General features: G+C 41.5%; 1 protein-coding gene across 1 annotated transcript; it reads left to right on the plus strand.

Moving 5' to 3' along the window:
* The first annotated feature begins 19981 nt into the window (after nt 1–19981).
* LOC119480968 lies at nt 19982–33889 on the plus strand. The gene is made up of 4 exons (XM_037757626.1): nt 19982–19997; nt 27628–27974; nt 29982–30114; nt 30317–33889. The coding sequence occupies exons 1-4, from the start codon at nt 19982–19984 to the stop codon at nt 30556–30558; spliced, it is 738 nt and encodes a 245-aa protein (XP_037613554.1). The 3' UTR covers nt 30559–33889.
* Nucleotides 33890–72089: the final 38200 nt, after the last annotated feature.

The raw sequence follows: 72089 nt of genomic DNA on the forward strand, positions 1-72089 counted from the left end.
CAGCCAGTTTAACTAGAAGAAATTCCCCAGACTATAACATATGACACACACACACACACACACACACACACACACACACACACACTATCCTTTTCCAACAAATTGAATAAAACTTAAATCATCATTGATTGTTTTATTTTTTCTCCAACTTTTTAAATGGTTTACAAGTTTACAATTTTGAGATTTAGTCTGGCAGAGAGGAATGCCATCGCCATCACTGCTGTTGGACAATGTTTGAAACACAAACATAAAAAACAACATTATGCTATAGGAAGAAGGAAGGCTATTCTTGCCATGAAAGTACTTTCAATACTTTGTTGCATATATAAATGTATAGATAAATACTGGGTTTATGATGTAACGCCAAGGAAACACATCTATGTTCAGCTTGTTTTCTGAAGTGTTACCAGCTCAAGGGAAGGACATAGTGTCTGAAATATCAGATAATGAAGGAGGTCACGGCATTCTGCTGTCACACAGAGGCAACAGACTTAATCCTCAATAATCGGTTCGTGCTGAAATGTGTCCAATGTAACACAAAACATCATCATCAGTGAGGTAGCTCACACAGCTGGGAGCCGACAGTAAACCTGAGCTCACTAGCAGTAGTGCTGGCTCAGCTACCCCCGTCGGTTACACAACAGGAAGGCGTATAAATACCGTGACATGTGTCATGAATACGCATTTTAGCAGTTTCACGTGTCATTTGTATGTCACACAAATGTCTGCAGCTAGGTTCAGGCAAAGAACCATTTAGTTCGGGTAAGGGAAAACGTCATGGTTGGGCTTGAAATAAGTAAGTAACCTAAGTAAAATATGTACGGAAACAACTACAAAAAACATGTCACAAAACATCGGTCTCAAACACGGGTCTCCTGGTTAAAAGTCCAGTGTTTGTTTTCCCCACCCGCCAACCTTTAGTGGTTTTCTCGCTTTTTATACTACGTCACTTCCCGTATTATTTATATGTGGATGTGTTTACATTGCAGACAGTACAGGATACGTGGCGTAGAAATGACACGCGGAAATCAAGAAAGGCGCACTTATTGCACGCTAAACGCTTCGTGCATTATCGTGGCATTTCTACACCTTTTTCATGTGGACTGGCTGGCTAACATGACCCTCGCCTTGCAGTTTGTAGTCTGACAGCCAGGACACACCAGGAACGTCAGCAGCACGTGGCGGCTGCATTACATGTTGTTTTTTATTTCAGTGTCTGTGTTAAAAGGTTATTGCAGCCACACTGCCCGTGTGAGACGCATGGTCTCTTCGAGACAATAGAAGTCTCGCCTATTTTTGACGCGTGCCGCGCGCGTCGCACAGTGAAAGTGATCTATTGACTGTATATTAACATCATATCAGCTACATTACTACAGTTTCAATGTCTAGACATCTGTAGAATATGTAACGGACAGTGAAGGTGATCTATAGACTGTATATTAACATCATACCCGCTACATTACTATAGTTCCAATGTCTATCTGTAGAATATGTTACGGAGATGATAAAAAAGTAAAGACTTATTTTTAAATCAACACTTCCTGCTTTCATTTCAAAATAAAAGCCCTCAAGCGTTTTTTCTGTAGACAGAACTCCTTCATTTGTTAATACAAGGCTTTTATTCTAAAATATGTGCCGGACAGTGTTCTAGAACATGCAGTAATTTGGAGAGCTCCATGAATGAATATAGTACGGAGTTTTAATTGTGGATTATAACTATTATTTACAAATTACCACACGTTTCTTTACCTTTTCGGTCTAAAATAAATATAAATGATATTTATAATGATATGAAATGGCCATTAGAAGGAAAACTCTATGTAGAAAGAAAGAGCTGACAGCAGCAGCAGCAGCTGAAATGCAGCCGGTGCGAACGCCCAACACGTGAATCACACAACCATCACGCCATGTAGCCGCCACGCGCTCCTGACGTTCCTGGTGTGTCCGAGGCTTGACAGATTTTGGTCAACTTCCTTTATTGGACATCTCAACCAGGTAGTTCTCAGAAAGTACAAGAATCATAAACAACAGACAACATTACCAAAACCTGATTAGCAGGGCTGTATTTGTCAAGACAAATTTATTTCTACAGCACATAGATATTAAAATTACATATATTAAAACAACATGAGCTGACCAAAGTGCTTTACAGACAGGCAGAATAAAAACAGGTCAACAGAGCAGACATCAAAATCACACACATCCACAGACAGAGACCAAGATAAAATCCATGAGTAAAAGACTGTTATGAGCATTATAAAAGGCCAATTAGTAATTACAATTTAAGTACATTCAAAAGCCAAAGAGAAGAGGTGGGTCTTGAGCTGTGCTCTGAAAGACTCTTTAGAGGGAGCAGATCTGATGTGGAGAGGCAGTTGGTTCCACAGACTGAGGCTCGCAACTGAGAAGGCGCGGTCACCCCTGAGCTTCCACTGAGCTCGAGGGACGACCAGAAGTGACTGGTTGGAAGACCTGAGTGACCTAGGTGGGGTATAGGGAGTTAAAAGGACAGATAGGTAGGAGGGAGTCGATCCATGAAGTGCTTTATAGACAAATAGTGAAGTCCTAAAATGAACTCTAAACGTGACAGGGAGCCAGTGGAGGGAAGCGAGTAAGGGGGAAATATGCTCAGCGAAGATACTGGTATCATATGAAACTATAAAACCTGATGAATCCATCGCTACCAACCATGTCATACTAGCTTGTCATGAAGGAGGTTAAATAACGCACCAAACTTGCTCTAAATTTTGGTGAGGAAAAACCGTCATGTCCATTTTCAAAGGGGTCCCTTTAACTCTGACCTCCAGATATGTGAATGTAAATGGGTTCTAGGGTACCCACGAGTCTCCCCTTTACAGACATGCCCACTTTATGATAATCACATGCAGTTTGGGAGCAAGTCATAGTCAAGTCAGCACACTGACACACTGACAGCTGTTGTTGCCTGTTGGGCTGCAGTTTGCCATGTTATGATGGGAGCATATTGTTTTATGCTAAATGCAGTACCTGTGAGGGTTTCTGGATCAATATCTGTCATTGTTTTGTGTTGGTAATTGATTTACAATAATAAATATATACATACATTTGCATAAAGCAACATATTTGCCCACTCCCATGTTGATAAGAGGATTAAATACTAATCTCTCTTTAAGGTACATTTTAAACAGATAAATATGTGATTATTTTGTGATTAATCACAATTAACTATGGACAATCACGCATTTAATTGCGATTAAATATTTGAATCAATTGACAGCCCTATTTGTTTTTCTAAAAATGACTATTATTTTGAAATTACTATTATTAAGAAATGATCAATATCGGTATTGTATCAGTATTGTTAAAATTATAACACAAAATGTGGGTATTGTATGGAATTAGTAAAGTTTGGATCTACTGTTTGGATCTTTTTATCTCTCTCATCCACACATAGAAGCGTCCGGTGCAGCTGCAGAGCTCTGTGAATGAAATGCCACACTTTGTGCCTGAACTGAAAAGTAAATTCCGGCAGTACAGTACCTCGCCTAGTAACTGCACCTGCCATGTTTGTTTTTCGTTGATAATGCCACATTTCAACCTACTCGCCTGCTTTGCATAGAGCGCAGGAGAAATGAGATGGGAGCACAATACAGAGGAGAAATGCCAGGTGTAAATGCAAAGGCCGTGATCAGACTGTTCATTAAACGTAGTGTACGATCCCGAGCTACGCTATCGAGTTCTACTGTCATATCGTCTTAATGAGTGGCTGACGCTATCAGCCTTCACAGAGCCATATTGGCTTAACCCTCGTAGTCACAATGATTGATCCCTTTGTTTTTCAGCCCTAATTAAACATTTCAAGCCACCGGCTCCCTACTGTTGTTGTTCAATGCAACTTTCTCTAAATTCAGAAGTGACCAAGAAATCTTTATTATTTGCACCAGAGACTTGAGCCTTAACAAGACTAGAGGGGGATGAGGGACGTTTAATCACGCACTCTGTTTATACCCCCTCTCCCTCCTAGCCGGGAGCTTCTTCTCCTCTCCCTCCTTGCCAGGAGCCTTTTCCTCCTCTCCCTCCTAGCCGGGAGCTTCTCCTCCTCTCCCTCCTTGCCAGGAGCCTTTTCCTCCTCTCCCTCGTAGCCGGGAGCTTCTACCCCCTCTCCCTCCTAACCGGGAGCTTCTCCTCCTCTCCCTCCTAGCTGGGAGCCTTCTCCTCCTCTCCCTCCTTGCCGGGAGCTTCTACCCCCTCTCCCTCCTTGCCGGGAGCTTCTCCTCCTCTCCCTCGTAGCCGGGAGCTTCTCCTCCTCTCCCTCCTTGCCGGGAGCTTCTCCTCCTCTCCCTCCTAGCTGGGAGCCTTCTACCTCCTCTTCCTCCTAGCCGGGAGCTTCTCCTCCTCTCCCTCCTTGCCAGGAGCTTCTCCTCCTCTCCCTCCTAGCCAAGAGCCTTTTCCTCCTCTCCCTCCTAGCCGGGAGATTCTCCTCCTCATACAGAATTATTATGATTAAATTATAACCTTCCTTATAACTTTCAGGGTGTGTTGTTTTGAAATGTTTGAAGAGGTTACTCGTGTTGCTGTGTGTGCACTTTATTGTCACTAATAGTGTGTCCTGTATTTTTATCTACAGGTGCTACGTTTCCTTTCTGCCGTTCTCTCACATGTTTGATGTGGAAGTGGGCGACTGAGCGCCGCTGTGTGCCAGGTTCTGATGTTCAGCTAAATATGTCGGGGCTGTTTTGCCACAAATATTATAAAAAATAGTGAAAATGTTTGGAAGTTTGTATTTAAATAATTTTATTATCAATATTTTTTTAAATAATTCTTTTTTTTTAATACCAAATGAGGAGCTTGTGAGTATCCGAGTATCAGTCCTGAAGTATCGATCCATCCTTCCCTCAGACAACGTGCAGCAAAGGTCCCAAACTGAACTGGAACCCAGGACGTTACAGCTCATGGCCTGAACCCTTACAGTAGGTCAGTGGTTCCCAACCTGGGGTCCGGGCCCCACTTAGGGGGGAGCGCCAAAGATCACAGGGGGGCACCAGCATTTGTCTGCTCTGAGCTTGTCAAAATCAGATTTGTACATGTGTAACTGAAATCATAACTACACACTTACTGGATATTTCATACAAAAGGCTTTATATAAAACTGTTCAAAAAGACCAGCAGGTAGTAGTAGTAGTAGTAAACCTGGTATTTCTGCACAGTTATAGATAAAGATCAGACTACATTAATACTATTATACTATTTGTAGAACTAGATTCCCGTGGCGGCTGCGTAGGATTGTTTCCGACTTGTATGATCCAAACATTTCCACACTCCATGAAAAAGTAGATATTTGTAATCCTTTCCAAAATCCACAACATGTGTTTTATTTCACTAAATATTCTGCTTCAATATTTGTTGGCGTTTAGCCTTAAAAAAACAACATTTTCACTGCGCTCAAAAATGTATTTGCCGAACACAAAGGGATGCTGTATTAACCTGTATTAACAGGGCAGTCTAGCAGCAATCTAATGGCACCATGCATTACATTTATTTAACCTCATTTATGTCATTAATGAAAGTTGGTTTAATAAAAAAAAGACTAACTCATTTAAAACACTGAATCACATTACTCAAATTGAGGTTTTTGGTTGTAATTTTTGGAGCGTTTCAGTTTTTTCTTCAAGTAAAATAGGTCAGGAACTACTGCAGTAGGTAACCAGGCTGTGTCCACCAGAAACCGCTGTCTTTACCTGCTGTGTCAGTTTGTCTCTGATACATGAAATCCACTCCTGAGTGTGTATAAATGTAGGCATTTGAGAGTTGACATGACATTACTATTTAAGGACACATTTCATTTGCTAGTGATTTTGTCTTTACATGTATAGCAACACTAGTTTTTCTTCTTTGTTCATGTCACCTCTCCTCCACAGTTCTTGAAGCAGGAGAAGATCTGCTCCAGATTAACTTCTGAAAATACATTTTCAGGAAATACAGATCCATTAGAGAAGACAGTCTGCTGTGTGTGTAGTCACCAAAACAAATGCCACAAAGCGGTGACGCACACTACCTGCAGCACATTGGTGACTCAGGGGTCCTCTCACTTCTCTCACACTTCAGAGTTTTAGTGCTAAAACACTTTGTGTGAATTACTCTCCCTGAAGTTAGGAGCTTATTTTGAGGAGTTTCTCCTGACTCGGCCAGCTCGGAGCTACTGAGGATGTTTTGTGAATACACCTTCAGGTCTGACAATGACCAAACAACCACCGCTGGAGAACGATCTCCAGTCGGCTAAAGGTCAACTTTTTAATGAATGACAAGAGTTTTGTGTCTAATATAGATGATATGCAGGCAACTGTATAGGTCAGGTCACTGTCCAGTTATTTTGGGGGCATTTTTGTCTTTAACCCTCTGAGACCCACAACAGACCCGACTTAGAACATGATGATAGAAGTATATGATGGTCATCCCCATGCTCTATTATGTCTCATAAGTTCTTGCAGCAATTTTTGGGTTGAAACCATTTGTTACACAGATTTGGTGCTAAATTTAACCATTTTTTTTTACCATTGGAGAATTGATAAAAATGATCAATAATCCCTCCAAAATACCACATTAAGACACAAAGACCTTGGGGAACACCATAGAAAAAGCCATGCTGTGATTTGGGATAAAACACTTTTGACATTTGGAGATTTCTGCATTTTTCAGCGATTGGATGGTGAGCATTTGTGTTGAGTAAACTGCTCAGAAAGCCCCTTATTTTCAATCTAGCCAGGAAAGCCATCCATCCCCTGAACGCTCTAGGTAACTAGTTTGATCCATCCATCCTCTGAATGCTCTAGGTCTCTAGTTTGTGGCTGTAAAGTTTCATGAGGCTGGGATTATCCTAGAGGTCACCACAGGTCATTTTATACAATCATGTCAATGAAATGTCTTCTATGGGGACAAACATCAATACACTTGAATACAGTTGGGCTCATTGGATCCACAAGAGTCTCAGCTTTACAGTGAGACCCAGTTTATGTAATTCGAAGACTGTTTAGGGACCCCATATGCAGAAATATTCAAACACATAATTTTAGAATAGGTAAAAATACTGCATGCATAGAACTGCATTGTTTTTCTCTCAGACTGCATGTGATTATCATAAAGTGGGCATGTCTGTAAAGGGGAGACTCGTGGGTACCCGTAGAACCCATTTACATTCACTGATCTGGAGGTCAGAGGTCAAGGGACCCCTTTGAAAATGGACATGCCAGTTTTCCTCACCAAAATTTAGCCCAACTTTGGAGCGTTATTTAACCTCCTTCCTGACAAGCTAGCTAACAGCACCTTCACTTGAGCTCTAACTGAAGCTGCTACAGCCTCTGAAAGACAGTAAAGTTGGGTCTCAGAGGGTCAAGAGCTCACAGTGTAGACAAACAGGAAACATAGGGAGAGAGAGAAGAGGCTCGATCATGGATGTATTAAGAGAACTGGATCCAGTGTTGGAGGCGGGCCCCGGTCATTCCTATGAGAGTTGCTCAGTGGTGCATGAATTTAAATGACTCGACTTCCGCCTGGAAAAGTACCTAGATCTTGGCGGAGTAGCGTCCGCTCGGTCACATGACTCGGTCACGGGCTCCCAACGTCACGCCGTCGTCCTGGCCTGCACTCCAGCCTCGGTCTGGGTCTCACTCACATGAATGGAGGAAGGGAAATAACTCTGGATTCAGCTCTTAGTGCGTTTTACAACTTTAAAAACCTAATGATTTAAATAAGGACTATTAGAGTGTTCGTACTGGGGAGTTGAATCACCTAAAAAAAAAATGATCCTCTGAGTTACAGACGTCTCTTTCCCAATGTAAGTGTATGGGAAAAAGTATTTTTGGGCCCAATGCATCACGTGACTGACACGGAAGTTGCAGTACCGCCGTTTAGTCACTATGAAAGTCAGGATCGACGACCGGCGCTCTTCCTGGGGACTTGGGCTCGACATGGCCGGGTTTGACCCGTTGATGCCCCATTTACATAGTATGCGCCTCAACCACTAGGCCACTAAGGTACTTTTAGATCTGCTCTGTACATTCAGGTAGTAGCCTGGAGTACATGTCGGGGTGAGACGGAGCTCCAACCAGAACTCTTTGACCGGAAGAACCTGAGCCGACCCGTCTCCATTTGAAACAAATGCTTTTACAGAGTCTGGGTGCCACGAGACAGAGACAGCAGCGTCACTCGGATGAATAACAACATACCCCCCCCCACAACCCGGAGGATTTCAGAGGCTGAGTCCCTGTTTTGTTACATCCCCCCCAACCCATATCAAGGACCTGTCAAAAAATTAGTTCCACCTCGATTCACTCCCCCTCCTCCTCTTCCTCCCACCACCCTACCCCGAGCCTGCCTCCTAGCCCTGCTCCGTGCGATAGCCGATCGCTCATGGATAAACACTGCTAATATGTGCCAGTAAGTAATGAGGGGCAGATCGAGCTCCGCCACACCACCGAGAAGTAGCAGAGAGAGAGAGAGAGAGGAGGTGATAGAGAAATAAGAAGCAGAGTAGAGGGAGTTGTGGGGGGGGGGGGTGACAAGAACCTTGACAGTTAATTATCTGGAGAATATGGCAATCAGAGCAGCAATGAGTGTTTCTCAGCGTCTCTCTGTTATTTGGTCCTTGGGGACGTGTCGTCGAATTCATTCGACAGACAATCTGCTGAAGGCTGAAGGCCTCTCAGCTCCTCTCTGCTCAGCTGTGTCCATTGCCAAACCATTCTACTTTCTCTGATTATTCACCTTGACGGGGAAATTTCTCTCCTGTTGCCTGGAGTCACGCTTTCACACAAATAGCTCGAGGTTTGTTACCACCATCTGTACACACATTAGGCTTACATCAGTGTGTACATTGGATCCATATAAAAATCCCCCATAAAAAAAAAAATATATATTATCTGACCATGCAGATAACTCTGAGATTTCTGCCCCCCCCCCCCCCCCCCCAATGCAATGTCAACAGGATTTTGTTGATAGTGCTCATAGTGTTGCAAACTTACGTTTAACAATGTGATCTCATCCCTACTCGTCATATTTTTCTGCTTGGGCAGAAGAAGCCTTTCGTGTAGTATATGTTGATGTTGTCAGTTAACGGAGGCAGTTAAGGTAACAGAACTCCAAACAGCAATGATGACAAAGATGAACTGACAAAGGACAGAGGAACTGGGCTGGTGTATGTAGTGAATGACTGATTGGGAAGTAAGAACAGGTGAGCAGGAGATCCGGTGAGTGCAGGGCCAACGAGGGACAGGTGAAACTAATCGGGGCAGGGCAGATATCCAAAACGGGCGGGAAAACACAGGCTGTATTCCAAACCACCTACTACAGACTACTGAGGAACGCAGTATACAGTATAATTTGTGTTTACTTTATAAGATACTGCAGGTTCAGCTCCACTAGCCCTTCTGTCGCACGGCAGAAGTATTGGTTTTATTTTCTTATATTTATATTTGTTTTGTTTTATGATGAATGATTTTATATTAGTGTTGTTTATTCTGCATGGTTTTAGGTTTGAGTTTTTATGTTTTTTCTTCTTCTTGACACTCGTTTAATGAAGCCAATCACCTTCACCTGTGGAGCGCCCCACCGGTTGGTTGACAGACAGACAGTAAACCAATGAGACAGGAGAGCTGGGGGTCAGGTGACCGATGAGCAGCCAAAGGAGGGACCACTCGCTGCTGGCCTGGAAAAAGAAAAGGACGAGCAAGCAGCGAGGTTTGCCAGAAGTCGAGTAGTCGGGAAAGCCGAGAGAAGCCGGGAGCAGCCGTGAGAAGCCGTGACCAGCGAGGAGAAGTCGAGAAGCCGGGAAAGCCGAGAGAAGCCGTGAGTAGCCGTGAGCAGCCGTCAACAGCGAGGAGCAGTTGAGAAGAGTAGCGGAAAGCAGTACAGCGGACGAGCCGGCCAGAGAAACGGAGAAACGGCAACACGTGCCTCAAGCTCCAGCTCTTCAACAGGGACTGTGAGCAGGCCGAGAACTGGATGGCAGCTCGCGAAGCCTTACTTGCTAACGACAATAAGAGTGACTCCCTGGACAGTGTGGAAGCCCTCATTAAGAAACATGAAACACAGGGGAGAAGCCGTGAGAGGACAAGGCACGGAGCAGACACAAGCAGACACCAGTGAAGTGTGGGACGCCAGCATCAGAGGTCAGAGTGTTACAACGTGACGGTACAGCCGCGGCAGAGTGAGGAGCTCTGCCTCGCCGCGTGAGTACCCGATGGTTTTAGTAACACTCTAGCACGGGAAAAAGAAGAGTTGAAAGTAGCACTGTTGTGAACCCCACTGTCTTTGTGTCTTGTTAGGTATCCGGACAAAGAGTGGAGAGCGGCTCGGTGACGGACACGGTCCACCGACAGAAAAAGACGGCCTGCATTGGACTTCTTTTTAAACCCCGTGTTTTTAGCGTAGACCCTTGGCCCTGGGTATTTTAGCTGAACTCTTTTATTGACTTGTAGACAGGTGCAGCAGATTTTAGTGGAGTCATTTTTAAAGGACTGTTTAAAGGACTGTTTTAAAGACTGATTTAGCAACAAAAAATAACTTGTTTTGCACCTGAAAAAGTTTGTTTCTCCTCCTTGGTTTTAACACAGTGCTCACCACTTGATTTTAAAGGACCTTTACACAATTTTCTAATAATCCCTCATCTCATTTTTAACCCACCTACATTACACTTACACAATTTATTATCTAAATACAGAGGACTGATCTCCCTCCAGATATTAGAGGAATGTTAAAAAGGGTCATGTTGTCTCAGCAGGAATCTCTCTGAACCATCAGAGGAGGCTATTTCCCTCTCCTCTTCCCTCTCCACTCTGCTGCTCTGTAGCCGGTTTGTGAGCGTCACTGGCCATCTCTCCAGTGAGCTACGGCGGCGGTCGATTGTGGAGCTTTTCAACTCCAAAAAGGCAGATGAACTCAGGTTCCTGTTAATTTATAATGGGCATCTGTGTTGTGATATTTAAACAAACTATCCGTCAACAAGGAAATAAAAGCCTCTCGTCTACAGACCGGTGTCTAGAGAGCTCTAGCAGCTCATAGCGGTCTCTGAGCGTGACTACCCGGCTGGCGAGGTAGCAACCCCGGCAGGCGCTAGCTAGCTGTCACACCAGTTTGTGGAGCTTCTAAACTCCAAAAACGTTGGAGAAAATGTTCAATTCACCCTCTAATATCGTAAAACTGTCAACATTCAAAATCTACACAGTTGATTTCTCACCTGAAAAATTCTCAGAAGTGAATTTAGTGATCCAATATCCAACGCTTTGCATTGTGGGATACAGTGGGCGAGGTAGACTGGTCGATTGCACACTGGAGATTTTTTCAGAATCAAAAACGTTTCTATCGAATGGCGTTCAGGAGAGCGGAGCATGTAGAGTACAGTGGGATTAACAGTGTACTCCACAGTTGTACAAATCTTATTCATGTAGTAGTGCTTTGCTTTGTTTTAACAGCGTTGGATCTTTATAACACCTCCCTCACGCCCTGCTTGTATTTAGATTAGGGGATGTCACTAGAACCAATACTTCGGTACCAAGTCGAAGCCAAAATTCTTAAAAAGTGAGGGTACTCTTTTCTATTGGTATGGACTACTAGATTTCTGGTACCGCGACATCCCTAATTTAGATACACCCTGGTTTTCTTAGCTATTACTATTTGACTGTGAAGACAATCTGATTTCCTCACATGGATCGTCGACGTATCTTTCATCTCGCTGTACCCTGTGAAAGTCCTGCATAACGTTACATAAGTCACATAGTGAAGGCAGGCTGGATTGATAATTAGGCCGCTCTGATTCAGTGTAAAAAGTGCCTGCTGCTTGCTGCAGGCCTGGCTGCCTCTCTCAAGGATCGCCCCCGGTCACAGCCCTTCATTCGCTTTTTGGTTTACAGCCATTGCAGACACACACGCGCGCACACACACACACACAAGTACACACACACATCTCTACAAATGACTGACCCTGACCCACCAAACAGTCCCAGAGCTGAGGTCGTCTGAGAGAGAAGAGACGTGCCCAGGCAGGCAGGACCTACGGTAGCTCGTAGAGGTCAATCTTCCTCGTCAATATATGGACAGTTTGGACACAAATAAGCATAGAACAATTCCCGGCTGTCCACCCACTCTGTGAAGCTCATCTACCTTCAGGCCGTAAATACCAACGGCCGCGCCATAACTCTCTTCTGGCTGCATCGGGGGGTGAGAGGGTGGAGGGGGTGGAGGGGGTGGAGGGGGGGGGGTTTGTGTGCACTTCTGGAAAAGTGATAGAAAACAAGTTTCTTCTCCCTTTTTCTCCTTCTTTTTTTTCAATTGACGTTATGTTTGTTTGTGTGTGTGTGTACATGTCCAGCATATGTCAGCGATACATGATGTAATAACATGAGTGATGAAACATTGTTCTACTGATACTTGCCGGTTTAGAAGGCATCCATCGTAGTTTTGCTCTACCTTTAGTGCTCCTTATTGCAAAACTTTTGCTAATATTTCGAATTTCAAGAACTTCTAGTAAAAAAAGAAATCAAACATATCCACTTGTGAAATCCGGCAGGTGTGAGTTTGAATTTGCAAACACAAATTAGAAGACTTCAGGCCTGGTCACACTCAATCAGTTCTCACTCCCAGCTCATCAAATATCGACGCTTGGTCAGTGCCCCTTGGTGTGTCTGATACCGACGCACAGAGGCACCCTTTAACATCCGTATGAGACTTTCAACTAACTCCAACGTGAACCCATCTGCGTCATTAATAGACGCTCAGAGCAAACTGACGTAGTATAATGAGCGAGAAACTCAACGTAGGGAGGAGGTCGGGGTGAATGGTTGGGTTGGTTTGTTTGGTTGTTGGTTGGTTTGTTGGTTTGTTTGTTTGTTTGTTGGTTTGTTTATTGGTTTGTCCGTTTGGAGGATTACTCCAAAAGTCTGCGATGGATTTGAATGAAATGTTTTGGAGGGGTGAGGTGTGGCACAATGAACAATACATTTAGATTTTGGTGGTGATCCGGTTCATGATCCTGCTTCGGGAATTTTTTCGCTCAGCCTGTGCATTAACACCACAGGCTTTAGGACATGCGCAGTGTAACTGATGAATCGTCCATGACACCTCACCCTGCAGAGAGAGGGACAGAGAGAGAGCGGGGGATGGTAAGAGACCTGTAGATTCTGCGTTTTTTCACATTAAACTCGGTAAAATTACAGGTGAGTTGGACTGAAGCACACTTGGTGATTGTTGGAAAGAGTAACGACGACGGTTTAGGTACGTTTTATTTTGTTTCTGTCCAGTTTGATTGATGTGTTTTACGATAGTCAGCTACGTACAGCTGATCTCAACATAAACAAAAACATACGTTGATGATGGCGCAAGCTGAACGGAGAGGGGGGGCAATTGTACTCGGGCAGTTCAAAATATGTCAAAGTTGACTTTTGGTTACTTAACTTACGTAGCCTATGTATTTCAAAATACTGTAAGTCAACGTTGACTTTTGGTTATGTAACTTAACTTACGCTAGGAAAAGCCTGCAGAATTTAAAATAAGTCAATGTTGATTTTTGGTTATGCAATGTAACATACGGAGCCTATGTACGTAGTTTATAATAAATCAACATTGACTTTTGGTTACACAAGGGACAAGGCCACCGGTCTCCTTGGTGAAAGTCTTGTGTTTGACTCATCCATCCACCTACCCCGACCTCCTACCTACGCAGACTTTGGTTCAAACATATTTGCGTGTTTTTTGTGGGACGCTGACATGAACATGCTATCACGGTTATCAGTGGGTCATGTTTAGCTTCACTTGTACAGCATCATCACGGTGACAGGTGTGGTCACCAGCAGCACTGCTCCGTGAACAAGTGATGGAGTTGATGAAGTGCTCCTGGTCAGGGTAAGACAGGATTAGATGAAACTTTAATGATAGGGAAGTTTGGATGTTGTAACACAATAATAACGTGTCCGTCTTATGAGCTCATAAAGCAGAGGAAATGTCCTTTATTGTCAGTTTACAGTGGTTTTCCTACCACAGGATTGAAAAGCCTGTTTCTCTTTCCAAATCACTGGCATAAAGAAGAAACCAATTTCCATATAACTGATCTCTCTGTGAAGCAGACAAACAGATTGAGGAAGAAACTAACTTTTTGTTGTTGTTTTGCTCTGTTAGAATAATGCTCTTTCTCATCCTCAGTCTTTTATTTCTTTCCTGGTAGCTCCTCTTCTTACATTGTAAAGCTGTATTCATGATAAATAGGTAAATGGTGGGGAAACAATACTGCAGCATTCAGCTTGTATATCCTACTGGACTCTGTTCCCTTCAGCTTTGAGCTGATAAACACACCAAGAAAATAATGTTTGGCCCAGCTTCCAGGTGGTAAATATTACTTGTTGTCCACAAGTAGCACAACCCAAATTACAGTTATATACTATATATAAAATAACAGTTATATACTACTAAATTGCATTACTTTGTTAACATAATATAGAAATGTTATTTAAAACATGCTCAACACATTTCATGATTTAGTTAAAGGTCCCATATCATGCTCATTGTCAGGTTCATACTTGTATTTTGTGTTTCTACTAGAACATGTTAACATGCTGTAATGTTAAAAAAAAACTTTATTTTCCTCATACTGTCTGCCTGAATATGCCTGTATTCACCCTCTGTCTGAAACGCTCCGTTTTAGCTCAACGGAATTGCAACGAACTTACGTTGCTAAGCAACAGTTTTTGGTCCATGTTTACTTCCTGTCAGCTGATGTCATTAACATCCACTGCAACCGGAAATAAACTGGGACACATTAAGAATGTTTACGTTTAAAACCGTATAATGATCTAAATATTGTATATTTGTGACATCACAAATGGACAGAAATCCTGATGGCTTGTTTCAAACGCACAATTTCTGAATACGGGCTGTGCATATTTCTCCGTATATTGAACGTTTCAATACTTTCACAGTATTTATATGGCAATTAAACCTGCTTTATACTATAACAGGCATGACAATCTCGCTTTTTACAATATGGAACCTTTAAGCACCATCCACCATAAAGATAGATCTACTTATGATTGATTAAAAAGCAATTTCATTCTGATAAAGCAAGCTATGACACCCGCTTCACCGCTAATCCATCTAATATACACTTCAATACATTTATGAGAGTTCCATTGTTAAAAGATTGAATATTTTGAATTGTTTTATAGCAAGAAATGCCAGATTTATAGATTTGGATCTCAGGAAAACCCCAGTGTTGTCATTTGAAGTGCCACAGAAGCCCCTCTGCCTCCACCCTGCAGCAGCTCTGTCCCTCCTGTTCCCCGACTGGCCTCTCAGGCTCCGCACATGATTACCTCCTCCTTCATCCCGCTGACCTTTTGAACCACAAGTAGCATCAGAAGCCCAGGTGGAGGTTCTCGTTATGCAAAGCTCTGCGAATCAAGGCCAGAGGTCACCAATCGACAACCCACGGCGGAGCAGCTCTGCCTCGACTTGGAGGCTGCTGCTTGTTAGCGTAACATCCGAGCTCCTTAGTATTACAGGATGGACCGCTGTTACTCATTAACGGGACGTCTGCAGAGGCTCCAGTGTAGCACAGATGCTGAATTACAGACAGGCTAATGCAAACGCTATCTGTCTATCTATCTATATATACTGTATTTATATATATGTATACTGTGGTGTATATAAACATAGATTATTTTAACCATAAAACAATCAAGAGATACTGTTTTATTGAATCTATTTGATTTGTGTACATAGACACAAATTTCCCTTTTTTTTCGTGACACTCAACACGACTTTCAACAACGTATTTTTTTTCTACGAATGTTCCAGAAACACGTGACACACGTATCAAGTTCCGCTCCAGTCTTTTCACAATAAAACCACTTAGTTAGGTTTAGGAAAAGATAGACTTGGTTAGGATTAGGCAAATCATCTGTGGCTGCCACTGGACAGAGACTACTCTGAGAACTTTACATTTTGCAAATATAATTAAATATGGCGACACCTGTTAATATATTATTAATGACAAGGTTGTGGCAAAAATGGCCAATTCTTCACTTCCTATCCCCCTACTTCTGGGTCGAGATGTTCTCTAATTCAAGTCAAGTTCCGCTCGAGTCTTCTCACAATAACACCACTTAGTTAGGTTTAGGAAAATATAGACTTGGTTAGGCTTGGGCAACAAAACTACTTAGTTAGCTGTAGGAAAAAGTGAGTTTGAGTTTAAATAACACCGGAAGTGGCGAAACTTAAGTACGGAAGTTAAGGGACAAACAATCAACTCTGACTTGTGGTTTCACGCGGAAAATGAACAGCGGTCTCCTGGGTGAAAGTCTGGTGTTTTTTGACCCACCCATTCATCCTGACTTCCTCCCTACGAGCCGTTCGCTGCACAGGAGACACAGCTGACACGTGTTGCTGCTCTAACCTGTTAACATGGACGCCAAAATAAATAACAGGTTCTACAGCCGCCAGGCGCTGCTCCGGCGGGCGGTGTGGACACGCTGTGACAAAGCAGCGATATGTGACGAGTTGGGATGATAACGCGTTGGTGTGTGTGTGTGTGTATGCACTGCATGTTTAATATCACATAAATATCTACCATAGTACAAAATGTTTTGCAGGACATTAAAGGACTCATTCTGGTCCCACAGCAAGATGTGTGTTTGTGTGTGGACTACAGATAATACAGGTTTATATTTAGTTATTATTTGTATTGATTTATTCTAGCTAGTTTCACTGTAAAGACGTGTCAAGCTTTATTTGTTGATTAGGTGTGTCCACTGTTCTGGTTTACAGTAGGACGTGAATAAGTGTGTAAAGATGAATGCTGTTGATGACTGTACCCAGCTGACTCAAAGTTTGGATCCCAGCCTGTCTGAGCTTTTAAAGTGGTCACCAACAGTTCCACCATCACAAGCTCATTAGAATAGTTTCCATGCAATTACCCCCTGCTGCCCACACATGGAAGTGTTACCATTTAAAATGATAGTTAGATTTGTTTCACATGAGGAGGAGGTGGTAGTGATATCAGTGCAGTAATTTTATTTTCAGCTGGATGTTCTTTGTTCAGTCCCCAGTCAGCCGATGAATGGTCAGAGCTAAATTAGCCCAAATTCTGATGTTGGAACCACCAGGACAACAACAGTCCTGTCAAGGCAGATGGAGCCTCTCCCAGTACACAACGGGGGGTTAAAGGAACCAGCGGCAGAATTTATTGCACGGTCCATCACTGTTGCACACTGTGACACTCCTAACTCTTGTTAAGGACGTATAGTATCTCATTTTGATATCCAAATTCTCCATCTTGGGTTCCTTTGTATTGTTGTTGCATCCATGTTGTACTAGTGGAGTTATGTGTATTTCTCCTTTTCAAATTATTATTGGGGCGCCGTGGTAACCTACATGATGGAGCGGGAGCCCCATGTACCAAGGCTGGGTCCTTACCGCAGCTGCTCGGGATTCAAAATCTGACCTGTGGCCCTTTGCTGCATGTCATCCCCTCTCCCTCTCTCTCTCTCTCTCTCTCTCCCCTTTCACAACTATCACTGTCCCTATCATTAAAGGCATAAAAGCCCAAAAAAATCATCTTTAAAAAAATCTTATATCTGTTATATCTTACTAACATAGTGTGTCGGGTTTCACCAACAAGTTCTCATCCCAACTCGTCACATAACGACGCTTTGTCAGACCCTTTGCCGTCACTATTTGGTCGCAGTAAACACGTACTTAACATTTAGAATTAAACAAAAACACTTGCAACATGGTGGGGCTCAAAATTACTACGTTTTTAAAGCGAAAATGAGACTGAATGGGCCATAGGGAACGTCAGCAACACGTGACGGCGGCCTCACTGAACTGCTGCTGCTGTCAGCCATTTCTTTCCACATAGAGTTTGCCTTTAATATTGACAATTTCATCTTATTATCAATTATATATTTATATTTATTTTAGACGGAAAAAGGTTAAGAAACGTGAGGTAATTTGTAAATAATAGTAATAATCTACAATTAAAACCACTTCATTCATTCATGGAGCTCTGCAAGTCACTGCATGTTCTACAACACTGTCATGTAAATATTTCAGAATAAAAGCCTTGTGTTAACAAATTAAGGAATTCTGTCCACAGAAAAAAGCCCCGCTTGATGGCTTTTATTTTTAAATGAAAGCAGGAAGTGATGATTTAAAAATAAATCTTTACTTTTTTTCATGTCCATGACATATTCTACAGATACAGACATTGAAACTGTAGTAATGTTGCTGACATGATGTCAATATACTGTCAAAAGGTCACTTTCACTGTCTGTGACATATTGTACAGATATATAGACATCGAAACGGGTCTCCTGGATGAAAGCCCTGTGTTCGCTCTCTCTTTATACTACATCACCACACTCCCGGAGCAACAGTTTACTGTTACCGCGGATGGGTTTAATTTGTAGTTAACAGAAAGCCCGGTGTGTTTCATAGAGGCGCTAAAGGGTGCCTTGTGCGTTGGTATCACACGCCGACGGACAAAGCGTCGGTAATTTACGCCTTGGGAATGAAAACGGGCTTTTTTGTTAAATAAACAAAGTTTTTTCAGTTCACACACAATGGTGCTGAATGCTGAACTATAGTGTCACGGTTTTTCAGGGATAACAGGCTTGGACCCAAACGCAGGTAAGGATGACGAGGCAGCAGACAGAGTTTAATGATTTAATAAAAAAGCCAATCCACAAAATAAAGCCACAAGGAATAAACTAGAAGTTCTCAACATGTGGAGAAAAACTTCTCACAAGGCACAAATCCGGAGAAACACTATTCACAAGGAGCGACGACAAACTGACACAGAGACAGACTAAATACACTGGGGAGGTGAGGCTATCTAGGTGCAGGTGAAACCAATTGGGACAGGGTAGACAATCACAAACTGGGAAAATACAAAGGCAGGAAGTAGTACTAGACATGACACACGGGGAGTATATCAAACTATGTCAGGACACACTAAACAAATGAAACAAGGAATAGAACAGAAAACTCCAAAAACCTAGAAACCAAAATTCTCTAGACAAAATCAGAGTGAAAAGTTAAAAAGATAAATACAAGATAATCTAAAGTCTTGACAGAAAGTCCAAGGACCGAGGAATGAGTCCCAAAACCCACAAATGAGTTTTAGCACTTCCGATTCCATCGTCTGGAAGTCAATGGGTTTCTAGTTAGATGCCTGAAGTAAGGTCTGTGGTTAACACAAGCTGAAGAAATGTTATCGTTTTGTTCTATGACATAAAATACGTCAGTAAATACCCCACTCATGAATTTTGAAGCCTTTATGTTTCTTAAAAAGGCGGTTACCAACAAGTGGCTAAATGAGACTATACTAGAGACTAAATACTAACCATCATCACGCTGACTCGTCCTCCTTTACAGCCTCGTTCTGTATACTCGCTCTCGTGACCGTTGTGTAGTTTGTTTATAGCCTAAACAAATTGAATTCATGCTTCAAAAATCATGTGGAGATTATCTTGCTGAACAAAACGTGTAAGTATCATAAATGTGTGTTTGCCACAGAGCTGATTTTCTACAATAATCCCAAACCTAATAGAACAATCCCATTGGCTTTTAGTGGAGGGAACCAGGGCGATGCTAACTTCCTGGTGGACCTACAAAAATTCGTCATCCCTGCAGCACTCTATGAATAATAAATATTAAAAAGTACAGAAATTAATACAAAAAATGAAATATAATCAATATATACTGTAGATATAAATGAAAGGCAGAACTTTAATTAGACAGTGATATAGGTGCAACATTTCTCAGAGAACACATTACATTAGATTTCATTTATAACTGGCTGTTAAAAATTCCTCAAAATTAGTTTTGATCTTCTTTTCTTCTATTGAAAAATAAGAAATTAATTATAGAGTTATCATTTGTCAGTATATCATTATCCCAGATAATACCAACCCCCTGTAGAATCAGTCTGAACTGCTCCTGTGGAAACAAGGCTGAGCAACATGACGGACTCCCTATGTAGATATGAACTCATTCTAAGGTGCTTAAATATCAGTCCATTTGCACAAATGGCATATAAATGCCACGATAATGCACAAGGTGTTTAGCGTGCAATAAGTACGCCTTCCTTGATATCCGCGTGTCATTTGTACGCCATGTATCCTGTACTGACTGCAATGTAAACGCCTCTGTGTATAAATGCTACGATCAGAGGTAGTGAAGTAGTATAAAAAGCAAGAAAGACCACCTATGGAGGGCGGGTGAGGAGGTCGATGGGTCCAACAAACACCACACTTCTAACCAGGAGACCCGCGGTCGAGACCGTTGTTGACGTTTGTCACATGACATTGTCACGTGGTTTTTATTGACGTGTTTTCCATTATTATGCTACGTTGTTTACGTACGTGTTTTACCTAGTTTACGTACTTATTGTAAAGCCCAACCGTGACCTTTTATTGTCTAAACCTTACTAAAAATGCTAAAATGCGTACTCATGACACGTGGAATGTCCCTGTAATGCCGTAGTATACGGCGTCCCGTGAGACAGGGTTGTTAAAAATACTGTGCAAATTTTTAAGGAATTAAAAGCAACTACAAACCGTTCACACTATCGCAATGTGCCGAACTGGGAGAGACCTGATACAGATGGATGAATCACATCTGGGGCGTTAGAGGTAGCCAGAAGTACAGTCGCTCTGCAACAGGACAGACAAGTTGTTAAAGATTCTTTTTATGTTACGCCCCTGAAAATGGGGAGAAATAATCACGAGAGTGATGGTGGCGTTTCCTCAGCGAGAACTTTAATCTAATCAAGAGCTTTTACAAAAATACAACAATTTACAAAATACAACAACAGGAAATGCATCTCTTTAGAGAGTAGTAGAAAGTCCATACCATTGTTCAGTTCCACAGTATTTACCTGAGGCGTAGTTCTGATCTTCTCTAATATTACTGTTACCACTAAATAGCTTAAGGCAATAAACTGTCAGACAAATCACTAAAGTGCATGAAACATTATTATATCGACAACAGTGCCAAACATACAACATGTGGACATGGGAATTCACCAACCGGCGGCGGCACTCGGCACGTCCATGGTTGGTTTATGTTCCAAGCAGGTACCTCGCTCACACACACATTTTACTACACTCGGCAAAACCGAACTTTAATTTACTCAAAATGTCCCACAAAGCCTCTGGAAGACTCCTGACACGTTAACGGATTATTACAACCATGTAAACTTTGTTTCACACCGACAACACACCTGAAAACGGAGAGAAATAATCACGAGAGTGACGGTGACGTTTCCTCAGAGAGAACTTTACTCTGATGAGGAAAATACCCCGACTTCCCCTGGTATAATAATCCATCTCAGGACCCTAGATTAAGACCATCTAGGAGATCACAGATCACCACTTTTACATCTTACATTAAACAATAAAGAATAAATTAAACAATGTAATAGAACGTTTTAACCATTTTTAAACAACATATGACAGGTTTGAACTATTTGACCCACTTTTAATGGTTTTAGATAATCCTTGTATGTATGATGTAATGTATGATGGATGATCATTTTAACCTCATTACAGATTTTAACATCATTACTTAGCCTACTATGAATTTACTATGCTTTTACATTAAGAGTAATACACTTATAGCCTTTTTTTTTACATTTGCACTTACATTTACCTATAACTGATAATCCATCCATGGCTATTTTGGGTACAACCATTAGATCTTAAAAACACTGAATATCCTTGTTATAGTTTTTATTTCAGTTCTTTACACTTAAAGAACACTTGACTTGCACATAGACATTATTATTTTATTGTGATCATTGGTGCTTTATATAAACTGGAAAAACAAAGTCCGGAAACTTGTGTTTGGTGGATTATTTCTCTGTTGTTCCAATGCTAATTGTCATTGTATTTTACATCGTTGGAAAGCCTGTTTATTTAACTTCACAATGATGTCCCACTTGTAAGGATCATGCATTTGTGGGATGAGCAGCGCAGCTGATTATGTGGGTAGTGCCCAAGAAACATTTGCCAAAATGCTCCGTCAATGGTAAACAGTGTATTCTCCTGTTGGTGTTGACTCTTGTTTTAGGTTGTTTGGTGGATTGGATGATTGAACTCTCTATCAGTAACAAGGAACAAACGAGACATATTGGCAATTTTACACTTTATTCATTGAATACACCATCAGGAGCCTCAGTAGAGGTGGAAGATCCATACGCAGCCACAACAGCCTGGCACCTCCTCCTCATGCTGGTCACCAACCTGGTCACACGTTGCTGTGGGATGGCGTTTCATTCCTCAAACAGGATTGGTTGCAGGTCAGCCAGCGTGGTTGTGTTGGTCACTCTAACACTTAGAGCACGCCCAAGCTGATCCCACATGTTGAATTGGGTTGAGGTGTGGACTCTTGGCAGGCCGTTTCATTCTCTCTACTCCCACATTGTGGAGGTAGTCTGTGATAACCCTGGCTCTGTGTGGGTGAGCGTTGTCATCTTGGAGGATGAAGTTAGGTCCCAGATTGTGGAGATATGGGATCGCCAGTGGCTGCAGAATCTCATCCCGATATCTCACTGCATTGAGATGGCCTTCAATGATGACAAGCCTTGTTTTGCCAGTGAGGGAGATGCCGACCACCAAAAGCTGTTACTCGATCGGTGCAACAATCAGCATAGCGTTCTCCATACTTTGACCCTGCCATCCAACTTTGGCAGACAGAACCTGGTCTCATCACTGAACATGACATTCCCACACATGTTCAGGTTCCATTGTCTGTGTTGTTGACACCAGCGCATGACGGTGAAGGGCAGTCATTGCAGGCTTCCTGGTAGCCTTATGAGAATACACTTTTACCATTGGCGGAGCATTTTGGCAAATTTTTCTTGGGCGCTACCCACATAATCAGCTGTGCTGCTCATCCCACAAATGCATAATCCTTACAAGTTGGACATCATTGTGAAGGTAAATAAACAGGCTTTCCAACGATGTAAAATACAATGACCATTAGCATTGTAACAACAGAAATAATCCATCAAACACAAGTTTCCGAACTTTGTTTTTCCAGTATATATGTAAGGGGTTTATTTCACAACAATGACCCGCTAGCTGTACATTATCTCGCTTATTACACGACTACCTACTTAAAGGTCCCATATTGTGCTCATTTTCAGGTTCATACTTGTATTTTGTGTTTCTACTAGAACATGTTTACATGCTGTAATGTTAAAAAAAAACCTCTATTTTCCTCATACTGTCTTCCTGAACATACCTGTGTTTACCCTCTTTCTGAAAGGCTCTGTTTTAATGCATTTCAACGGAATTGCGTTGCTAAGCAACAGTTTGGGTCCATGTTTACTTCCTGTCAGCTGATGTCATTCACATACACTGCAATAGGAAATAAACTGGGACCCATTTAGAATGTTTACATTTAAAACTGTGAAATTGTCTAAATATTGTATATTTGTGACATCACAAATGGACAGAAATCCTAACAGCTTGTTTCAAAAGCACAATTTCTGAATACTGGCTGTGTGTATTTCTCTCTATATTGAGCGTTTTGATACTTTCACAGTATTTATTTGGCACTTGAACCTGCTTTATAATATAAAAGACACGAAAATTTCACTTTTTACAATATAGGACCTTTAAGAAACCAATCATTTTAAACAAAAACGGTCCTCCAGAGTCCGACATCAGAGCTGTGCCCATAGCAACGGTCTGTTATGAAGAAATAACAGACCGTAGAACGTCATGATTGTCTAATCAGAATCGAGTATTCAACAATGCAATAAATGTATTATATACACACCTATTTCTTTCACTTATGTACATAACAGTCCTGTCTATTCTTCACCTTTATTTGACCATGCTGTACTGTCCTTGTCCCCAGCTTGTTCTTATCTGTGTAAGTACATTTAAAGAGATGCTGAAAAGCCGGAGTCAAATTCCTCGTATGTATGTACTCGGCGAATAAATGTGATTGTGATTTCCTGTTAATACATAGAGGAGACGTGTGTCTCTGGGAGTCACTCTCAGCGGCACAGTCTTGGTTTGTTGAACACGGCAGGAAACGTAGATTTCAACCTTCCCTCCATCCTGCCATTGTAAACTGCCTCATGGGATTAATTGGCTGCTAATAGTTTATGGATTTTTCTTTTCTCCCGTTCCCGTCTCTCTCCCTCTCTCTCTCTCTGTAACGGTGTAACAACCGTACATGTTGCTGTGCAGATATTTGGCCTTGTGGCGCTTCAAAACTCAATTCACTGCCTTTTGTGAGGCTGGCTGCTTTGAAAAGACCCGAGACCTTCCTGGTGAAGAAAAGCTGCCCACGGCCTCATCACACCCCACTGACTGACTGTCTACCTCTCTCTCTCTCTCTCTCTCTCTCTCTCTCTCTCTCTCTATCTATCAATGCAATTGGATTCTCACTCCAATGGGGATGTGTGTGTGTTTGTGTGTGTCGTATGAATATTTGAAAGCACAATACTTATATTTACTTTTTGCCAGTGTGCTGTGTATTTTTAACGCCGACCAGTTTACTCCCCTGAAGAAACAAGGATGCAGCTGATGAAAGTCTCCTTTTAGACACATTTGTTTAACAGCTCTATACATTTTTTTTTTTTTTTTTTTTAATTTCTATTGATTTTAATGTCATATTTTGTATATTTTAAATGCAGAAACCTTTCAGGAAAAAAATAATCAATGAATTATTTCGTGCAGGAAGGAACCTCGATTGTTTTGGAGATGGTGGATGACATGACTGGCTGTTATCTAACAAATATTTTGTATATAATATTATATTATAATATAATATATATATGTATATATAATATTTATATAATATAATATAAGTATTTTATATAATATAAAATAATTTTATATAATATAATATGTATAATATTTATATAATATAATATAAATATTTTATATAATACAAAAAATATGATATGTTGCTCATTTGTATTACACTTTAATTTAAATAAAAATAAAAACAAGAAAAGAAAATATTATAATATTTAAAAAAATAAAATCCATATAATAGTGTTGCTGTGCAGTCACTGCACACTGACTGATGTTTAGTTAAACATAGAGCCTTTGTCTCCCCTCCACCTCCATCTTTTTGCTGTTTTACCTCTGAAAGCACCTGCTGTGGCTGAACAATGAGCCGACGGGTAGCAGCTGACAATGCAGCCGGCAGCCACTAGGGGACACTCCGCCGCCACGAAACAGAGCCGGTCCCAAGACTCGCCTCCTTTTGTCTGCTATACATTAAGGAGCCATCTCCATCCAAGATAAAAAAAAAAACTGTATGATTATTTTACCCCCCTAGTCGCCCTCAAAGACGGGAATCCTTGAGAGATTTTAATTTCCCTTGACTCTGGAGATCCACGCGTGTCTAAGGCACTGGCACAAATGTAAATGTAATTGCTCTGTTGCTCCATTGAAATGAAGACGCTGCTGAAATGAAGCGTTTGTGTGGCTTGGTTTTTTTCTTGTCCGCGCGTGGTTGACTTTTCTCAAATATGAAAAGGAAAATATAGATTTCCTTTTGTATATTCTTTACAAATAGAATCCTTATCACACACAAACTGTCCGCATCGATTGCTAATTTTTCAATTGTCACCGAGAGAGACGTCCTGCGTTGCAGCGTGGCTGTTTAGGCCTTTTCCTAATGTAAAGAGAAGAAACATGAAAGCTTGTTTGATGTTTGTGTGCATTTCATATCGCTCCCTGCTTTGTAAAAGAATGGAACACTATCACTGATCTCTCTCTGTGTGTGTGTATGTGTGTGTGTGTGTGTGTGTGTGTGTGTGTGTGTGAGCGCTCTGGACACCTACAGGGAATCTTATACTATCTGACCATTATCTGCGGTTAAAAACAGGCTCTCTCATTCTTTCTGCTCAAATGATTTTAAGCCTTACTAATTGAAAATGTCAGCTTGAAAAGTCAAGGCCTGTTGCGGCGAGTTAAGAGACCAGTTGGCATTAAGAAGACCTTAAATCAGCCCCGAGGAAATTGGTTTCATTTTTCTTCTTGCTTTCATTCTTCAGTTTCCCCTCGTCCTCCTCTTCCTCCTCCTCCTCCTCCTCCTCCTCCTCTCTCTCTCTCTCCCTCCCTATCTTTTTTTTTTTTTTGCATTTTTTTGTTTCAGGATAATTCTGCGTCCTCCTCCCTCTGAGGCTCAGACCGGTATATTGGCTCGGCCTGCTGATTCTTAAAAACTGTGGTGTGGTCCAGTCGTTGTGTCGTCTGCCGGTGATCGGGAGGATTCTCACTGCTTTTATTTTCATATTATCGATTGTCTGCAGTGACATGTTTAATCCTGAGCAGCTACTGGCTCTTGGTTGGTGGTTTTAGTGTCTTATGAACAAGGTTTCAGACTCACAATAAAATGGGAAATTTGGGGGGATTCAGGGGGATAAAAAAAACGTTTTTTGTCTCCGTGTGATGATCTAAATCACATTTATCTTGCCCTTCCTTTTTTTGAATTTTGAGAAAGAAAAGTGCATTGAATTGAAAATGTAGTCCCACCAGTCACCCATAACACCGTATTCTATTTCAACAAAGAAGAAAAAGAATGAAATGTTGTCACACTTGACCCCCCCTTCACACACACACACACACACACACACACACACACAGAGCGAGTGAGTGCTGATCACAGTGGATGATGATGCAGGGTGTGTGTGGTGTGTCAACGCATATGATTTCCAGTTTCTCTCTCCTCATTGTGTGTTTTCATCAGTCCCCAGGGGCAACTCATTTTCCTCTCTTCCTACTCCTCCTAATCTTCCCTTCATCATCATCATCATCATCATCATCATCAACATCCCTCGCTTTATTTCTGATTTTTCCCCCAGAAAGCCTGTTGTAGTGGGTGCTGGTGCTGGTGGAGGTGTTGGCCGAGGGCCGCGGAGCGCACAGCGCATCAATTAATGCACCATTACTAGGTGCCAGGGTGCGTGTGTGTGTGTGTGCGTGTGTGTGTGCATGCATGTGTGTGTTTGTGTGTGTGTGTGTGAAGCTCAAATCTAATTATTCTCTGGCTCTGAGTCCGTCAGACTGCTGGTGGCTGAAGGTTTTCATTGCTGCAATACCTTTTTCTCTCTTTCTTTACATCTATTTCTCTCTCTGTTTCTTTACATCTCCCTCTCTCTCTTTATTTCCTCCTGTCTGTTCTCTCTCTCTCTCTCTCTCTCTCCCCTGCATCCTGCCTCACCCCACCTTTCTCTCTCCATCTTTCTCCTCCTCCTTCTTCGTCCATCCTCCTGCCCCCCCTCTCCGTCCATCTCTACCTCCGTATCCCTCTCTCTCCTCTATCACTCTCTCACACATGCCACATCACACCACACTCTCTCTCTCTACTCCTCTCTCTCTCTCTCTCTCTCTCTCTCTCTCTCTCTCTCCCGTCCGTCTGCTCTCTGCTCTCTCATTCGCTCCGCCGGCTCGACGCCGGCTGTCAGTTCATTTGCCGCGGCAGAGCAACAACTGGCTCCTTTCAGCGCTCGGAGCGAAGAGGGGAAGGCGAGAGAAGAGCGGAGGGAAGAGAAAGTGGTAGAGGACGGGAAGGAGAAGAAGAAGAAGAAGAAGAAGAGGAGAGGAGGAAGAGGAGGAGATCTTTTGTTAAGCATCCCTCCCTCCCCTCATCCCTCTCTCTGGCAGCAGCAGCAGCAGCAGCATCAGCACCACTGCCTCCTCCTCCTCCTCCAACCACCACCAACAACACCGCCGCCGGCTCCCGCTGCTGGATCCTCCGTCTCCTGCCGGGATCTGCCTCCTCCTTCTCCTCAGGGAGCTCTTCCTGGAACTGGGAGGGGAGGGGGGGAGATCACCACCTCCCAGCTTGCTGCAGACCCTCGGCAAGGCATCAGGAGGGAAAGAAGGAAGGGGGATTTTAGAGGAGAGCAGAGGAGAGGCAACACCCTGGGTTACAGGAGAGCCGAGAGGAGAAGAAGAAGAAGAAGAAGAAAAGAGGGTAAGAGGCCACCGTGGCACACAGAGTGGACCTGTTGTCGCAGTTTCACCTTTAATTTTTTTTCCTTTGTCCAATCCTTTTTCTCCTCTGCTGGAAAAAAAAACATTTTTTGACATTTTTTGTTCTCTCTCTTTGACTGGAGGATATTTGATTTCTATCTTTCCTCCCTTAACCTGCAGTATTTCTAGTTCTTGTACATTGGTGCGAGTGTGTTTCATCCCCCTTTTTTTTTCTCCTCCCCATATGCCCTGTCCACTGTTATATATTCATAGGACAATGTGTGCAATTAAGTCAGAAAAAAATTGTCAAATGAGGGTTAAGTTGAGAGGAGTAGGGGAGGACGGATTCTAAAAAATTAAAAAAAAGTTTTTAAAAAATACACTAAAGAGAGAGAGAGAGAGCATTTCACTCCCATCCTCATCCTCCTCATCGTCACTGCTTCCTCTTCCCAACAACCTGTGGTGCTCCGTGCGTGGACTCTGTCGCTGTGTGTGTGTGTGTGTGTGTGAGGAAGTTTGAATGAAAGCGACGCTACGAGATGTTTGATTTTTAGCTGGTGCCCTGCTCTCAGAGTAATCTGATGAGTCTCCGGGGTGCTTCCACTGAACAATCAATGATACTTGGGCTGGCTGACCTCTCTCTCTCTATATCTCTCTCTCTCTCTCTCTCTCTGTGTGTGTGTGTGTGTGTGTGTGTGTGAGAGATGATATCTAGCTGAAGCCCTCAGGTTCTCTGTTCTCTCTACAGATGGCCAGGGTTGGGCCAGGCTAGCCCACCATCTCTCTCTCTCTCTGTGTGTGTGTGTGTGTGTGTGTGTGTGTGTGTTTGGCTGCGGGTGGTAAATCCCAGCTCTCTGCAGCTTGGGGGTGGTTGGGGCGGGTGAATGGGTGGGGGTCTTCCTCTTTTTGGCTCAGAGTATGTGTGTGTGTGTGTGTGTGTGTGTCTCCTGGGCCGTGTGGTCCAGGCCGGCCGGCCGGCCGGCTGAGTGGAGGATGAGAGGGGGAATATAGAGAAGAAGAAAAAAAAAAAACTTGTGGATTAGCATCTCATCTGCTTTTTTCTTTCCTTCCTGCTTCATCTGTTCATTCTTTGTTTTCCCTCCTCCTCCTCTTCTTCTCCTTTCTTTCCACCCTGCGTCTATCAGTTTGTCCATCCTGCTTCAGCCCTTCTGCAGAGTTTGAATTTTTCCTCCAGAATAATCTGTTTTCTGCACTCCTTTTGTGTTTCATGTTAAACATTTAAAATGCATTTTCTCCCTGCAAACCGACGACACCATCATCCCTCAGCGTTCATGAACATGCAGTCAGAATACAGTCAATCAGCCCCTCGGCGTCGAGGATACACACACACACACACCGACGAGCACCTCTTCCTTTTTTACCAAACCATCCGCGCAGTAATTGTAAATATTGATTAGGAGGCAACAAATCAATGGAATGATTTTGGATGGGCTTAGCCGGAGCCCGGCTCTTTGTATGCGGCCGGCTAGTTCAATTAGAATAGAACGGAATACATTTGCTTGAACTTTTCATACATTATTAATGGCCTCGCTCCAGCATTTAAACCCGTCGCTTTAATTTGAAAATAAAGAAGAGAGAGGAAATCATAATAATGATTGCTTGAATTAACATTTGGGAATTAATTTTGAAAGGCATTTTTTTTATTTTTAAAGGGTGAAGCTGCGGTGCGTCTCCATCAGTTTTACATTTCACCCAATGTATGTTTTACCGATATGAACCACACAGCAGCATGCAGGAACCACACAGTAGCCTGCAGGAAGCGGCTGTTTTTATGTTTTTTATATAATCAAACAAATTAGTTCTCTGCATGCACTGCCCCCCCCCTTCACTGCAATCCATGTGTTGATTACTCTGCTTGTGTAGCGGGTGGGGGATGCAGGGTGTGGGGTAATAGAGTGTACGGGGCTATTGTCACACCGCGGCCTGACCTCCTTAACCCCACGTCTCCCTTGTGTGTGCATCCCCCCCTCCTCCCATCCCCTCCCAGATCTCATTACCGGGCCGGGCAGGGCCGAGCAGGAGCGGCGGCGACAGCGGTGGCGGCGGGGGGGAAACCAAATGTCACCGCTGGATGAGGACTTCCAGGAGCCGGGGGGCAGCGCTGCCGGGCAGCTGTCCAGGTAAGACGCTCGCTGTTGGGGGGTTCGGGCTGCGCCGCTCTCCCCTGTCACCTGAAACCAACAGAGAGTGAATAACCTCAGCTTTTTACACACCCTTCTTCTTTTTTTTTTTTTGTTTGTCCCCCCCCTCTCCCTTCCCCCAACACACACGCCGCTGGCTCGGATTGAAAATGCCCACCGTTGTCAATTTTCTCCTTTGCAGAGGAGCCATTGATGGAACCTTGCCTCGCGCTGCAGCGAGGCGTCTTCAATCAATGCGACTGCCCCACTTTCTCTGTCTGTGTATGTGTCTGTTTGCCACCGGAGCCTGAAGGGGGGCTGCTGATGGCGGCGGCGGTGGTGGCCATGGTGGCGGTGGTGGTGGTGGTGATGATGATGCGATGGCAGTGGCGCTGCTCACGTGGTTTCTGGCTTAGCCCCCCCTCGCCCTCCCTTGTTTACTGAAAGACTCTCTTCGGTGACGGGTATTCTTGGGTGGATAATACGGATCACGTTGTTATTGCTTAAGAATACGCGTAGTCGAGGAGAGTCCTCTCTTCGCCCAACACCAGCAACACCCCCCCATCCCCCGACACCCACCCACCTCACCTCACCTCACCCCGACTAGCCACCCACCCACCCACCCACGGAGGACTGTCAGGATGGGTGACGCCATTCCCCCCCACTCTCCACCCTTCCAAAAAAAGAGACCTCTTCTTTGATTCTCTGTATACTGCATTGCAATGTGTTGTTGTTCCCTGTGCCGAGCCACGGGTTTGAGGTGTCACCCCACACGTCTGTCCCACCGTGCATCTGTCAGTCTGTCTCTGTCTCCGTGGCGATGGACAGCGTTGTGTTTCTGTGTGTTATTTCTGTGTGTTGTCTGTCGGACGTTGTCGCTTCGACATTGTTCTGGTCTCGCTGAGAAGACGTGGCTCTTTGATCGTGGAACTCTCTCTGCATGAACGGTGTCTGTTCCCGTAACGCCAGGCCCAGCATGACAGCCTGCACACTGACACCAACACCTATATTCACAGCGAGAGGCCTTATAGGTTTGTCAGGACTGGCGTAAACCCCCCTTTTGACAAGCAGAATATGTGCTGGGAGTCAACTTTGGCGAACTGTAGCATCGTTTGATGTGTGTAACCCACTGACGTAGCCTCAGCTTTGCTACTCTCATCACCTCATTTAGAAGAGCATTTTTTGGCCTTGTGGCTGTGGCTCCTTTGTATTTCTAAGCCGACCTAAACCCCCGGGGCACTAATGAACAAGTGAAGGCCCCATTGAACCCCCATTTCCACCCACCCTCTGTACAACGCGCAACACTACCTGGCACCAGGTTTGCTGGGTGATCGTTTTGATTAAACACAAATCATTTAGGATCTATTTTGACCATTCAAGACTTCAGGATAACAAAGTAAAGCAGGTCCAACCTTTAAGGCCCCTAAATTGGCGCTGGGCTGATGATGATGATGGTGATGATGATGATGCCTATCTGTCTGTATCAGTCACATCTCTATATGAATGTGTGTGAGCGCTCAGCTGGTTGATGGTTGTGTCCAGCAGAGTAGAGAGCAGAGAGTCGTATTCAGGGTTTGACAAATATTAGCAAAATAATTGATGATAAAACACATTAGGAATTACATTGATTGCACAGACAGACAGACAGACAGACAGACAGACAGACAGACAGACAGACAGACAGACAGAAGACAGACAGACAGACAGACAGACAGACAGACAGACAGACAGACAGACAGACAGACAGACAGACAGACAGACAGACAGACAGACAGACAGACAGACAGACAGACAGGGGACATCCTCATTAGACGACCACTTCGGTAAACACCAGCAAACACTCAGCAAGCATCAAAAAAGTCATTTTCCATCCACGCCACACTGACGTTTACAGGCTTAATTATGAATGAATTCTCTTTATTTGCATTAACCGTCATTGTGGCATGTCTTAATAAACCTTACAGTGAGGGTGTCAATAAATAAATAAATAAATAAAGTTCTGATCAGTCAGGAATAAGCAAGGTTTTAAATATTAATATCTATTTACAGACACTAGGAGCCTGATTCTCCTTTACAATAATTCACTACATGTTTACAATCAGGCTCATTCAAATATGCAGTAATTAAGATCAATGTATATTATCGAATAGTGGCATTAGAATGTGCCAGAGGAACCCAATTTGGGCTTTTATGGCTGTCTACTCCATCCCAGTGGAGTAGAGGCCTGTAATGTCTGAAGGTATTTATCATGGCTCCTCTCTCTTAATCTTCCTTGACACAACTTTAGTGTTTTTAGGGGGGGACTGTCCCAGTCCAGCCCTGACAGTAAGCCAGGAGCGTTGGGGGGCCCCTGAAGCTCTGGGGCCCCGAGGCAGTTCCCTGCTTTGTGGTCAGTAATCCAGGTACAACTACAGGGATCCATTTACATTAAAGAAAAAAGAAATACATTTTCTACTTTCTGTAAACTTGGTTCAGAAGGACTTCTTGATAAAACACTCCAAAGAGTAGGATTATGTTTATTATATAAAAAAAAAAAATCATGATTAATCCCTCGATTGTTTTTCTGATAATTAAATCAATCATTTGTTCTATAAAATGTCAGAAGATAAAATAAGCTATCATCTTTTCCCAGAGCTCTTTTTCTCAAGATGTCTTCACATTTTTGTAACCCCAAAAATAATCAGTTCACAATGATATAAAACGGGGACGCAACTAACTATTCTTTTTATAATTGAATATTTTTCTTGATTTCTCCGTTAGTCAGTCAGCGCCGAAAAATGTTACGTAATAGTGAACGGTTACTGCAGTTACCTCTGTGATGTCTGGTTTAGTCCAACGAACCATCCCAAAGAGATTTAGTTTAAAGTCATATCAAACACTAACTGGAGCCACAGAATGTTTGGACATTTTTGCTGGATCGATGTCTTGTTTTAATACATACACAGTCTATATATATATATATATATATATATATATATATATATAATTAAATAAACTATATGTATATATAGTTTATTTAATTAGAATTGGTGCTGAATAATTTTCTGTGATTCAACAAATCGATTAATTGCTTCACTTCTAATCATGACTGTAAAGAAAAGGGTTCTCCCACAGTAAACACTTGATTTGATTTTCAAGCCTGTGAATAAAAAAAAACTCATGATAATGAAAAATTCCTCGTCATATTTTTTATTTTGTATGTATTTTGCTCAATTCGTGACATAAGAATGAATAAAACATCGGCGTGGCCTTGATGGGCGTGAGTAGGCCTGTAGTGAGAGACGGAGAGGTGTTGTGCTGAGGTTACAGAGTGGAACCTCCTCTCATTCAGCTCCATGTGGGGCGTTTATTACGGGGCCGAGCCGAGCCAAGCCGAGCCGAGAGCCTCTCACCTCCCCCTCATCCCCCCTGTACGCTCCTTTTTTATGCAAATGTCTGCTCAAATGACATTAATCGCAGTGAGGTTTACGCCACGTGCAAAACTGCTGCTGCCGCTGAGCCACACACACACACACACACACACACACACACACACGTACGGCTGAGAAAACAAAATGTCCACCGTTGAGCGGTCAACAGCTCAACTTGTGCATCGAGGAGCGAGGCGTCTAGATAAACAATTACTCCCGGCTCAAACGGTCTATAAGCAGCTTCTTTTTTTCTTTTTCCCCCGTTGCTGACGGCGGCGTGGCGACACTCCATGAATATGGATCTCCTCTCCATGTCTGATTGCACATTCTGAACCTTAACACCCATGTAAAATCCATTTAAACACCTAATAGGATCAACTTGAATCATGCGGCCGCCATGTCCTCACACGTGTCACTTCCCATGATCATATGCGGGAGATTTCCTCGTACCGCCAGGCTAGTGTAAATCATTTTTTACACGCCTTCCGATCGCCGGCGTGGAATATCAAATGAGTCCATTTCCACGCCTGTTTAGTTGTCGTGTAAAATATTCCTAGGCAGGAGTTCATTTAAAGGGGATATGTTGGGGAAACACTCTCTTTTTGGGTGCTTGTGCTCGTCCATTTAGGTATCTGGAGTTCCTACCAACCCACTAACTGTGAAATGAGATGACCCAGTCGTTTTTTTTGTGGGCTGTCTAAGATCAGAAAACATGTGATTCAACAAGTCATTCAGATGTGGCTCCCCTTCCTATGTCACATGCAGGCTCATTAGAATACACCGCCCACAGCTTGGGAACTACATTTGCAAACGTGCACCATATTTCAGACCATTCACACAGCACTAAGTGAAATAGTTGCAAAATTTGATGTATTGATTTGTGTACATAGACGCAAATTTAGATTTTTTTTTCACCTGATGGTCAGCACCAAATGAATTCGAAATCAAATTCGTATGTGCCACATATTTTGAACGAAATGGAAGTATAAAGAGCGGCGAACGCCATATAGGGAGGAGATCGGGGGCGATTGGTGGGTCTAGAAAAACACCAGATATTCGCCCAGGAGGCCGCTGTTCATGTCCCGTGTGAAACCACGAGTCAGAGTGGATTTATTTGTTATTTAAGTAACAGCAGGAGTTATTTTAACCCGAACCACCATCTTTTCCTAAACCTAACTAAATCATTTTATTTTTAAACACGTGTTGCCGGACATTCGTAGGAAAACGCACAAAAAAGACGTTGTTGAAAGTCGTACTGAGCGTCAAAAAAAAAAAAAAAGGGAAATTTGTGTCTATGTACACGAATCAAATAGCTTAAACTTTGTGACTATTTCACAAACTGCTGTGCGACTGTGTTGCATATTTTTCCTCTCCAGCCAATCAGAGCAGACCGGCCTTCTTAAAGAGACAGGACCTAAAACGGAGCGTTTCAGACCGAGGGTGAATACAGGTATATTCAGACGGACAGGATGAGAATAATAATGTGTTTTTTTTAACATTAAATCATGTAAACATGTTCTGGTAGAAACCCCAACATACAAATATGAATCTGTAAAATGAGCCCCTTTAATGTCCCCTTTAATGTTTAAGCCACAGAGTCACTCAGCTCGTGATTGCAATTACACAAATCATCCCGGTCATTACCATTGCAGATTATTCAAATAATACAATTATATGTTTAACACTTGGCTTAGCAGATAATTACTGTTCCTTTTCTTGTGGAAACAAACAAAGCGACATGCTTAAAAAATGTGTGTAGGAGGACGCAAAGTAGAGCGGTTTGTGGCGTAATTGCAAAATGAATACAAATCTCACACACACACACACACACACAAACACACACACACGCGGTTCCTCTCCTGCATTTTGTGTGTTGATCGTCAGAGACGGTTTTGGCGTGGATGTCCTCTCGCTGTTTCCTGTGCGTCCGTGTGTCTCTGGGTTGCCTGTTGTTGTTGTTGCTGCTGCTGCTGCAGGGCCTTGGCTGGTTGACGTCACCGCTGCCACATGATCCAGTCGCTTTGCATCATGTGAACACTTTATACTCACCTCCACTGATCCACTGTCAGCCTTCCAAAAAAACCCTTTATAAATGCATGGGATTTAACACATTAATGCAACATTCTTTTCACATTTATTGACTTGAAACATCCGTTTTTGAATGCCCCATTGACGCAGTAATAAGCACACACTTACTAAAAGGCTCGTCAGTGGCAGCGATGTGGTGTAAAGTGCTGTCTGAGTGTCATTCTCTGTGTTTGGATTGTCTCTGCTTGTTTCCAAACTGTTGTAAAGAGCTGCCAAGCTGTAAAACACACACACTGTTGACAGATAATATCGAATGCAATGGACGACTTCTCCGATGACGAATGAATTAGCATTGTGTCCTCTCACCAAGGACGGTTATACGGTGGCGCTGAGACGTCCAAACCGCCGCTTATCTAATGTGAATGCCGTTTCTCCTCGTCTTCCTCTGCAGTCTAAGAGCTGTTGTGGTTGTGTACTAATGTCTGCCGCTCTGTACTAATGGCATGCTGCTGCTGCTGCTGCTGCTGCTGCTGATCATGATGATGATTGTTTTAAAGCTAACCAGGGACGGATGCTGCATGCATTTCAATCATTTCAACAGTGATGAGAATGTCATTTTGCTCTGTAAGTGTGCCTTATTTCTGTCAATAAAATGTGGCTGTAAATATAAATAAATCCCTCTTCTGAAATTGAAATGTGAAATGAAGCTTTAATTAATAAATGTGAAAAGAGGCCTAGCACTCACAGGCCTGTTTTAGATATTTGTGTAATTTCAAGATTCTAAATGATATTTATTATGAATACCTGGTCTCCACAGTGGATTACAGTCCTGTTTGCCTCCTTCAGAGACAGAACTGTGGATGTTAAAGTATGAACCCTGAACACGTCCTCCCCAGCCGGAGGATCGGCTATGGACTGCTGCCTAAACACTTTTAAAAACCTCCCAGATCTCACTCCAGAGGCCTTTTTCCAGCGACGCCACAGACAAACCCAGAGATTAAAAACTAAAAGCCATTTCTTCCCCCGCTCTGCCTCCTCACCAGGAGTTACTCTGGTAGAAACAACCGGTCCAAGATTTTAACTACTGCTCCACTTCTTCTTCTTCTTCAACACCAGACACACTGAACTTCTGTTAGAGCGTCATTTTTTAATCTGAATTAAAATATGTAACTTTCAAACTTTACAAATTTGGCATTCTTGCTTGGATAATATGTGTGCTGCTGTCCATCTTTTTTTAAACTGCAATACATACAGCTGCTTTTTCGGACATTTTTACAACACATATAATATAATATAATATAATATAATTTAATATAATATAATATAATATAAGACAAAATGAGAAATTAGGGGGCCAAAGTATGTTTTATTATAAATAATAGCTTCAGAGAAAAGTCAAAATCGGTGAATGAATTTGTAACGGATCATTCGGTGCTTGGTCATGCTAACCATGCCTGTTGGTATCTATAATAACCCTTTAAAATAGATATCAACTATTAGTCTTATAAACACAAGGTATTGCATTTTAAAACTTTCCCTCAATTAATAAATTGGTGGTTTTATTTTATGTAAAATTTAATTTCATTGGTTCAGGAGTAGAGGAGTGAAAGTAAATTCAAACCAAAATTATGGGAGCTTACATTTCTACGACGGCGTATTGGTGCCACTGTAGGAATAAAAAAAAGAGTTCTCAAAAAACTTTAGAATTTCCAAGATTAAAGTCTTATATTTATGAGCAAAAAAAGTGGAGATTAAAATGGCAAATTTATGGGAAAAAAGGTCACAAATTTGCGAGATTATAGAGGTGTACATTTACGAGAAAAAAAAAAATTTGTGAGATTATAAAATTGTACATTTACGAGAAAAAAAAAATTTGTGAGATTATAAAGTAGAAAATTTATGAGAAAATAACCCACAAATTAGCGAGATTACAAAACTGTAAATTTACGAGAAAAAACTAATTTGCGAGATTATAAAGTCGTAGATTTACGAGAAAAAACATAAATTTGCGAGATTAGAAAGTCGTACATTTATGAGAAAGAAACTCGGAAAAAAGTTGAGTGTAAAACTGGTGATGAAAATTTGTGGTGTTTTTTTGTTAAGGAACCACAGGGCTTCACTTTGCAAGGATGCCACCGTTAAACACCGCGGTAACGTGAGTGCATAATGCAGAATATATTCTATTGTAGCGGACTCTCCATCCATCTATCCATCCATCCATCCATCCATCCATCCATCCATCCATCCATGTGCCTTTTCTGTGTTGCTTTCCCTTCACACTGACCGCTGGGCACGGTCCGTGTGTAACCATGGTAACACAACGTCTTCAGAGTAACGTCTTCTCAACGGTTGGTTTTTCAATTCAAATTCAGTTTATTTATACAGCGTCAAATCACAACAGAAGTTATCTCGAGATGCTTTTCATATAAAGCAAGTCTAGACCGTAGTCTAATATTTTTAGTGTTCGCTGTGCTGAAATAAAAGACACTTTGTGTAGTCAAAGATGGAAGTTGTTCGTCTCTATTTTCCAGTAACTTCTACAATATCAGTACAGTATTTAACTTCTAGTTAAAGACTTGTATTTTTGTATGATGGCTTCTGTTATGATTTGACGCTATATAAAAATAAATTGAATTGTATTGAATTGAATGATAACTGATGTTCATAAAAGAACACAGAGAGAACATGAAAGAAAACATGTATATGTATCTTTCAGGACCTTTGTCCTTACCATAATAACAATACTTTAGGAGCAGCGAAATTCACACATTTGTGAGGTTTTTTTCTCGTAAATGTATTACTTTAATCTTGGAAATTCCGATTTTTTTTCTCGGAATATTACCCCCCTCCATAATTATTAATTTTTTTTTAATCTTCAATTACCCTAATACCAGGCATTGTACATTCCCTATTGAGGTAAATGAGTAGAACTAACTACATTAGATTTGTGACCGGGACCTCTCCATCTCACAACTACCACGAGAATCAGGACGCCAGCCTGAGCTTCACACCCATTGTTATTCACACCGAGATAACTGATCTACTGTCGGCGCCTATTTACATCCTCTTATCGCCACGCAGCACACTACCATATTACATCCTATCTAATTTAGCCCACAAACACCCCGAGCGTCTTAGTACATTTTATCTCTTGTAATCCTGTTAAAACCGCAGTAATTAGAATCCCAAAAGCAGCCCTGCTGACTGGAAACACACAGTGGAGCCCAGCACAACCCAGAGCGCTCCAGTACAAATATCCACACATACAATATATATATATATGCATATATATATATATGTATATATATATACATATATATATATATTATTATTTTTTTTCCCTCAAAGTCTTTTTTATTGGTATTATGTACAAAATCCAATAAATCACAGAAATAATTGTATAAACAAATTATATCCCCCCCCTCCATCCCTATAACGATATTACTGCACCATTAAATAAGCAGAGTTAATTTCATAAACAATTACATTTATACATATAAATTAATTAAATCCGATAGAAACATAAATGAAACACATACAAAAAAAAAGGAAAAAGGAAAAAAGGAAAGGACCAAAAACAAAAAGATAAGTAAATTAAAAATAATAATAATAAATAAATAAACAAAAAAACAACTAAGTATAAATTGTGAATTATATGTAATATGGGGTCAGCAGTTTAAAACTTCAATGTCAGTGGTATCCATTTTTTCTATATAGATTAAAAAAGGTCTCCATATAGCATCAAATTTCAGAGCACACCCTCTTGTAGTATAACAAATCTTCTCCAATACCAAATGATGTATGAGATCTTTAATCCACATCCTAAAGGTTGGAGGATCCTTCTCCATCCATTTAAGAAGTAGAAGTCGTCATCATATTCTTTGCCTGGCGACTAACATGTATATCTTGTGGTGCTACTCCAAATACTGCAGTAATAGCAGAAGGTTCTATGGGTACTTCCAAAACATCTAAAAAGGTTTTACATATTGACTTCCAGAAACTGATTTAGTTTTGGACCAAACCAGAACGGGTGTGAAAGGGTGGCTGGAGCTCGCCTGCATCGGTCACACATTGGGTCGATATTGGCCGTGAACTTAGCTAACTTCACTTTAGACCAGTGAAAGCGACGTTAAACCTTGAACTGAATAATTGTACGTCGTAAACAAATTGAAGAGGAGTGTATCCTATCTAGTGCTTTCATACAAACCTCATCTGAAATATGCAGATACAATATATTTAACAATATCTTTGTTTTTTTTAATGTTACATTTGCTCTGTAGTCCCAATTTATTAATGAGCCAACGATATTACATTTAGTATAAAATTCTAATCAAGGATGAAGTTCAACACTGTATTGTTAAAATTCAGATAAATCATTGGGTTTTGACTCAAATTTCAAATATATATATATATATATATGTATATGTATATTTTGAATATTGCATTGTGTTACTGACACGATGCGGGAGGAGTCTGCAGCTATTGGTTGGCTCTGTTTTCAGGCCACTCATTACTTATTAAGCACACTATTAAGGAGAATTGACGGTAATGATGGGAAGGACGGGACCCGGGCTCATTTGGCAGAAACGCCACAGGAAATATTCAGCTTTTGTACCAATTAATTATGCATCATCTTTACTTTGCTCTCTCAGTAGACTGAGCTGAGGGTGTAGCGCAGCACAGCACGTCTGAGTCGGCTAAAAGGAAAGAAGAAATATACCGTGTGCACCTTTTGATACGGAATGTGAGAATGCATTCAGTCTTGTACGATCAATATGAAACTGAAGAAGCACATTTAAACCAAATACATTTAAATGGAGGGACAAATCATTAATAATATTTATCATATAAAATCAATAAACCTTAGAGGGCCCGTAACTCATCTTTCTACATTTTAATGTAGAAGAATAATTTTAAATTAATAATACATCCATGGAGCTTTTATAAAAAATACAAGTATGGCTTTTCCTAAAAAAACAAATCTTCTGATTGTGAATTATCATTTAAAAATGTTTTGGCAAGTCCAAAGTTAATCTTTTGTTTATCTCTGTGGAAGTATGTGACGTTTGGTTCCAAACAAGATGTGACGTCTCGTGGCTGAATTATTAGTTATCAATAACTTCTGTTATGATTTGACGCTATATGTAAAAATAAAGTGAATTGAATAGCACCATTAACTGACTTATATTCAGGGCCTACTTTTTTATAAACAAGCTCTATTACTCTATTATTATTATTTGTACAATCTGGCACCTTATTTACATTAAATGTACATTAAAAATACCATTATGAATCAATTTATTTTCAATGTGAATTAGAAAATGGTCGGCGGGTCACCAGGCACTGTATCATTGCTCTAAATAACAGGCTCATGCTAGAGGCCTATGTTACGATCTTAAACCCGACCTGACCCACTACTTTATTTTCTTTCTTCAGGGTTTTGTTCAGAATGCGATAGAGCAATTGTTTAAATCTTAAAAAAAACATGTCTAGTGATATTTTATATATTTTTTCTTGTCAAATGTCATGTGCAGACCCAAACCAACGATTAATGTATATAAAACAAAGTATTGTCAGTGTAGTATCAAAGCCTGATATGTCTTCTTCCTGTGTGCCAAAAAAAAAAACTATTTTATTATAATTATTATCTAAATTATTCCACAAAATGTGGATTAATCTGCCGCAGAAAATAGTCCCCAATAAATGCACTATTTCCTCCTGTTTGATTATAAAAACTCCAGTGAGCAGTTGATTTAGGAAGTTACTGAACCTTTAAAAACAAAAATCTATAACTGTGAGTCGTTTATAAAGATTTGCATCTTTAGTAGGAACCAATGAGCTTGGAGCTGAAAGACAAATCCAGTCTCCTAGAAATTATCTTTATACTACTAATTTGCAATAAAAGTATGTTCTGAACCCGACCACGCAGGATGTGGACCAACACACCACATTTAATCTATTTGATTAGTGTACATAGACACAAATTTCCCTTTTTTTTTCGTCACGCTCAGCACAACTTTCAACAAACATTTTTGTTTGTGCATTTTCTTACGAATGTCCAGCGACAATGTCAATTTCCACCCTGGTCTTTTCAAAATAAAACTACTTAGTTATATTTAGGAAAAGATGGCAGTTTGGGTTCAAATAACACTGGAAGTGGTGTAACTTAAGTACAAAAGTTACGTGACAAATAAATCAATGTTGACTCGTAGTTTCAAACGGGACAGCGGTCTCCTGGGTGAAAGTCTTTTTGACCCACCATCCACCCCGACCTCCTCCCTACATGGTGTTCGCTGCTCTTTATACTTCTCGGTTAACAATTACGTGGATTACATACAAATTGATTTCGTGCTGACTGCACGAAAAAAAAAAGTCAAAATGTTGTCTATGTACATGAATCAATACATTCAATTTCGTGACTGTTTTGTGAACTGCTGTGCGACTGGGCTGTGTGGACGCACCTCCAGGACCTGTAACATATATATATATACATATATATATATAATAACCCAGCAGAACAATTCCTTTAAATCAGGGGTCAGCCACATGCGTCTCCGGAGCCACCTGCGTCTCTTTAGCCCCTCTCCAGTGGCTCCCTGTGGATTTTTAAACATGGAAATTAATAACTGTTTTTTGTTTAAATTTAATTTTTATTTATCATAGTTGTAGTTCTATGGTACGACGGAGTATCAGGGCCACATTGAGGAAAGATAAATCAATTTGAGATTTCAAGAATAAAGTCATAGGTTTACGAGAAAAAAGTCGTAGTATTATGAGAATAAAGTCATAATATTATAAAGTAGTAATTTTATGTGTTATTTTCTTTTTTACTCGTAAAGTTATGACTTTTTTCTCATAATATTATGACTTTATTATGGAAATTTTCCATTTTTTCCCCTCAATGTGGCCCTAATACTCCGTAGTACATTTGCTCTTTGGCCCTCACTGCATTAGACTTAGACTAAAAACTGTGTTACCTTCATCACAATGCTCAAATGTTTTGCGGCTCCAGTCAGATTTTTTTATTTTATTTTTTTTGCCTAAAATGGCTCTTTTGATAGCAAAGGTTGCTGACCCCTGCTTTAAATCATTTCAGTCCACTTCTTAAAATCCAACCGACTTTTCAATTGTAAAATGATTTTGGTGAAGCAATCATTCAAATCTTGACATTTTTAAAATGCAGCTTTTTGTGAGCCCATCTGTGGAACAAAGCGTTAGTGTATAGAAAGCCCAGCATCCCGCTCAGTGACGTCTCAGTCAGCAGCATCGCCACGGTTACACGGAGGGAGAGGGAGAGGAAGCTGGAAGCGTCTCCTGAGCTGCTCTCTTCCCCTCACTGAATCGTGATAACAATTCTGGTTCTCGTCTTCCTCCTCCTCCCCCCCCCCCCGACCCACCCTTTGCCCAACCCACCAACCAACCAGCAGCATAATGTGGTTTCCACCAACAAGCCCCGTCTGCAGTATTAATCAATTGGAAATGTGCTGCATTTCCTCTCTTCCTGAGACAAAAGCACACAGACGTGTTCCTCTGTTTCTCTCCTTCTTTCTCCAGCAGACTCTAATGAAGGACTCGGTGGAGCTTATATACACAAAAATACCTTGCAATTAATACACTATATGTGTGTTATCCATTGAAGGATGCCCTCTCCACCTCCCCTAATGTGTCTATAATGTTTCTCTTTTCCCATTTGTTTTTAGAGTCCAAATGGTGGATGAGGGCTATCCTAACAGTATTGTAGCCTTAATAACAGCAGGGTAAGTGGCTCTGCTATCAAACGCCGGCACTCATTTAAACAAGGGCCACTATGAAATGTATCCACATCGCTGGCTCCAAGATAGGGAGCTAAGCAATCTATTTAAAAAGCAATCTATTTCTCGCTGTCGTGGAGATTGCACAGATTGAATGGGGGAGTCCGATCCTCAGCGGACGACCCTCCACTCCTCTTTTTATCTCAGCGCTCCTCTCCAACTCCTTCGGCTCCGGGCTGCTTACACAGCAAAGGGAGAAAAACAGGAATGTGACGAGAGTTCTCCCCGACTAATGCACAAACAAAGAACCCCAAATGATCCGAGTGCAGATGATAACTCCTCCATAAACCCCCTCTGCTCGTGTTTCATAGCTGACATCGCCGCTGTGAAATGTTTCAACAGGCCAATAAGCTCTGGATTTTACACTCATTTATTTAGATTGTAAGATATACACGACTGTACCGACACCTAGACTGTGTACGTTCTTTTCCTGAAAGCTTTATTGGTGGTTAAATATCAATGTCTGATGGGTCTTTCCGTAGTTATTGTAGCCATCATTCTCATTCATCATAACATTATATTCACCAACTTCACTGCTGAAATATGGAGAGGCTTAACAGTAAAAATCCATTAAGGCGAGAGATGCAACTGAAACAAATGCCTTCTACGGATATGAACAGATAATGTGCTCTAGATGGATGTGGACCGCAGCCACATTTTTGCACTATTATTTCTTTTGTTTCCCACTAAGTTGACCTCAAAACTCCTCAGAGTTAGAACTTAGAACTCAGACAAGTCAAATCTCAACACCCAGACGTCATCCACACACAGATACAATCAGCGTGAAAGGGATGCATGTTTTAATCCATTTAGACATCATATGAAGAATATAATATTATACATAACATTTATAGAAGAGAAGAGAAGAGAAGGTGAAAGGTGACAAAAATAATGAGAGATTTTGGTAAAGTTTTCATTTTTCAAACTACATTTATGTCTCGTCTTTTTTCGTCAACGATATTGCATGTTTGATATTGTTACTGTTTAATGACGTCGCTGCCGTCTCGTCATCGTCTCGACTCGTCGTCGTCTCGTCATCGTCTCGTCGTCTCATCGACTCGTCGTCGTCTCGTCATCATTTCATCATCTCGTCATCGTCTCATCATCTCATCGTCTCGTCATCGTCTCATCGTCTCGTCATCGTCTCATCGTCTCGTCATCGTCTCGTCATCGTCTCATCGTCTCGTCATCGTCTCGTCATCGTCTCATCGTCTCATCGTCTCGTCATCGTCTCGTCATCGTCTCGTCATCGTCTCGTCATCGTCATCGTCTCATTTTAGTAATGGAAAAAAGGTAGTTGACAAACACATTTGGTCTTTTTGTTAACGATATTAACTCTGGTTAACACCAGGTGGAACTCTCCTGGTCCTTTTCTTCTTTTGCTTGTTCTTTGTTTGTGAAATTACACAATTTACACAATTCCACAGGTCCACAATCCCGGCTTTGGGTCAGATGTCTCTGTGGTCATCGTTGACAGGTGGATGGACATCAGGGCTGAGAGACCAGTGTGTGACGGACCAGATCTGTACTTGTTTTTTTTATTATGTTGAGTAGCTGCAATTCTCAAAGAGACTATTTAACCACCGTGTTAATGTTGGATCTGGACTGCTTGTATTTAGTCATACACGGAGGATGCTGCCAAACGTTTTCATTTATTTATTTATTTATCCATTCTCATACAGTGGAGTCTCTGTCTGCCTCATATTTCTGAAGAATAGTGTTCCAACAGCATTGTGTTGCCAAAACGGTGGAGGTCCCTGAGGCATTCCCTGCGGCCAAGTTGAAGGATCAAAAACTATAAAGTGATGACATGACTTAAGGGAGTCGTATCTGATTACAAACTCTTCAATTAAACCACTGGTTGTCCTTGTCAGCAGCAGCATTACAAGCAGTGTGTGTCCTGTCGTGGCCAAACTGTCCAGTGGCCACCATGAGTTCATCTTTACATTCTCCAATGGTCAACTTTTCTGTCTGAAACCCATTGGATATGATGTCAAGCATGTTGGCCAGAAAACAGTAGTAATAGTCTCGATGTCTTAAATAGTGTCTCATGCCTCCATGCGGACCATCTGATATTGTGAAACTGCCTTAGTTTCAAAAAAAATATTTCATTCTCTTCAAAACAACTTCCTTGGCATGGCAGTCATCTTGCCACCATCTTTTTGTAAATAAATCTTTTCAGTAGCTTGACTACACAGCAGTTCATTGTCTCACAGTAAAGCCTGGGACACACCAGGAATGTCAGCAGCGCGTGGCGGCTGCGTTACCTGTTGTTTTTTATTTCGGTGTCTGTATTAAAAGGTTAGAGCAGCCACACTGCCCGCGTGAGACGCAAATCTCAGCTGCGTCTCTTCTAGAGAATAGAGGTCTCGTCTATTTTTGACGCGTGCCGCGCGTCTCACAGCAACAACAGACAGTGAAAGTGATCTATTGACTGTATATTAACACCATATCAGCTACATTACTACAGTTTCAATGTCTAGACATCTGTAGAATATGTTAGGGAGACTTATTTTTAAATCAACACTTCCTGCTTTCATTTCAAAATAAAAGCTCTCAAGCATTTTTTCTGTTAGATTGTTTCCAGTGAGATATTAAGTAGTTTATATGGTGACTTTACTGTTGTAAACATTACTGTTGCTGCTCTAGAAACAACATTTAGCATACTTATATTTTAAATACAGTATATGTATATGTATAGCTAATATGCACACTTCAATATTTGTTTATTTATCGTAAGTCATATCATCATTGCAATATTGAACAGTGTTGCACATCGCAGATGTTCCTCATATGGTGCAGGCCTAGTGTGAGAGGCTGCCCCTTGCGTAGTATGAGAGTTGTGTGAGAGTTTAAGTGCCATATAGGGTAGGCCTACGCTACTGTATTTTAACATCGGTCATAATGGTGGTACTTGGAGAACCACATATTTTCTGAGGTGGTACTTGGTGAAAAAAGTTTGAGAACCACTGTTCTAGAACATGCAGTGACTTGGAGAGCTCCATGAATGAATATAGTATGGGGTTTTAATTGTGGATTATTACTATTATTTACAAATTACCACACGTTTCTTAACCTTTCTCTGTCTAAAATAAATATAAATTATATTTATAATGAAATGAAAAGGCAAACTCCATGTAGAAAGAAAGGGCTGACAGCAGCAGCTGCAGCAACAGAAACGCAGCTGCTGTGAACACCAGATGCGGGAATCACGCAGCCACCACGCCACGCAGCCGCCACACGTTCCTGACGTTCCTGGTGTGTTCCAGGCTTAAGGAACATTGTGATCAGCTGGTTTGTAGGCCTAACATGACTTGACTTAACATGTCTGTGGACATGCTATATCTTTAGTCACAATTTAGGTGATGTCATGTGCTATCGTGCATTCCTAACCACCATTCTGCGTTGATCGTATCCTCATCTGGTTGTCAGTTGAGCTATTTTCCTGCTCTCATTCAGGTCTGTTGATTTTTCAGCCGATTAGACTGCTATTAAATAGGCGTTGTCAGTCGCTATGAGCCCCATAGATGTGGGTCAATAGGGGCCTACTAAACACAATAGTAGGTTTTATCATCTATTCACAGTTGTTCAACGAGAGAAGGTATAAAAGAACACGACAGCGACCTCTAGCGACCGTAGTAGTTATGACAGAAGTAAAAGCGGAAGTCAGGCTCTGTAGTATAGAGAGTGTGAAAGTCCATGTAGGGTGGAGGTTTGGGATGATGGATCGGTTCTCAACCAGGAGACCGGGATTTGCATCCCGCGTGAAATCAACAATGTATAGTTGTCTTTGTGTTTGTAGTTATTTTAAGCCAAAACACAGTCTTTTCCCCTAAACTTAAAGTAGTTCTGTTGCCTAAACATGTAGACGCCTTTTTGTTAGTGTTCAAAGCATATCATTCCATTCAGATTTACATGCAACGTGTTGCTTTTAAAGGTCCCATATTGTAAAAAGTGAGATTTTCATGTCTTTTATATTATAAAGCAGGTTTAAGTGCTATTTTAATACCGTTAAACTGTCAAAACACTCAATGGTTTCAAACAAGCCGTTAGGATTTCTGTTCATTTGTGATGTCACAAATCTACAATATTTACACTATTACACAGTTTTAAACGTAAACATTCCAAATGTGTCCCAGTTTATTTCCTGTTGCAGTGTATGTGAATAACATCAGCTGACAGGAAGTAAACTTGACCTAAGATGTTGCCTAGTAACGCAATTCCGTTGCAATTCTTTTGAAATGTGCTAAAACAGAGCATTTCAGACAGAGGGTTAATACAGGTATATTCAGACAGACAGTATGAGGAAAATAAAGGGTTTTTCGAACATTACAGCATGTAAACATGTTCTAGTAGAAACACAAAATACAAGTATGAACCTGAAAATGAGCACGATATGGGACCTTTAAGTTTCACTTTCACTTTTATAATATAGTAAACCCCTACTGACCCACATCTATGATGGTTATAGTGAGCGATAACGCATATTTAATGACCTGATAACAGTTGAATCATTGGGTGGATTTTTGGGTTACTGATAGAACAAGATCGTGGATGCAAGTGGCCAAAACTAGTATTACAAGTAGTAGTTGAGGTTAGTTCCAGAACCCTCTTGGACGTCTCCCCGTGGAGGATATCCATCATGGAGGAGACCAAACCCAGGGCAAACCCAGAACACACAGAGATTATATATTCTATCTGGTCTGGAAACACCTCGGGAACCCTCCAGGGATGACCGACTGGGAGGACGTCCAGGCTGGACTTCTTGCCACCTCGACCAAGACCTGGAGAAGCGGATGGAAGTGGACGGATGAAATGTCTTTGTCAGGAAAGGATTAAAAAAGAATGAAAACTATGGAGTGATGGTGTGTTCACTTTCTGTGGAAGACTGTCACACCTGCTTGTACAGCAGAGAAGATCCAGGCTGACACAGGTGGTCGCATTCTTGTTAGCATATTTAATATTTGATGCAAACACAGTATTGATAGAGAAAATGAGCCTGCCAACTGGGATCATTACAGAGGACACTGTCCTGTACCAGAGGAAGGAAAGCCCACAGTTGTACCAGATACCTCGAGTATAGTCACCCTGTAAAGTACTGTATCACTCACCGGTGTTAAACACATATGCCTTCATTTTCAGAATAAATGACACGATACAGACTTGACAGATACCAGTCTGCACTTATGTCTGTCTCTTTGGAATACACAGAAACCCAACCCGATCTCACCAAATGGCGTGTGAATGACCCAGCAATTTGAAAGTCATTTTGTGTGCAATAACAACGCCGTTCTTGCTTTTGGGGTGTCATTTGCGCGCCGTGCATCCTGTACTGACTGCAATGTGAACGCATATAGTCCAATCAGTCAAACTAGCTGCAGCTGCCGCACAATGAGCACCTGGCTGATTACACTGCAGCTCACCTGGCCTCAATTAAGTAGTGGACCTCATAGGCAAGACTTTAAAATAGGCAAAAATCATACACAAAAAGATTCAAAAGGTCTCATTAAAATACAATAATTTACTTGGCAGAAGTGGGAACTTTTTTTACCAATTGAAACAAAAGGTCAGGATTTAAACTGCTTAAATTACAGGGTGAAAAACAAAACGTGTTGCATATGGGACAAATACATCTTTTAAACAAGCTGTATGAACTTACTGTATTGTCCCTGTTTTTGCATGTCAACTGTACGCTGCTTCATGCACGTCATTCATACGCATGCAAATATCCGCAGTTAAATTTAGACAAAAAAATAGGGATGTCACGAGAACCGATTTCGACTTCGGTACCAAGTCAACGCCAAAATTTTAAAAAAGGTGACGGTACTCTTTTTCTACAGTACCGTATAATGCCTGTAATGGTCATTGGTAGTGATGTGACGGTGAGGACATTTTCCCACCGGTTAATAAACTTGTGACAACACCGGTGTTACCGATTACACCGGACATTTTACAAGAAAGATGACGGTCAACATGTGCAGAGCGCTGACTGTGATCTTTACCGTCGGGTGGCGGTGTGTCTGGCCTCTCTGGTTGAGCTTTTGCTGCGGGGCTCCGCTGCGGGGGTCTACCTGGCGCCGCTGCTCCGTGCACACCGGCTGTGACGGCTCCATCCACCTCGAGGTGATTACCTCATTAACATTATGGTTCCCTTATAGCATTGGGATTAAACGTGAAATATTACCAAATAGGTGGGTTTGCTTTTCACTTCGACAATAAATCCTCTGCCTCCTGCTCCTACTACTCTGAGCTGACGGATCAGATGCGTTCATGGTCAGTATGTGGTGTCCGTCGTCTGACTATCCATTGATAACATGCCGCTGATACGCCAAAATAAACTAAATGGGTCAATTCTTTTTATTTATTACTTAAAGGCTACATGCCTCTTTTTTTTGTGATGTTCAAATGTTTTTAATAAAAGAGTGTGTGTTGAATTACAGGGGATTTATTGTTGTTGTTGTAGTATTTTTTACCGTGGTATCGAATTGGTATCCAGAATCGTGGAAATTCACTGGTATTGGTATCGACTACTAGATTTCTGGTATCGTGACATCCCTACAAAAAAACCCAAAAACGTGATAATAACTTACAAAACGTTAACACCGGTTAACAACGCTCTCGAACACGGGTCTCTGGTTAAAAGTTGGGCACATGCACCTTTCCCACCCACCCACCATAAGTGGTCTTTCTTGCTTTTATACTACTTCACTAAATCTTACAGTGGCATTTATACGCGGAAGCGTTTATATTGCAGTCAAAACGGGCCAATTTCTGTAGGTATTTTACATAGTTTACGTACATAGCCCAACCATGATGTTTTATCAGAAACTAAGCGGTTTTGTTGCCTCGTCCTTAAAATGTTGAGCTATTTCAGCATAGTCCCACGGCAGTTCAACTAATCGTTAATGACACCATTTTTTTTTTTATGATGGTCAGCAGGAAATCAATTCGTAGATTGGTGGGTAAACAAAACACAGGACTTTCACCCTGGAGACCGCTGTCCGTGTCCTGTGGGAAACCACAAGTCAAAGTTGACTTATTTGTCACGTAACTTCCGAGTGTCACGAAAAAAAAGGGAATGAGATCAGATTGAAACCTGGTTGGTGTCGTGTTTGCCTGGGAGGTGTGAGTTGCCGTGTGTGTGTGTGTGTGTGTTTGCCATCCTGAGCACAGACATATGTACATGTGCTATGTAGCATCCTAATAAACAAAGACAGGTTCCTGTGATAATCAGTGGACCTGTTATCACAGTATGAAGTAGAACACCCCCTCCCCCTCCCCGCCATAAACACACACACACACACACACACACACACATACATACATATACTGTACATACAGTGACTCACGCATCAAGAGACCATCTGTCACCACCTCACCATGAAAATAAACCCAGATAGTTGACTACAGTATTACTAGTACATACACTGTAGTACTGCTGCTTTGTGTGACACTACATCAAGTGTAAAAGGTAAAATTATTCATTTTCAACACATCTTTAAGAGTCATAAGTAGCATTTATCTATTAGAATCTCAATTTATTATCATTAGTTAACTGGTTTGATTTGATTCAAGAGCGTGTTCAGCGTCCCCCAAAAACCCCAAGACGGACCTTCAGAAAAAACGTTATGAACTAAAAACGGTTAATATGAAGTACATCCATGCATTAGGCATATCTAACACCCTGTTATGCTGGTTTTGCACATTACCATACCACTATCTTTAGCTTTACCCTCATTCCCACTAGACCAAAGTCTCTCTAGACTATACTATAAATATATTAGGAGTGTAAGAAATATAAAAAAATATTGTATATTGCAATATTATTTTTTGTGATATTGCATTGATTCTCAAAAAAAAATACTGTATCGGTTTTTAATCATTAAATATTAAAATAAAAAATGGATACATGGACTGTGATAAATGCCAATGCAGATCCCACTGTTCTGATTGCAGGTATTTTTTTAACTCAGATTTTATGTGAATGGCGTGTTCTTTATACTATTACAGTTTTTCAAAAATTAGATTTTTAAAAAATCGCAGTATATCGCCTTGATTACAGTATCCCAATACTGTATATCGCAATCATGATACCAGATTCTTGCCAATATATATATATACATATATACATATATACGGTATATACATATACCGTATATATGATTTGTTTGTGTTAAGAGTCCCAGGGATGGGTGTCGCCGTAGCAGAAATGTAACCTGTATGAAGCAGGTAGAACAGAAGCAATGAGGACACGGTGCCTCTCTTTTCCTTCCAGATTGCTTCTGTTCTACCTGCTTCATACAGGTTACATTTCTCCTGCGGCGACACCCATCCCTGGGACCCGTAACAGATCTTGGGGGCTCGTCCGGGATCGGCGCCACATTTGCATATAACTAACTATATATATATATTAGGGTAGCACATCACAAATACTAACATTTCCCCCGAGAATCCCCACCTTAGTGGCGTTAACGTGCTGTGTTGCCGCGGGCAATAAGTCCTGGTTAGGTGGGCTATCTCCCTTGGGTAAGGGAGACCAGGACACCTTCCTGCAGCCAGGCCGGCAAGCACCTGGTAGCCACCAGGTCCACACCCACGGGGCCTGGTAGGGCTCAGCCCGAAGGAACAACGCGGAGCAGCCACCTTACGGACCCACCACTTGCAAGGCTGGATGTCCTTGGCATGCTTGACCCCCCCAGGCTACAAAAACAGGGAGGAGACCCTGCAACAGACCAGGATTATGCTGGATTGATTATTATCATGTCTATCAGATCCCCAGGAGGACCTGGAGGATGAAGCTGGGGAGAAGGATGTTTCAGCCGCTTTTCACTCGTCTGTCTCATGGTCACCTGACGGAATAGATACGCTTCTACTGTAAATGATCATGGGTTTTACTCAGACTATGTACGCATGTAAACCCGAAGAGCTTTTTTACACATCAAGGATTTCAGAGTTGCACTACTGGGTTATTTTTGCACATATACTCTGCACAAATATTTCCACAATTCATGTTTAAAGTCTCCAAGGTATTGAATATACTTTATGTATAAAGCATTTCTTTAATTTTTTTATTTTATTATTTAGAAACATTTATAATGTTTCTATTCCTTTTATGCTGTCTCTTGTATTGCTGTATTTCCAATAAAGTCTTATCTTATTTTTATTTATCATGATTTAAGTTATCACTTTATTAATTAGTCTTTAATGAAATCTTTTGTTCTAGTATAAAAGTTTGGATATCAGTCGCACCAAAAAGAGGTGCAGGTACCGTCATTCAGCAGTTGCATGACATGATCATTGCAAGTGTCTTGGATATATTTATATTTCTACATATATCTTGGTAATATATCCCACTTACATACATTAGGCCTGCAAATGAGATACATTTCTAAAGTTATGTAACTGCCAATAAAGCCAGTGGGGCCGGTCACTGTTATTTAGCGTAAGCAGATTGGATGTAGATATGCGGTCAGGTCAAGCTGCCGAGTAGAGTACTTTGCTTAGGTGAGAGTAGAATTTAAAGGCAGGTAAAAGGTACATTTGGTCAGAGTTAGAGAATGGTAATAATTATAACACATTTTATTTAGGGCTGTCAAAGTTAACGTGATAATTAATGCAAATTAGTTTTAATGCCACTAATTTCTTTAACACATTAACACATCTTGCAATTTTTAGATTGTAGCGGGTTCAGTTTGAAAGCTAGAGTGAAGATACTGGTATCATATGAAACTAAGAAACCTGATGAATCCATCGGTACCAACCATGTCATACTAGCTTGCCGTGAAAGAGGTTAAATAATGCTCCAAACTTGCGCTGAGTTTTGGTGAGGAAAAACTGTCCATTTTCGAAGGGGGTCTCTTGACCTCTGACCTCCAGATATGTGAATGTAAATGGGTTCTATGGGTACCCACGAGTCTCCCCTTTACAGACATGTCCACTTTATGATAATCACATGCAGTTTGGGTTAAGTCATAGTCAAGTCAGCACACTGACACACTGACAGCTGTTGTTGCCTGTTGGGCTGCAGTTTGCCATGTTATTATTGGAGCATATTGTTTTATGTTAAATGCAGTACCTGTGAGGGTTTCTGGACAATATCTGTCATTGTTTTGTGTTGTTAATTGATTTCCAATAATAAATATATACATACATTTACATAAAGCAGCATATTTGTCCACTCCCATGTTGATAAGAGTATTAAATACTTGACAAATCTCCCTTCAAGGTACATTTTGAAGATATAAAAAAATGTGGGATTAATCACAATATTTTAGTTTGGAAGACAACTGATAAGATTCATGTGATGTTGAGATCCACCTGCTATGTCCTAGGTTACATTTCTGCTAATGTGACATCAATCCCTGGGACACGTAACAGATCTTTGGGGCTCGTCCGGGATCGGCGCCACATTTGCATATAACTAACTATATATATTAGGGTAGCACATCACAAATACTAACATGAAATGTCATGAATACATGTTTTTGCGGTCGTATTAGTTTTCTCAGTGTGTAGCAGCGGATCTCTCTCTCTTGAACAGAGTGAGTCACCGTATCAAGTGGAGGTGGTATTTTTTGCCACCTCCACCTCTCGTGATTACACTCGGTCTGTAAGCACCGAGACAACACCGGGCTAGCCTTCTGGTAAGTACTTTCAGCTCATTCAGCTGAACTCTGTGGTGTAAATACATGTGTACTGTTTCAGAGTGGCACGCACACACACGATGTCTGACTACAGACCAGTGACAAACTAGTAGAAGGTCTATATGTGCTCCTGTTCCTGTGCTGTGTGGGCATTCATTTTGTGAATCAAAGGCTCGTCATGAGTGGGCAGAGGGAGGGCTGGTTTCCAGTTTGGGGGGGGTGGAGGAGTGGAAGATGAGCACTAAGCTGCTGCTGCTGCTGAATCACAGCCCCACTCGGTGATCTGCCATCATCACCACGTACTCTCCTGTTCCTCACAGTTTGTGTCACACGTTCCTCACAGCTGTCCCACATTTCACAGAGGCTCCAGATGTTAGCTTCACGTCCAAAAACAAGACGAGACAAGACAACAAAAATATGTGCATCCATTCACTTGAACTAAATAAAGGGTTGATAAGTTGTAACTAATGGTTTTATTAACCCTACCAGTACCAGCAGGATGCCAGAGCACCAGTGAGGCTTACACATGAACCAGCGGAATTGATGACTTATTTAAGAGCTAGACCCAATAAAGTATTGATGACTTTATCATTGCACACTTATTACGGCAGGCTTTGGAGTGATAAAAAGGGGGGGCTTCTTCATTTTAAGGGATGTTAAAGGTCTCCTATTGTAAAAAGTGAGATTTTTCATGTCTTTTATATTACGAAGCAGGTTTTAAGTGATATGTAAATACTGTGAAAGTATCAAAACGCTCAATCCATGGAGAAATACACATAGCCTGTATTCAGAAACTGAGCTTTTGAAACAAGCCGTCAGGATTTCTTTAATTTTGTGATGTCACAAATAACGATACTATGCTATATATATTTAGACCATCTCACAGTTTTAAATGTAAACGTTCTCAATGTGTCCAAGTTTATTTACAGTTGCAGTGTATGTGAATGATATCAGCTGACAGGAAGTAAACACGGACCCAAGCTGTTGCCTAGCAACGGAATTCCATTGTTCTTCCATTGAAATGTGCTAAAACGGAGCGTTTCAGACAGAGGGTATATACAGGCATATTCAAGTAGACAGTAGGGAAAATAATTTTTTTTTGAACATCAAAGCATGTAAACATGTTCTAATAGAAACAGAAATACTGTTATCTATAATACTGTAAATAACTATGAACATGAAAATAAGCATAATACGGGACCTTTAAGACCTTTTTTTGAAACTATACAGTTGGCTTATAGCTCAGCAATTCATTCATTTCTGTGAAGAAAACTTAAGATGTAAACTTAAAAAAATCTCACAGGACAAGGACACAGTGAAGACCTGAACACAAGTTTTAGTAACATAGTCTTCCCTCTCCGCTAAACAGCCTCGTCCTGAATTAGAAAAGAAAAAAAAGTGAATTAAGTATGTAACATGTAAACATGTTCTAGTAAAAACCCAAAATACATCCTGAAAATGAGCATGATATGCCCCTTTAATGACAGCAGGGCACTGCAAGCATTTCACTGCATATAAGAGAACAAATCTGAGTGTTTGAATGTGAAAAAAATGATTTGTTTTGGTGATTGTTGTTCTGACACAGTGGCAACATTCACGGAGCACTGACGTAAAGAATCACTCCTCTCTTTCTCATTGGCAAAGAGCACCGTCACAACCCCGGCCATAGGTCATGTGAGCTGTCATTAATTAATATTAATTATGTGAGTAACTTAATGGCAGGTAAAAATTTAACTTGTCTGTTGTTGTCAGTTTGATTGCTCCCTGCGACCGACTGTGTCGTATCGGCGAGGTCCTCCAGCAGCACCAGAACCAACACATTCTCACCCCCAACTCTTACAGAGTGTACGGTCTAGACCTGCTCTACATGAAATACCTCTCGAGATAACTTCTGTTGGGATTTGATGCAGTATAAAAATACACTGATCAGCCATAACATTCAGACCACTGACAGATGAAGTGAATAACATTGATTATCTCGTTATAATGGCACCTGGCAGTGGGGGGGATATATTAAGCCTCATCCACACCAAGAAAGTCAGCAGCGCGTGGCGGCTGCGTTACCTGTTGTTTTTTATTTCGGCGTCCGTGTTAACAGGTTAGAGCAGCCACACTGCCGTGACGTGCGTCTCAGCTGCGTCTCTTCTAGAGAATAGAGGTCTCGCCTATTGTTGATGCGTGCCGCGCACTTCACAGCAACAACAGACAGTGAAAATGATCTATTGACTGTATATTGACATCATACCAGCAAGATTACTACAGTTCCAATGTCTGTATTTGTAGAATATGTTACAGAGATGAAAAAAAGTAAAGATTTATTTTGAAATCAACACTTCCTGCTTTCATTTAAAAATAAAAGCCCTCAAGCATTTTTTTTCTATGGACAGAATTTCTTCATTTGTTAACATGAGGCTGTGCCGGTCAGTGTTGTAGAACATGCAGTGACTTGGAGAAAACAATGAATGAATATAGTATTGTGTTTTAATTGTGGATTATTACTATTATTTACAAATTACCACACGTTTCTTAACCTTTCTCTGTCTAAAATAAATATAAATTATATTTATAATGAAATGAAATAGCCATTAAAAGGCAAACTCTATGTAGAAAGAAAGGGCTGACAGCAGCAGCTGAAGCAGCAGAAACGCAGCAGATACGCAGCTGAAATGCAGCTGGTGTTGAAAGCAGAAAAAATGGGCAAGCGTAAAGATGTGAGCGACTTTGACGAGGGACAAATAGTGCTGGCTAGACGACTGGGTCAGAGCATCTCCAGAACTGAGGCTCTTGTGGGATGTTCCCGGTCTGCAGTGGTCAGGACCTACCAAAAGTGGTCCAAGGAAGGAGAACCGGTGAACCGGCGACAGGGTCAGACCCGAGGCTCATTGATGCACGTGGGGAGCGAAGGCTGGCCCGTGTTGTCCGATCCAATAGAAGAGCTACTGGAGCTCAAACTGATGAAAAAGTTAATGCTGGTTCTGAAGACAGTGGAGATGGCAGTGGACTTCAGGAGAAACTCAGCCCCGCTCCCCCCCCTCATCCTGCGCGGCTCCCCAGTCAACACGGTGGAGTCGTTCCGTTTCCTGGGCACGACCATCGCCCAGGACCTCAAGTGGGAGCTAAACATCAGCTCCCTCATCAGTAAGGCCCAGCAGAGGATGTACTTCCTGAGGCAGTTGAAGAAATTCAACCTGCCACAGACCATGATGGTGCACTTTTACTCGGCCATCATCGAGTCCATCCTCACCTCCTCCATTACCGTCTGGTTCGCCGCTGCCACCGCCAGAGACAAGGCCAGGCTGCAGCGGGTCATCCGTGCTGCAGAGAAGGCGATTGGCTGCAACCTTCCCTCCCTCCAGGAGCTGTACACCTCCAGAACCTTAAGGAGGGCAGGGAAGATTGTGGCCGACCCCTCCCATCCTGGACATCATCTCTTCTAGACTCTACCATCTGGTAGGAGGTTAAGGTCCATCAGGACCAAAACCTCACGCCACAAAAACAGTTTTTTCCCCATGGCAGTGGGGCTCTCCAACAGCCCATCTGCCCCCCTGTGACTGTCTCTCCCTCACACACACACTACTGCCCCCCGCCCCCTGCCGACACTGACTCTCCCTGTTTACATCATGTTTATTTTTGTTTATAGCTTATTTTGTAAATTGTACATTTTATTCTTATTTTATTCTACCTTTTTATCTATTCTTTGTTATTATACTGTTTGACTGCACCAACAAAGCCAAAGAAAATTCCTAGTGTATACCTCTTACACCTGGCAATAAACACCTTTCTGATTCTGATTCTGATTCTGATTCTGATAGAAAGGTGTCAGAACACACAGTGAGGAGCAGTTTGTTGCGTATGGGGCTGCGTAGCCGCAGACCGGTCAGGGTGCCCGTGCTGACCCGTGTTCACCGCCAAAAGCGCCTACAATGGGCACGTTGTGAACATCAGAACTGGACCACGGAGCAATGGAAGAAGGTGGCCCGGTCTGATGAATCACGTTTTCTTTTACATCATGTGGATGGCAATGAGTTGGAGGTGTTGACTCGGCCTCCAAATTCTCCAGATGTCAATCCGATGGAGCATCTGTGGGATGTGCTGGACGAACAAGTCCGATCCACGGAGGCCCCACCTCGCAACTTCCAGGACTTAAAGGATCTGCTACTGACGGCTTGGTGCCAGATACCACAGCAGACCTTCAGAGGTCTAGTGGAGTCCATGCCTCAACGGGTCAGGAGGACCTACTGAATATCAGGCAGGTGGTCATCATGTTATGGCTGATCGGTGTATGTTGAAAATAACATTGAAATTGAACTCGTCAAATTCTGCCACTCGCTCAGCGCCCCTCGGCATCAGAGACCACGGGGTACCCTTCCCGCGTTACTTTTGGACGGACCAGGGACGTCGTGTTAATATACGCTCGTTACATGCACAGTGTCCTTTCAAATGCTTTCATACAATTTTTTTTTCAATAGTAAGTGTGAACACTTTTCAATATGTAAAAAGGTTTTCATAATACTATATAAGAGCATTTTAACTGTGTATATGAGCATAACCATTGTTCTTTGTGAACTTCAAAGTCATTAAGGTGAAACTAGCGCAGACAAGAGCTGCATGAGTTTTTATTTTCGGTAAGCAGCCTATTATAAAGTAAGGATACTTCCTTATTAAAAGACCACGAGAGCCACAGAAACAACCATAATCTGATCTGATATGGTTGTAAAGAACTATTAACCTTATGTGAACAGCCACATGGCTTGTGCTGTATGAAAGGCAGCAGTGTCTGCTAAACAACACGGAGCATCATTAAAGCTCTGCTTGCCCTCCACCTCCATGTTCGCTGCTCGTGATGGCTGTAATGTGATCAGCTCAGTGGGTCGTGGCCGCTCATGGCGAAAGGCCATACTGACTGAACCGAAGCCACTTTTCTTCTTTACTTCATCCTTTACTTTTCTATCTCCTTCCGTCTCTTTTCCTTTTCTCAGTTGCAGGTTAAAGACAAACAGATGGGTGGGTGTTGCGGGCTTCTTTTCAGCACAGAATTAATTAAGGCTTATGGCAGCTGACGCGTCAGATTCACACTGACCTGCAATTAAGGAGAACACTTGAGTTTGGAGAGCTGGGGATATAGCAGCCGAACGTACAGTCCTGCCAACTGCATGGAAAATACATCCTTCTGACTGGGCTTTACGCTCATTAAAAGTTGCTTTGTGACATTTTGCTTTGGTTACCTCAGATATGTTTTTTTTCTGCTCTGGTCTTGTGTGATTGTGTGTTCCTGTGCTACTATATTTGTGAGGACCACATGTTCTCACAAAAAGGTGAGAATGATCCTCCTAAAGTCCTAAAGGCTAACCGGGCAGACATTACAATTAGAGTGAGGTTTAGGCGGGAGGATGTGCTAAGGGTTTGAGATTAAAGGGTCAGTTCTGTCTGAAGCCCCTTCTATGCAGCCTGTTCAGTAGTGGTGGGGGGAAAAAAACGATTCACTTATGTATCACAGTTTTTTTATTTTTATTTTTTTTATATTTGCTTCATTTGAGTCTATGTGGAGGTAGAAGGAAGTTACCGCTTTTATTGTTGTAGTCTGAGTAATGTGACGTCATTTCCGTTCCATATCCGTCAACCAAAACAAACCGCAGCAAGCCGAAACGAGAAAGCCGAAAATGTGGAAGGGTCCGTGAGGTCCTCCCATGTTAAATCCAGCATGGTAAACATTACACATCCAGTAAAGGATGGAAACACTTTGGGTTTCACACATTGACAGGAAAAGCAGAGCTAGACATCACGGCTAAAGCTGCATGCTAACTCTGTCACGGACAAGAAACGTTATTGCATCGCGGTAATGCGGCGGTCGAGCCGGCCGTCGCTCTCGTCTCCGTGGTCAAATGGGCCGACGCCCATTGACATTGGCATTTCTGTTAAATGCATTGAAACGGCCTCGATGGAGCTGACCATGGATGTATAAAGAGAACGGAGCTGACGGGAGAGCTAGAGACCACCTTGGAGAAATTAGCGGAAGTAGACACGTGGGACTACGTCCGCTTTTCAAAATATGGTGTTAACAAAGGGAAGTGTTTATACAAAATACATCTATGTAATAAGATTTATTGGATTATATTCACCAGAAGTATAAAATATGACATGCCCCTTATAAATTAAAAAGAAAATACCACTAATCTGTGAGGGAAATGTCTTTATTCTTTGATTTTTGGGTTGCTTGATAATAAATAATTCCTGACAATGACTGATATATTTGACTTCAGGACATCTCTGTCTACATACATGCTGAAAATCAAACATTTTCACTGGATTCATTTAGAGATTTTAGTAGGTAAAGTAGAAGTTCCTAAAAGGGTATGATTCAACTCAAAAAAATGTTCAGATGTTTTTTCCCCATAAGTCTATGGTCAAAAGTCTTTTTGGGCCCAATGGCATCACATGACGGACACCCGGCGCTCTTCCTGGGGGTTGCCATGGACTGTATGTAAAGATGGACGATATGGCAGCTCCCAAAAGTGAAGCCAAAACATCTGGATCGCCCCCTGGTGGCTGGCTGCAGTACAGGTCATAAAGCCCGCCTCCTCCATGTTAGCGGATGGGACATGGGCCAAACTAAAAAGTCAAAGTACACGTCAAATAATTTTTTTCTCAAAGATGGTTTCTGTCATTTTAGGTTGTTCATATCACGCTGATGTTTGTTTGAAGTTTGGTTTTAATTCATTATTTGATGCTATAAAAAGTGGGTAAGATGTCATGATTGACAGCTGTGATTCTCCCCGACTCTTGCTCCAAATCTCAAGATGGCAGCTCTCGCATATCCGGGCTTCTGTTTTAGTCTGGGAATACTTCTTCAGTTGAAAATAGTTTTATTTTGTTATAGCAGTCAAATTGCCCCATAATTGATGACAAACGTTTGTTGTTTTGTGATTTGCACTGTAAAAAAATGTATTGTACACAAAGTACACTGCTGCTGTTAATTATTGTTAATTGTGTCATAAAAATAGCCTGAAGTTATTTATGTATTATTCTTTTTTAATCTACTCTAATATTACATTTTGACCAAGGTGTAATTTCTTGTTTTGGATTAAATTAAATTGGATGAGTTGGAGGAACAATAATAAAAATTCCAGTTGGAATAGTTTGTGTGAGTTTATATTGTAGAGAAACCTCCCAGCATGCACAGAGGACAACATAATCATGGGCACTTCCTAGTCACTCATTCACTGCTCTCTGTAGAGTACAACAAACACTCAGTAGTTCACTTTATAGCACTGGTTTCCAACCTGGAGGTCCCAACCCCAACTAGGGGTCGCCAAAGCTTCACGGGGGGATCGCGAGGCCTTGTTGATTTTACGGGTTGTAAGACAACTTGTTTTAAAAAATTGGCTTACATCTCAGCATTTCATTCATTCCTGTGAAGAAAATTAAATGAAATTGTTGTTTTTAAAGTTTGGATTATTGTTTAAGATATAAACAGGATGAGGGCACAGTGAAGACCTGAACACAAGATGTATTCACATTCACAGAGCCTTCCCTCTCTGCTAAACAGCCTCGTCCTGCTTTAGAAAAGTACGCTGTTTAAACAACCAACGGACAGATAGAACAATGAACACTGAATTTGTCAAAACAGAAGATGTTTGATTGTTAAAATTAAAAAGTCCCCAAAAAAAATCGCAGGAAATAATCTGCTCAAATTCATCCAAACAGCTCCTTTTTGTCACGTTTCAGTTAAAGCAGGTTTGGATCCAAATGTAGAATGATCTGAAGAGGTGGCAGCAGGGATAGTCTGATGGTTTATTAACATAAAAAGTCTTCAGATTTCAGAGTACAAAATCAGGCTGGTCACAGAAAATAAATCCAAAACAACGGAACACTGAGTAACCAGAGACACTAGAAGTAAGGCATTTACACCGGATACAAGGAGTGACGAAAGACAAACCGACAAAGAACGAAGGAACTGAGGTGGTATGAATAGTAACTGGGAGAGTGAGAACAGGTGAGGTGAGTGCAGGACTAATTAGGGACAGGTGAAACTGATCAGACAATCAAAAAGGCGGGAAACAAACAAAGGCAGGAAGTAAAACCAGACAAAGACACAAGAGGAGAGGACTTTCAAACTAAAAACAGGAAACAAACTAACAAAAACCCAGGACCATGACAGGTTTACACAAACGTCGTGCAGTTGTTGCGTTCGTTATTTGGGTTTATTGTACAGTTTATCAGTTGTTCTATACTGTTATTGTTATGCATTGAATATAATATGAGATATCCATAAATATGTGATATCCATATATGTAGTCAAGGGGCAACAATTTACTCAATGATAGAAAAAGAAAAAGGTTGGGAACCACTGCAGTATGTGAAATTCCGTTGGACCCCACGGGACCTTATTTCAGAAAAAAATATGAATGATAGTCAACTGAGAGAGACAAATAACTTTTTGATCCCGTTTGAATTGCTCCATGAATCACACATGTGATATTTGTCAATTTGAAACATCATTTTGTAAGTCCAGAAAGTCTCAGTTAGTCGTAATATCATTTAGTTTAGTGTGAAACCGCTCAGTGAACTACATCTCTCGTCTCGCACAATATACGTCACCAACGCTAGCTAGCTAGTTAACGTAGCTATGTCCCACGCATAAATGTGACCTTATCTGACCTGATGTGTTTTATCCAGCGACTCCTGGTCTTTTTATCAGCTGGGAAGAGAAAGAAGGATCAGAGCCGTTGCTGTTGTGAGTTCATCCCAGTACGATACACAGATGTACGATAATTATCGTATTTGTACGATCATTTTGCCCTCTGTACAATGTACGATCAATAATGCAAAAGTGCCATAATGTATGATAGTTTGACCATTTTGTTACTCTTAAATTTAGTAGCTGGTTTTGGTCTGCGATGTCTCATTTTAATTGATTTCTAGATGGCAAAACATGGATCCTACATCTGTGTTTACGCATCTCTTCTCATGTGACCTCTTTCCAGCCAATCACGCTAGGCGTAGGCTACGATGTTGATGAACGTGACTCACGAGTCGTTCTCTCTCCCTCCTGTCTTGTAATTTAATTTTATAATAGTAAAGCTATCACAATGATTGTCAGACAGACATTGACATATACCGCCTTCCATGCATCATAGCTACGTTGCTTTAAAAGAAAAAAGAAAAATTGTGGGTAGATTTGTAGGTGTGTCAAAAAGTTGTTTAAATTTGTGTTTTTTAAAATTACAGATTTAAATCTATTTGTTCTCATGGTTATGACTCAATAATTTTCCTCAAAATATGATCATTTTAAGCCTCTGGTATGATAGTTTAACATTTGCCATCGTAGCTTCAGAGAGAGAGACGTCACTTACGCCACTTTTGGGTGTGTTTTAATTGACAAATAATATACGTGTGATTCGTGGCGCAATTCAAACAGGATCAAAAAAATTATTTGCATCTTGCCGTTAACTTCCATACATTTTTTTTTCTAATTTAGGGTCCCATGGTGGTCCACCGGAAGGGAAGGGACCTTCTCTATATAATGAGCAGGAAGCTGAGATTTCATACATCATCCTTCATCATCATCATCAACAGCTGGTTGTTCATTACTTTGTGCGCTTATGACTCTTCATGTCCACATGTGAAGTGTCTGATCGAAAAAACTGAAACCCAAATTGCTCTAATTTTTTTAAAAATGTAGTTAAAGTAAGTGTTTTCAGTGTGGCGATGCTAGAACACAATGTGCATTCCTACTGTGACAATGAGCGTGTACTGTACTGTACAGAATGTCCTCCACGTAAACACGTCTGCGTTATTTATCCTCGGCTGTTTACAGCTCTATGTATGGACATATGTGTGAAAGCAGATTGTTATGTTCTGTTGTTATGATCTGAGTTGAGTATATTTCCTCATATTTTCTGCTAAGTGTGATGTGCAGGTGTGAGGAGTCGGAGTGGACCTGCACCCACGGGTGCACCGAGCTTGGAACGTGAGATATTTGTGAAGATGAAGACAGCTGCTGCTCGCGGACCTTCCTGTTAACACTTGGCTGTCACTCCTACTACACAACGACTACACGATGCCGTGTTTGTTTCTCCGGGGAATATATGCAGAAATGATGGGATGTTAAAGAATAAGCAGGAAACTAATGATTCCTTTGGGGACGCTTTCAACAAAAAAACTATTACTTTACAGTGTCAGTGTTAAACATTTAAAGATGTCGGTAACGTTTAGCTGCTTCTAGGTTTGACAATTTCCTGAAATGGAGATAAGGAACGAGCATAATGCTCATTTTGTCCGAAATGACAGGTCTAACACCTGCATTACCCTTCCATAGTAGACTTCTCTAAAGATATAAAAATGCCCATATAGATAAGATACTACTTTATTGTCCCCAAGGTGAAATTTTGCTTGGGCAATAGTGCTGCACACCATCCATACCATACGGAATCACATTTACCCAACAAGTATCTATAGGCCCATGTTTAAAGGTCCCATATTATAAAAAAGGGAGATTTTCATGTTTTCTTTAATATTATAAAGCAGGCTTGAGTGCTATATAAATATTGTGAAAGTATCGAACCGTTCAATCCACAGGGAAACACACACAGCCCATATTCAGAATATCTGCATTTGAAACAAGCTGTCAGGATTTCTGTCCATTTGTGATGTCACAAATATACAATATTTAGGCCCTTTATACAGATTTAAACGTAAACATTCTAAATGTGTCTCAGTTTATTCCTGGCTGCAGTGTATGTGAATGTCATCAGCTGACAGGAAGTACACATTGACTCAAGCTGTTGCCTAGCAACGCAATTCCGTTGCAATGTTTCGTCGCAATTCTATCGAAATGCGCTAAAACAGAGCGTTTCAGACAGAGGGTAAATACAGGTATATTCATGCCAACATCCATCCATCCATCCATCCATCTGCAACCGCTTATCCCGTTAGGGGTCGCGGGGGGGCTGGAGCCGATCCCAGCCGACATTGGGCGAAGGCAGGGTACACCCTGGACAGGTCGCCAGTCCATCGCAGGGCTGACACATATAGACAGACAACCATTCACACTCACATTCACACCTACGGGCAATTTAGAGTCCACAATTAACCTAACCTGCATGTCTTTGGACTGTGGGAGGAAACCCACGCTAACACGGGGAGAACATGCAAACTCCACACAGAAGGGTCCCAAGCCGGATTCGAACCTGCAACCCTCTAGCTGTGAGGCGCCAGTGCTAACCACTGCACCACCGTGCAGCCCTATTCATGCCAACAGTATGAGGAAAATAAAGTTTTTTTTTAACATTACCGCATGTAAACATGTTCTAGTAGAAACACAAAATACAAGTATGAACTTGAAAATGAGCATATTATGGGCCCTTTAAGACAAACACACAAACATGAATTTCATCAGTTTTGTATTTTTTTTTTTTGTAAATATGTTTTATTGATTTTCACAGATTTTATCCCACAAAAATAATAGATACAGAAACATGTATAAATCAAACAAAATAAATATCATTCATCAGATCTGTTTACAGAGTTAAGTCCAAATTCCCTTCCCTATCCCCCTCACTACCCACCCACCCATAGGGTCACAGGTTACAGTATACTTTTAGTTGCATGGAGGAAAGATAAACAATAAACAAAAGAGAGGGGGAAGAAATAATTACGAAAATAACTTATAAAGAGAGAAAAATAAAATAAATAAATGAAAAAATAAATAAATAAATAAAAATAAGATAAAGAGAGAAAAAAGAAGGGGGGAGGGCGGGGCTGCTCACTACTGTAATATGACGTTCATGTTTTCCACTCTACTCTTCGTCAAGGGGTTCCTGCAGAGAATCATAAAAATCCCAAAAGGGCCTCCATATCTTAGCAAAAGTTTGAGAGGAACCTTTCAGGGTGTATTTAATTTTTTCTAGTTTTAAGAAATACATAACCTCTTTGACCCAGTGAGAAAAGGATGGAGGGGTGCGTTGTTTCCATTTTAGGAGAATCAAACGTCTCGCAAGGAGTGTAGTAAAACCAACGACCACACAGGCCTTGCCCGGTAGACGAGCGCTGGATTCCCTTGGTATTAAACCAAAGAGGGCACAAATTGGGTCCGGGTCGAATTGGGTTCCAAACATTTTGCTAAAAGCTTTAAAAATACTTATCCAGAAGGTGGAGAGATTCGAGCACAGCCAAAACATGTGCATTAAGTCTGCTGGTTGGCCTCTACATCGAGGACATAGAGGATCAACATTTGGATAGATCTTTGCCAATCTTGCATTAGTAAAGTGAACTCTGTGTACGATCTTCAGTTGTATTAAGCCATGCCTAGCTGACGTAGACGATGTGTGTACCAAATCCAAGACAGTGTCCCACTGGTCATCTGTTAAAACCACTCCAAGATCAGATTCCCAGGCCTTTTTTAAATGTTCAGTAGAGCGTGGATTGATGTTGTTAATGAGCTCATAAATCTGGGATATGAATCCTCTGCTATCTGGAGTCAGTTCGAGGAGGTGGTCGACATGCGATTTTATGGGTTCATCCGGAAATGAGTTAAATATCTTTCGTACAAAGCTCCTGATCTGTAAGTAACGAAAGAAATGGTTCTTAGGTAAGTCATAAATTTGGGATAACTGAGAGAAAGATGCAAAGGTACCCTCCACATATAGATTATTGATTGACCTAATACCTTTATCAAACCATAAGGTAAATGCAGGGTCTGTACAGGAAGGAATGAACATGTGATTAGACTTAATGGGGGAGAGGATAGAGGTCCCCTGCAGACCAAAATGCCTTCTAAACTGAGCCCATATTCGTATAGAGTGATTAACTATTATGTTTGAACTCAGATTGTTGCAAAGAAGGGGCAAGGCTGCACTGACCACCGAGCCCAAGTGGTGCTGGCATGATGAGAACTCCACCTGGACCCAGTCTGCCTTTTCTGTAATCGGTTTGTCTTCGAACCAGTGAATTAACTTCTGAATGTTGCATGCCCAATAATAAAAAAGGAAATTGGGCAATGCTAGACCTCCTGAGCGCTTTGGTCTTTGGAGAAGAGTCTTGCTGATCCGACTAGGCTTATTCCCCCATATAAAAGAGATAATACTTTTATCAAGTGTTTTGAAAAATGATTTTTTAATTAGGATGGGGATGTTTTGGAAAAGGTATAAAAATTTTGGTAAAACTATCATTTTAATTAAGCCAATGCGCCCCGCCAATGACAAAGGTAAAGATTCCCAACGGTTCATATCCTGCTTACATTTTCTAAGAAGAGCAGAGAAGTTTTTTGTGAAAGTAGCCGGGAAGGAACGAGTGACCTCAATTCCTAAGTATTTAAAACCCTCTCTGACTATTTTAAAGGGGGAAACGCTAGAAGGGAGAGCGTCTGTCTCAGAATTTAAAGAAAAAAGTTCACTCTTTTGTAAATTTAATTTATAACCCGAAATTTTTCCAAATGTATTCAGGGCATCCAAAATATAGGGAATAGATAGTGCTGGATCAGAGACATACAGAAGCAGATCATCTGCGTAAAGAGATACTTTGAACTCCTGCCCACCTCAATATATGCCCTTAAAGTCCTGACAATGTCGCAGTGCTGTTGCTAGGGGCTCAATGGCCAATGCAAACAAGAGAGGGGAGAGGGGACACCCCTGCCTTGTCCCCCTTCCAAGGGAGAAGTAACTCGACAGAGTGTTATTAGAGATAACAGCCGCAAGGGGAGAGGAATACAGCAATTTGATCCAGGCAATGAATTCGTCTTTAAAGCCAAATTTGTGGAGAGCAAAGAAAAGGTATTTCCACTCGACCCGGTCAAAGGCCTTCTCAGCATCGAGCGAAATCACTGCCTCAGGACACTTAGGCCGGGCCGAGTGGACAACATTGAGTAGTTTTCTTAAATTTGAATAAGAATGCCGGCCCTGGATGAAGCCTGTCTGGTCAGGCGAAACAATATCTGGAACAACACACTCCAGACGCTTAGCTAAGACCTTGGATAACACTTTAAAATCTACATTTAGTAAAGAAATAGGGCGATACGATGTGCATAGCACTGGATCTTTATCTTTCTTTGCTAGAAGAGAGATGGAGGCCTGTCTCAAGGTCAAAGGAAGAATTCCTGTGGAGAGTGCCTCTTTATACATCGCTTGAAGAAATGGTGCCAATTGAAGTGAAAACTTCTTATAAAATTCAGTTGTAAAGCCATCAGGGCCAGGCGACTTGTTATTTTGCATAGACTTAATGGCAATGATGATTTCAGAGATCGAAATGTCCGCACAAAGATTGGCATTGTGTTCTTCTGACACAGTGGGAATAGTCAAGTTTTCAAAGAAGGTGTGTGTGAGACCAGGATCATCACTACATTCCGACGTATAGAGGTTAGAATAAAATTGTAAAAAAGTTGTATTTATGTCGTCGTGATCTATTAACATATCTCCTGTGTGTGACTGGATCTGTGTGATTGAACGAGCAGTAGCTGCTTGACGAGCTTGCATTGCCAATAATCTACTCGCTTTATCTCCAAATTCATAGACCTTATGTCTGGATTTCAAGAGGAGGCGTACTGCCTCATCAGTGGATAAAAGATTAAATTCAGTTTGTAGTCCTAAACGTTCTTTATAGAGATCAGGTGTCGGGGATTGGGCATATTTTGAGTCAATATCTAGGATTCGTTGAGAAATATCATATAATTTGGATTGTTTTTCCCTCTTGACTGCGGAGGAATAACCAATAATTTGTCCTCGGAGGTACACTTTAAGAGTCTCCCATAATGTGGCTTGCGATATTTCTGGAGAGGCATTTGTTTCTAAGAAAAATTGTATTTGGGTTGAAATGAACTGAACAAACTTGTCGTCTGATAGTAAAATAGGATTGAGTCTCCAAATTCTGTTTTGAGGGGGGCGATTTGGAAGTTCCAAATCGAATAAGATGGCACTATGATCAGAGATAACAATACTGGTGTATGAACACGTCTTAACCTTAGGCAACAGTCTATTATCGAGTAGGAAATAGTCTATACGGGTATAGGTGCGATGCACGTTTGAGAAAAATGAATAGGCTCTGGTGTGGGGGGACCTAAACCTCCAAATGTCTGAAAGACCGCCTTTGCTCATGAAATCATGTATAACTCCAGCTGACCTGGAGAGATTTTGGGGAGAGCTCGATGACCTATCCAAGGTGACATCTAGCACAAGATTGAAATCACCTCCCACTATGAGAAACCCCTTGTCAAGATTAGGTATTGTCAAAAATAGTTTCTCAAAGAAATCACTGTCACAGTTAGGAGCATATAAGTTCACTAAAATCACAGGATTGGCAAAGAGTTGTCCGACAACAATAATGTAACGTCCATTAGGATCACTAATGATCTCTTTAGAGTGGAAAGAAATGTTTTTATTTATTAATATAGCCGTCCCTCTGGCTTTTGCATTAAATCTAGAATGGAACACCTGACCAACCCAATTTTGTTTAAGATAAGCCACACTGTCATTAGGAAGGTGAGTTTCTTGTAAGAATGCCACGTCTACCTTCAGTTGTTGCAAGTGAGACATAACTCTTAGTCTCTTAACTGGATTATTGACCCCTTTTACATTCCATGATATAAACTTGGTGGAGTTATCAATCACCTTATTAGGTTGACCTACCATAACAGTCTAAGAATATTCAAATGTGGTAGCCAAAAGGTGATGTCCTGTTTGATATGTACAGCAGTAACAGCAGAGAGCAATAGTGAGGGAGGAGAAGAAGAAAAGAAGAAAAAAAAAAAAAAAAAGAGAAAGAGAGAAAAAATAATAATAATAAAACAGATAAATAAAGGTATAATCTTACCTACTGGACCCGTAAACCCTTTCCCTTTTAAAGTCATTCACTTTGTGCTTGGTTCTACCCTGCACTTCAAACTCTGTCATTGTGAGATATTGATCAAATGAAACAGAAAAACAATAACAAATGAGTCTAAACTCGGAATACCACTACTTTCTAAGTGTCTAAACAATAATACAGTGACAACTATCCTCAACCAAACTCCATATGAGCAATCAACAGCTCTGTGTGTCAGCGAGATAATAAAAGGAGAAAAAGTATATAAACAAATACATGTGCATGCCTCGTGAGAGGGAGGGAGAGAGAGAAAAGAGAGCGGTAACGGGCTGAGGCGGACAAGATCAGCGCCAGTTATGCCGACGTTGACAGCACAGGGATACCCTATCCCTTAACAAACTTTTATCAATGTAAAAACATAGTCAATGAAAAGTATTATGCCCTAAATACTCACGGTACACACACAACACTTGACTAGTCAGACCGTGCTCATCTATAGAGCGTTTAACAAAAGGAAAAGCTGATAGGTAACATTATTCGGCATATGTTGATATCAAAACAGTCAGCGGGAGCTGGAACAAATATATAAACACACTCCGCGATAAATGGTTCATAATGTTAACTCTATTACGTCTTTACTTCCTGAGTAACTTATATATTAAGAGATTTATAACAACGTAAGGAAAGCGTCTTTTAGTTTCAAGTGCTGATCAACTTAGTTATCCAGCAATTTGGATCACTCACCGGCTGCCAGTCTATAACCCAGGTTTAAAAAAAGAAATGAAGGAGGAAAAAGAAAAAGTGATGTCCCCGGGGTGTTTCTTCGCAGTTGCGGTTCGCGTCTTATGCCGTAGTAGAGTGTCTGTTCTCCAGGAATACAGCCGCCTCCGCCGGGGTATTGAACTCGAGCCTGGTTCCATCCACGGTCACCCGGAGCTTGGCAGGGAAGAGTAGGCTGAAATGGCACCCCGCTTTTCTCAGCTGGGCCTTGACCGGAGTGAAGGCAGCTCTCCGTCTGGCTACTTCAGAGCTGTAGTCCGCGTAAATGTGGACCTCGGAGCCCCTGTAGGAAAGCGGGCCTTTCTCTCGTGCAAGTTGCATTATCCGCTGCTTCATCTGGAAGTGGTGAATACAGACTATGAAGGGGCGAGGGGCTCCATCTCGTCTCCTCTGGATGGCCACCCTGTGCGCCCTGTCCACGGTTATTGGACGGGGGAAAGCGTCGGCACCAAATATTTCTCCCAGACAGGATTCAATAAAAGAGGTAGGTTGTGTGCCCTCAGCTCTCTCAGGTATGCCCGTAATACGGATGTTGCACCTCCTGGATCTGTTCTCGAGGTCGTCGACTTTAAGCTTCAGTTGCTCATTCTCCTTCACAAGGTTGCTGGTGATAGATTCTAGCGTAGTTATTCTCCCCTGGTAGTCGTTCATAGACGTTTCAATGGCCTGAATTGTCTGATCGTGTCTGGCGATAGCAGCGTGGTTGGATGAAATTTGCGCTGCTAGGTTTGTAATAATTCGCTCCTCCATGCCGGCTAGCAGTTTCTGCATATCAGCCAGAGATACAGCCGGGTTATTGCCACTGTCACCGTGCGCGGAGTCCTTGCTAGCTAGCAGATCAGATGCTAAGCCGCCATCTTCTCCGCCGTCGCCCCCATTTTCGCCTTTTCTACCTTTCGGTTTTCCCATGTTTAATCAAAACAGTGGACACCAGATCAGAGGACAGTCTTAGATGTGGGTCACCCGAGCTATAGACGGGCGAATTAGATAACAAATGTCTAATAAATGTCGAATAATGACAGAGCCCTTCCGACTTGCTGCCTACTCCACCATTCGCCAAACCGGAACTCTCAGTTTTGTATTTTTGAGCGGTAGGAATACATGTGTAACAGATATCATTCAAGACTTTTCTTTGGGCTGTGCGAACCAACAGTTTAACATTTATTATTTTCTCATTCTTTAGAATAAAACAGATTTTTCTGATCCGTCTATATTTCTGTAATCTCCTCTCTTGCAACACTGTCAGGTGTTTCGCATCAATGCTGTTACTCATCACCCGTCAGTGACAGTGTGCAACGATACGCCTCACCGTGGCTTCTCATTGGTCATGAGTCACAACCAATGAGGCAGACGGGCTGTGGAATGACAGATCAAGATGGTTTCCTTCGTGAGAGCACATTTACATTTATTGTATCATGTGGAAAATATTTTGCCCAATGACAAAATCAGATATTTGCACATGTGGTTTCCCGGAAGAGACATGGAGGGGGAAAAAAAATCAAAGGTTGAAA

This window comes from Sebastes umbrosus, chromosome 21 (genome assembly GCF_015220745.1).
Source record: "Sebastes umbrosus isolate fSebUmb1 chromosome 21, fSebUmb1.pri, whole genome shotgun sequence".
Lineage (NCBI taxonomy): Eukaryota > Metazoa > Chordata > Actinopteri > Perciformes > Sebastidae > Sebastes > Sebastes umbrosus.

What these genes read in the sequence shown, in the direction of transcription:
- LOC119480968 (XM_037757626.1), top strand. An exon ending in AAGAAGAAGAAGAAAAGAGG is followed by an intron (nt 27,975 to 29,981) that starts GTAAGAGGCCAC and finishes ATCCCCTCCCAG; the next exon opens with ATCTCATTACCGGGCCGGGC. An exon ending in GCTGCCGGGCAGCTGTCCAG is followed by an intron (nt 30,115 to 30,316) that starts GTAAGACGCTCG and finishes TCTCCTTTGCAG; the next exon opens with AGGAGCCATTGATGGAACCT.